The sequence below is a fragment of the Lemur catta genome, chromosome 6, assembly GCF_020740605.2.
Source record: "Lemur catta isolate mLemCat1 chromosome 6, mLemCat1.pri, whole genome shotgun sequence".
Classification (NCBI taxonomy): Eukaryota; Metazoa; Chordata; class Mammalia; order Primates; family Lemuridae; genus Lemur; species Lemur catta.
The window spans coordinates 54017926-54090014 of record NC_059133.1 but is presented as its reverse complement, the minus strand read 5'-3'; the positions used below and the strand labels follow the sequence as shown (position 1 = coordinate 54090014).

Below are 72089 nucleotides of genomic sequence, written 5' to 3'. Positions count from 1 at the left end.
TAGCTTGTAAGTTTTCTACTGAGAAGTCTGCTTTTAGTCTGGTGGGTTTTCCTTTGTAAGTTACTTAATGCTTTTATCTGGCAGCCTGAAGGATTTTCTCCTTCACTTTGTCTTTGGCCAGACTGATGAGTATGTGATTTGGTGGTGTCGTATTTGCAATGAATCTTCCAGTAGTGTTATGACCTTCTTTTATTTGGATGTCTGAATCTCTAGGGAGACAAGGGAAGTTTTTCTCCATTATTCCCTTAAATAGGTCTAGCATGCTTTTTGCTTTTTCTTATTCTCCCTCATGGATATCAATGGTTCTTATGTTTGGACATTGTACGTAATCTCATATTTATCAGAGATTGTTCATTTCTCTTCATTCTCTTTCTTTATTTTCTCTGATGAGGTTAATTCAAGAGTCTTGTCTTCAAGCTCTGAAATTCTTTCTTGTGCTTGCTGTAGTCTGTTGTTAAAATTTTTCACTGTCTTTTGAAATTCCCTAATTGACTCTTTCATTTCCAGAAGTTCTGTTATTTTTTAAGAGTATCTATCTCTTTAATGAACTTTTTATTCATGTCCTGAATTGTTTTTTTGGTTTCTTTGTATTGGTTTTCAACTTTCTCATTGATCTCATTGAGCATACTTGTGATCCATATTTGAAATTCCATATCTGACATTTCAAAAATTTCCTTTTGGTTAGAATTCATTGCAGGAGGCCTAATGTGATCCTTTAGGGTTGTCAAAATTTTCTGTTTTTACATACTGCCAGAATAAATAAAATATTCCTCATTTGGGGTTTCTTTGATGATTTCTCATAGTTGGATTCAAATTATGCATTTCCAGCCAGACCTCTACTAGGGGATATTGAATAATATCTATTGAAAGGATCTGTTCTTGAGGTTTTGATATGAATTCCCATCACCCCAGAATCTGTTTATTTTATCAAAGACTGTAATGTTTTATTGACAAGACTGCTGAGTAGATCACAAGTTATGCCAGGTAAAAACTACCAGAATATCCAAGAAGCTTACCTAAGTTCCTGAATAAATGTTGCACAATATCCAAAGTAAATATCCAGCAAGTGTGATGATCAAAGGCTGATAACGTAAGAGTAAGGACAGAGGGAGGTGAGCTGGAGGGAGAAGGAGGCTCCATTAAATATACCAAGGTCAGTCTGGCACCAAATTTAGAATGATACAGATCAATATGTCAGGAAGGGGATTCCTGCAATATAAGAGTTGTCAATGTGCAGAAGTGTAAGTTGATCATCAAAGAATAATGGGGTAAGTGTGAGGTAAGAGAGAGGTAAGGAGGAGGAAGGAAGTTCCCTTTAAGTATTCCAGTGTGAGCCTGACACTGTATTATTAGAAAGGATGTTTCCCCAAAGTGTTAGTAAGGAGACTTATAGAGTCTAATTTGTTCAGATTTCCAGGAAGGGAGACTTGAAAGCCTACACAGCTTACAAAATTTATGTAAATAAAGAAGAAAATGTGTTAGCAAATCTTGGGATGGGGTAAAGGATGATGGGACTAATGGATCAATTGAGTATGAGAAAGACACACATTTAGAAAAAGAGGAAGAGCTGCAAATTCAGAAAAAGGAAAAGAATGCAACAAATAATATCAAAAGAAGAAACAGTTTGATAGTCCCAAAGGATAGGAAAAGAAAAGTGAACTGAGAAATGTCACTCTTCTGATTGTTTCACTTCATGGAAGAGCATTTTGTGGTTTGTTCCAGGTTTCCCACTTGTAGTATCCTTTGACATTAGTGGGAGCAGGATGGGCGATGATGGGAAATGGGTACACAGCAATGAGCAGGATGACCCAGGACTAGGAAAAGAATGAGAAGTAGGAGAAAGATTGGAAGTTATTTTTCTTAAATATGAAAAACCAATGGTGGAGCAAATTTGTGCTTCTTGGGAGACCTTTCCTCAGAGTAAAATAATGAACCAGGACACATGGATTTCATTACAGGAAGACTTGTGAGGTTTACTAATGACAGCCAAGTAATGACTGTGCTTCACTTGGGTGTGGCACTCCTACCTTCCCCTACAAGAGCATGCTGTTTTTTGTTTAACTTTTTGTATATCCAGGTTTCTGTGACCATAGAGCATTGGGTTTGACTCCTCCCTAGTTCATTCTGGTTATGGGATTCCTGCCTGCCTACACCTTCCTTGTCTATTTTATATCCTAACTCATCATCATAGCCTGAGGTTTTACCTTTCACAATCCACATCCTCCTGAATTCTTATGTTTCCCTCATTATCTTATGCTTATTATATGAATTTGAATCGCATTCATTCATTCTTTTGTTGGTTCTTCTAGTTAACTCACAGGTATCAAGAACTGAGTAGGTGCTTGGCATTCTTCTAGTGTAGAACAAAGCAACTTTTTTTGTTTTTTTAACTCATAGAGCTTATTTATTGAGAGGGGAGGTAGAAAACCAACAAGCAAAGAGAAAAGAAAGAAAAACACAGCAAATATCATAAATGATAAGTATTATGAGGAAAGTAGAATCATGCTGTGTACTGGTAATTTGGGGATTACTTCAGTTTAGAAACCATTCAAGGCTTCCTAAAATTCTTAATAATTAAGTTTAGACTTATTGGCAATAATATGTGACAGAAGTCACATGTACTGATAAATAGTAGAAACACACCCTGTCTATATATGGTGTGTGGTGCCCACATTCAGATTTTAATGCTGGACACTCACTGCACAGCCCTGTGCGTGCCTCAGCTGTCTCGATGTGATCTTGGGAAGAGATCTTACCTTTTGGTACTGACACAAAATCCCATTTTGCCTCCCATTATCCTAGGACTTCCCGTCGCCTCAATTCTTTTTCTAAATAACTCAGTATCTAAACCCATTGTTGGTCTGTGTTCAGTTCAATCTTGTTTTGCTGAAACTCAAGTGTCCTTGCCCATCCCAGTCCGGGACTGCGGCAGGTGCTCCCAACTTCTGTGTGCCGCGTGCTGACGAGTGAGGGGTCTGGTTTGGACTGAGTCTCTGACACTGTCTAAGACGTCTCCTCGGGGCGGGGCTTCTTTGCTGCTTTCCTCTCAGGGCCCATCTACCTTTTTCATATGCTCCCAGCTGGCAAGTGCAGGGATGCCTAGAGACAGGTTTGTGATCATCGGGTAAATCTGGGGACTGACAGTAGATAAGATCTGTGTATGGGGGAATACTAAGTTGTCACAGGTATAAGATGACCCAATTGCATGTCTTACACATTCTTCACTATAGAAATTATAATAAAAGTGATAGCTCTATTTGAATTTCAAAGATTTAATAACACATTATGAGCAAATTAAAACATGTATGTTAGATTGGAAACTGTGATTTTTACACAAGATAATATGTTAATATTTCTTACATACTCATAGTCTTTAAAAGGGTAAAACAGGAAACACAATAAATAAAAAGATTAGAATATGCACATCATGAAAGAGGAAATTCAAATCATCAATAAATATATGCAGTATGCTCAAACTTACTAAAATAAGGTAAATTCAATTAGCATAACAAATATTGCCTCTAACCTATCAGATCGGCATAATTAAATTGAGATGACATTTACTGCTAGCAGAGAAATGGCCATAAAGATATGCTCTGATAATTTGTTTGTATTGTTTTAATTTTTGGAATGCTTTGTGAAAGCAAACATCTATCAAATTAAATATATACATATGATATGCCTCAAAAACCTCTGGAGATTTATCACATAGATATAGAACCTTTATACATAAGGGTCCATTCAAAAGCATATCAATGATTTCATGATTTGATAAAAGCAAAAGAATTGAAATGATCTGAATTTCTATTAACCGGTAATACTAGAGTAATTATTAAAGCCACTAAAAAGAATGATACAGCTATATTTGACTTAGGGGCTGACTTAGAATTTCAAGTAGTAGTGTTCACTGTACAAACAAGGAAAAATGATCCATAACATAATGACATTTTTGAACTGTATTTTTAAAGACACAGACACAAATATATGGTCATTTATGTCTACACATATTTGCCTGTAATAATGAAAACATGGAGAAATTTATTTAACATTTGCTTTTGGTAGTGGTGACAGTGACAGTATGGAATATTAGGCATGGAGGAGCATGGATAAATAACTATATGTGTGGCCATTAATGATGGCAGTTATTGCGTCATTTTGGTGGGTCTAGAGACCTTTACTTTTTTTGTACCCATATTCTATTATAATTTCTATTAGGAAAATGCAAAAGTAATCTAGTGATGGGAAAGACCAGTAGTAAAGAGCTCAGGAGATGCATTATGTACTTAATTTGACTTTTTGATTGCATATATACTAGTATGCAGTATATACACATGTATATAAAGACATATAGGGAAAACTTTTTTATACGTAAAATATATGGTTTTACATGAAATATGTTAAATAATATTTGACAGAGGCCACAAAAATGGAGTAATTTTTAGATATTAGAAAGATCTAATTTTCTTAAAACATCCCAAATATATATAATGTTGCTTATTTTAATGTAAAATGATATTATCTCTGAGTATATTTTATGCATTCACATGATACATTATAGTTAAATTTTAGATTCCACTGAAATGATAACATTAAAAAGATATAATTTGAGCATTATGATATTATCCAGATCTAATAACTTCAGCCAAATAAAACCTCAGGACAGTAACAGGTCCCACGAGGCCCAGCTACACCCTGAGCCCACACCCCCTCTGCACACTCAGGCCCCTACTTGCTGATTGTTCCCACCTGGACTCTGGGTGGTTGGTCTCTGCTTGCCCAGCAACTGCAGACCAGCTTCAGCCTGGGCAAAGCAGCAAACGTCTCTGCTATGCAGAAGGCGGCTTCTCCAGTGAGTTCTGAGCACCTGCCTTAGGGAGGAGGCCCCTGTCCATGGCTGTCCTCCCTTGGACTCTCCCTTAGCCCTAGGGCTTCAAGTAGTTCCCTCATAGTTACTCTTTTATTAGACTTTAGTAATTCTTTATATCAAACTTTTTCTGTTTAAGGCACTGTGGAGCTTCTGTCTCCTAAGTGGACCCTAACAGATATACACGTTTAATCTTCCTTCCTCAACAAGCCAATCATTGCCTTAAGTCTTCTGGGGGCTCTCTCCTCTGTGGAGGGCACACAGTGAGCTCCCAGTAAGTAACCCTCTCCTAGGAGACTAGAAGACTCTTTAATTGGTGTCAGTTTTTTTTTTTTTCATTTGTTTTGTTTTTGTTTTTGTTTTTTCTTGGAGGCTTGGTGTGGCTAGCTGTAGGATTTATTTCATGTTGGGTACAGTCAGATAGCGTCTGTCATTTAAGTTTTTCTTCCTCTTCTTTATCTCCTGTTAATATTTCTCCCTTTCTCTTTCCCTTCAGAGTATGCTTTTATTTTTATTCTTTAGCATTGCTTTATACTAACTCTATACGAACTCTATACTAACTCTATACGAACAGACAACTGTATGCCTCATGGCAGTGTGAGGTTGCCTGTGACAAGGACACCTACTTGCCTTTCAGTGGTTCAAGACCACTGTCTCATTTTCTCCTTCTCCATTCAACTGATGGTGAGCCTATAGCATGTCTTGGCAAGTAGATTGGCTGTTATTGCCAGGTAGACTCTACATAAATGGAGAAATAGATGTTCAGTGTTATCCCAGATTGCAGAGATCCATACAAAAAGTTATACTATTTATGAAAAAGAAGAACTTATAGGCAATTAGAGAAATTTAACCACAGGGAAGTGCTTAATACACAGTGACTTCCTTACCCTTCTGGGTATTCCAGAGGTTCAGCACCCCTCGGGAGCCTTGATTGGGTACAGCACTTGGTTATGCTGTAAATGTAGGTATTTACCTCTCTTCTTGTGTTTACTAGCAGCTTGGTTCCGTTACAACAAAGGACAAGTAGTTGGACATAACTTGGTGCAGTGCCAGCCCTGCTCAACAACAGCAGAGAAACCTGGAAGACCATAATGTACATGCACCCACCACCTTCTTTCCTCCCAGTGCAATATCTAAACATACTGCATGGTTGATTTCTCAAGTCCTTAAGACTCTGTGCAAATATCGTCTTTTTCAGTAATGCCTTTTGGGTCACCTTATCTAAAATTACACCGTACTTTCCATCTACAACCTTATCCTTCTTCTTTCTTATTGTTTTTTATTTCAGCATATTATGGGGGTACAAAAGTTTAGGTTACATATATTGCCCTTGCCCGTCCCCCAAGTCAATGCTTCAAGCGTGTCCATCCCTTAGACAGTGCACATTCATTATGTATGCATACACCCATCCCCTCCACCCCCAACATCTGCCCAACACCGGATTAATGTTATTCCTAAATGTGCTCTTAGGTGATGATCAGTAAAACCAATTTGATGGTGAGTACATGTGGTGCTTATTTTTCCATTCTTGGGATACTTCACTTTGTAGAATGGGTTCTATAGCACCTCTTATATTTTCTTTTTTATTTTTTATCAGACCTTATTACCTCACATTTAAGGTGCTGTCTTTTTTCTTTCTTTACCTTTTAATGTATGAATTAATACAAAAGAATACATGTCATGAAATTTTTTGTGCTTTGCTTACTGCTGTTTCTTGAATGTCCAGCATTGGGCCTGCCACATAATATTGCTCAATGAATATTTGTTGAATGAATGAATTGATTCATTGGATGCACTAATTTACAAATGTTAGTTCAGTTTTCTATCTTTTAAACTTAACCTCTGATTTAAAATTTTACTCAAGGATTGCTGTAAACTAGGGAGTCTAAATTTGGTTCTTTAGATCAGTGTTGGACTCACTCTGTACCAGTGTCAGATGACCCTGACAACATGTACAGGAGGGAACTCATGGCTTAAAGAATACACAGCCTGACATACCCAGGATGGTCCTTGGATCAGGCTGCTCTACCCTAATTATTCCCTTTTGAGGAGACAGAAGGTTAAGCCCTCTGTAAACTTGTACCTCCTAATGTCTATGAAAGGAGCACTGCAGATATCAGGAAGGCTGCTTATGGGGCCATGTCTAACTTCACAGAAGAACTCGTACTCATGGAGGCACTCCACCCCACAAGCAAGAGAAAGCATGGAAGAGAAGTTACTGCCTGGAAAATGTTTAATATGCACAAGTCTTGAGTTGAATCAAGGATCCGAACTCACAACCTTTCCAAAAGGCCTCTGGCTATGCTATTGATTTTACAGTGGTTTCTCTGTGCCCCAATCTTTTCTGGCCTTAACTAACCCGGATTCTGGTCTGGCAGTTCCTGATTGGTGCTCTCTGCCTATATATTGTCAGGATGTGGAATCCTGGAGTCGGCATTTTGCCTACCCTTGAGCTCTGAAGCATTCTTGTTTGTGCTGCTGGGTCTTCAATTCACCACCATGAAGTTCTTGGCAGTCCTGGTACTGGTGGGAGTTTCCACCTTCTTGGTCTCTTGCCGTAAGTAAAGATTCTTACCTGAACATGAGTTTTGAGAAATAGTACATGACAATAGCAACTCTGGGCAGATGTGTGCTTGCAGGTGCCTAGAATGCTGCACCTTCTGACCTCCACTCCTCTAACTTGTTCCATCACCATTTTGACTGGCCATTCAAGGTGGAGTTGATTCCTCCCATAGGCTTTTTCTAATTCAGTCAGATGTTAATTCAATAGTAACCTCAAAACTCAATTTCAATGTTATTGTCAAAAAAATATGTTCAAGAAGGCAATCAGAGGTTTCTTTCAGTAAGGGAAACACAACCACATATTAGGTTTTCTATGGGTGTTCATGTATTTTACACTACCCAAGGTGGAGTTGATTCCTCCCATAGGCTTTTTCTAATTCAGTCAGATGTTAATTCAATAGTAACCTCAAAACTCAATTTCAATGTTATTGTCAAAAAAATATGTTCAAGAAGGCAATCAGAGGTTTCTTTCAGTAAGGGAAACACAACCACATATTAGGTTTTCTATGGGTGTTCATGTATTTTACACTACCTGTTCACGTGTTCTTCCTCAATTTGTGCACCAGAAACTAAGCTTCTTCTGTTGTGAAAGCAGAAATATTGTCCACGTTTTCTCTTTCTTCCACCCCCACAACTGGTGACCATCTTCCATCCTATTTTTCCTTCTTCTCTTTCAGAGGATACGACAGCTGCTCCATCTGACAGCACTGCTAGTGGTGAGTCTGCACTTGTACTTCATCTTCTTCCTGCAATGACTGTTTTCCATTTCCAGCCTCATGTCAAGCAATCAGCTTGCATGTGGATGTTCTAAGTTGTAAGGAATCCTAAACAGAAGCCTGAGAAAGATGCATTCCTGCTTCTAACATACATTATAAACATAATTAATCTGTTTATCCCACGCAACTGGTGTTCATCGTGCATCCTATGTTTCCTTCTTCTCTTTCAGAGGATACGACAGCTGCTCCATCTGACAGCACTGCTAGTGGTGAGTCTGCACTTGAACTTCATCTCCTTCCTGCAATGACTGTTTTCCATTTCCAACCTCATGACAAATAATCACCTTCCGTGTGGATATTCTAAGTTTTACGGAATCCTAAACACAAGCCTAAGAAACCTGTATTCCGAATACTAACGTGCATTGTGAACAAAGTTAGCCTATTTCTCTCTTACATATTGTTAGAGAGTATTAAATCTAGGACATAGACTTATATAAATGGTGGAGTTCTTCATTGTTCCTCACACAGTGGCACAAATGCATGAGGTGTGATGTTGAGACCTGAGAATATTTGGCAGATGCATACAAAGTCTTTAATAAACTGAAGGACTGAATACATGGCCAGTGTAAACAAGAGAACAGTGGGTCACAGAATGAAGTAACGGATTGTAATTTTCAAAGTGATATAAAATGAAGCATTTGAACTGCAAATGAAGGTGGTGTGTGGGATGTGGAATACAGGGGTCTGGTAGAAGAAGGATTCTGAGTTTCCTCTTTGTAGTGGTGTATAATATCTTATTCCAAGGGTGATGTTTGTTTCCTGTCTCTGACCTGAAAACCAAGGTTCTCGAACAAAACCTCTAGTCATTCTTGGTCTCTCCCGAAGGGTCCCGTGCATTATATGCTGTGTGTGTGTTGTGTTCATGAAGGAGTTACGAGGATCTCTCTTTTGATCCTCCATAGCTCGCAGATTTGCATCCTTTGGTCATAGGGCATTGACTCTAGTCAGACATCACCGTGGGCCACACGCCCTATCTTCATCCTTCCCTTCCTCGTCCTTGCTGGAAAAGGGTGAATTTAGGTTCCCCCACCCCAAGGGCAATGACTCTGACTGCAGAGATAGGCAAGTACTTTGTCCTAGGCGTGAGCACTGAAGACCGAGTCCACATGTGGTGCTACGCACAGGACTACTGGCCAGAAGCTATAAGTGAATTCATAGTAACCTGACATTCTGATGCCTTCCCATGGAATAACTTAGGGCTGCATAAGTTCCATTGTAACATAAATGAGAGTGAATAGAGGGATAGATTCTGCAGGAGAATTTGGACCCCTACATGGGGTCCCATTTTAGCAGTATTCTTTCTCTGAAGAGGCCTGAGACAGCTTGGCTAAAGTATGAGTTTGAAGACGGAGCTATCCAGTTGTTGAGGGAAGTTTAACTCACAAATGTGGAGTCTGACTGCTGGTCTTTGTCAGTAGCTCTGGTGTAGGGTCAAGGGAAAGATAATTCCCATAACTCCTACTCAGTTCCCTTGAATACGTAGTAATTCATGGGCCATTTGCTCATTCTTATTGCCAGAAGGATACGAATCTGTCCCATTATGTCAAATGTGGCCCTCACAATTACTCCTCTAATAGGTAAAGTCTGAGTTATCCCAAAGGGTGCGATAAATATGACTTCTTTTCAGGCTAGAAGGTGACAGAGAGTATATACAGCAAAGATAGGAAATATGACTCTAAGATAGGATACGTCTTCTTAATCTTTCTCCTCTTCTCCTCTAGAATTTATCCCTCTACTTGTCCTCATTCACACTGCAATGGCATGTATGCAGTCCTAGGCTGCTCTGTGGACGCCATCAGAACGTCAGGCCACGAGGAATTCCCTCGTTGCTCTGGGGAGTAGTCCTGTGCATAGGACCACATGTGGACTTGGTCTTTTGTGCTCGGGCCTGGGACAAAGTACTTGCCTATCTCTTCAGTCAGTGTCATTGACCTTGGAGGGAGATCCCAAATTCTTTCTGTCCTAGCAAGGACAGGGCAGGGAAGATGAGGAGAGTGGGAAGGTAAGGCTAAAGGTACGACAGAATTGATGACGGATGCAGAGATGAATTGAGGATGAGAAATGTACTTCTATTCCTGGGTGGAACAAATTTTGTTCCCTGTGGAAGAGTCAAAGTCTGACCTGGAATTTTTCTTCCTAATTTCAGCTGCCCCTGAAGATACCTCCACTGATGCTGGAACTGCTGCCTCCACTACTACTGCTGCTTTTACCACCAGGTCCCGTTTTCTTCCCTGCGTCCTTCGAAATGGTAAGACTGTTCCATCCGAGTGCTTTCTTCACATGGCTCCTGGATTCCCTGGGTTCTCTATTCCTACAAAGACTACATTTTTAGGGTCACAAAGGCAGAAGATATGAGAAAAGCCCTGTTTTCTTCACATTGTTCTCTAATTCCTTGTGATTTCCTACATCAAGTCAACAGATAAATATGAGAGGAGCCAGGAGGTTGTTACTCCTTTGTTAGCAATACTACCTGGATGGATCTTGATATGTTAGCATTTATTAAGGACAATTCTTCTTTAGTGGAAACATCATTGGAAAGACAAATGTGTGCCTTTATGTGGCTAGGTAATTGATTATGTTTTTTGTTATTTTGTAAAATCAGACAATTCTTTGCTTCCTTGAAAGAATTCCCCCAAGTGGAAAATAGCTTAACAATGGGTGAACTGTGCAATCTTTCTCGGGGCAGATTGTTTTAATATTACTTAGGATATTTCTGGGAGTTTGGAAATTCATTAAGGACCAAGGTACAGTTTTTGATTACAGGTTCATTTTGCCCTGCCCTTCAACTTGAATGTAGCGTTAATTATAATATTTGTTGAATCTAAACACATGCAGTCACTGTGCTCTAAGATTCACATGTATGTTTTGATTTAAATCTCACAGTCACTTTACGAAATAAACATTTTAAGGATGAGCAAATGGAAAAGTTACAATGAAAGACTTTCCCTTTGGAACACTAGCAGTAAGAAAAGGGATTGGAATGAGGGTCAAATAATTGAAGTCCTGAGATTTCTTCTTCAAATATTGCTTTATACACTTGCACATCGGGTCAATGCTTGGCACTTTGCTAAATGATCTGGAGTATGGATACATCAGTAGTTCTCCATTATCAGAGAGTGCTTTTTGCGATATTATAGGGAAAATTCATGTGTATTAACTGACTTCCATTTCTCTCTAATTGTCCAACTTACTTGGGCGTCCATCTTGGGCTATGTATCCAAATTCGTTAATGACAGGAATGGGTTGTTTATCTTCTTGGATTGAAAATTTCATGTTACTTTTGAAGCCACTGAATTCAGTGACATGGGACACTTAGTCCCCATTTGGAGTTCAAAGAATGAAGTCACATTCTTCATCCTTTGTGGAAACCTCTTGACAATATTTTCTTTCTCTTGCAGGTTTGTGGTCATGTATTCAGGGTGTTGGGTCAAGTATACTACGTAACTGAGGTAGAATCAGCCTGGGTCTTCTGCATCTGGTCCTGTGGGGCAGGGCCATAACAAACCTTCATTTGATAATGTACGACTACTTACCTTGCCTTCTATGTATCACTCATCTCTAATCAGTTTATCTTCTTTCAAATAAATAGTAATCATGAGCAACGTAAAAGTGGTACTTTTTTTTTAGGAGTAGTGGGGTAGTTGTCCAATGTTTACACAATCCAAGTGACAGACACTTCAAATTTTACCTAGTACCTTCTTGGGTTCCTCTTAATAACTGGAATTTCCACATATTTATCCAATTTTTGAAAAATAAGACATTGGGCTTGGGCATAGCAGTATACACTAGAGATTCATCTGGCATGAATACACTTATCAACGCTTACTAGGTACAAATGTTCGGTTTGATTCCACCAAACACTTCTATCAAGTGACACAGAAATTTTTATCTTCTCTGCAATGACTTAACAGGTGAGGAAGAGGAAAGCAGCTCCTGACAGCTGGGTACTGCCTTGACACTTCCAGGCTTCAGAGTTGTTAGAAGGCGACCTGGTGTTCACTGCTAGGCAGTGGTGCTTTCCTGTTGGACACAAACAATCTCATAAAGCACCAACATCAGACAAGGTCATTCAGTGACTGTGATGAAGTGAGCGGAAAAAAAGACCATTTCATAATATTGTTTAAGCACAGACAAAAACAGAGTTAGTGTGGAAGCCACAGGGTGCCAAAATTTTACTGAAATTTTGGAACTTGTAACCAAGGCTGTATCAGTAGAACGAGGACAAGTAGTTTGAGGAGAAGGAAAGGGGAGTTTATTTACCAGCAAATGAGGAGTATGGCAGACGCACATCTTAAAGTACACAGTCCTCCTTATAAGCAGAAATATAGAGGTTTTTAAGGGCTTTTCAGTTTGGGGTTGCTGTTCCTGATCAACCCCACCTCTGATGAAGACAGGTGACCTCTGCTGAGCCATTTCCTGTTGTACAAAGAACAAAAGATATTGTTCTGCCCCTCTGATTACTGGCCTCAGACAGGGGTGCAGGTTTTAATTCCCAAAAAGTGTGAGGATGGTTTTTAAAGAGACAACATGTAAAACATTTTACCCCTTTTCAGGCCATTCCCTCTGTTACATATTCTGCTCTGTCAATTTTACCCTTCCATATGTACTGGGAGGAGGGGGATGTAGTCATTGAGCTACTTCCTGCTGAATTTGGGTGATGTTTTAGATGGAAGTTTTATACTTATTCATGCCATTGCAAAGTTTGGGCAGTAGCTTTACAAAGATAAATAATATACCAGATTACCAGGTAGAAAAAGGGGCATAAGCAACAAGTACAACTGTGAGGATTGACAAGGCATAATGAAGGAGGGTACCTGACAAGAGAGATTTTACCTTGCTTGCTTTTGAAGACAGTGCTAGGACTGTGGGTCTTGACTGTCACCTTGTATGTAATGTCTCACACAGGGCTGGGCAAGAAAGAAACATGGGGCCTCTGAGCACAGGGCTATTAGCTGCACCCTGTCAGTGATCCAAGAGACTGGCTTCTGCGAATTCAGAAATCATATATAGGAATACATGTACCAAACAAGGTCTAGGATGGCAAACTCAGCAGTGAGACATATCAGCAGAAGATGTGATAACCCAGGAAATACTCACTAAGGAGTTGTCCTCCATCCTATAGACAAGACAAATAACCAAAGAAAGGTTAGCAAAGATATCAGCATTTTCAGTTTCCCTCTTCTTAAACAGATACTTTAGATTGCCTAAAGGCTGGCCCATCCACTGTGGGATTTGGTTGACATCTTCCATGGGACAACTCTTTACTCTGGTATGATGGATTCAAGGTTTACTCCTGACAATTTCAATGAGGTGTGTGAGGCACTTCATAAGGTCTCTTCTCCTTCTCTGCTTCTAATTGGCGTGGGACCTGAAAGAGGCAAACTCATGCATGATGGTTAGTATCTGATATATTGCTTCCTTCACATATGGTTATATTACCACACTTACCTCAGGGTACTAGGAAGAGTCTCTCATAGGCTATATCTTAGGGGCTTAAGTCTGCTTCTAGGGGCTACCCTTATCTGGAGGAGGGCAAGCAGCAACACCTTATCCAACTTTAGATGGGCTTGCTGCATTGATTCCAGTATGCATGCAATTTCCATTCTAGGTGTAGGGCTTTACTTACTTGCTGGTTTATCTCCAAAACAAAGGAGGGTCCATTTTCACTCTGTGTGGAGGAAGGGAGACTATGAGCATCTTGATGATCTGTGAGATAGAGTCTACTATGTCCAACTCCTAGTAGAAGTGGTTCACCAGATTTCCACTGGGGGTCTTCACAAAGAAGTTCATGGGTGACTGCAGGATACCATGCAGCAGATCCAGGTGCAGATGATGGGAAGCAAAGACCACGCCCCCAAAGGACATCACCACAAAGCAGCCAAACACCACAAAGCAGCCATACATTGCAAAATTCCCAGAGTACCATAGATGCTCCGATGAACTTTATTATGCTCCTGGGTCCTATTGACAGTAGTGTCATTGATCCAAAGACTGAACCGATAGTTAGAAGCCAGGGCAGTAACATGGTTACACAAGTAGAGGAAGATGCTCATGAAGGAAATGAGCAGTCTGATGCCCTTCATATAGTCCCAGGACACAGACAGCTTGACCTTTCCCTGTCTGAGCCTTGTCTACCTCCATCACCTTCCAGGTCTCTTCCTTCTTGGCCCTAGCCTTCTGCAGTTTGGCCATGCTGTTGTTGTGTCTGCTAACATCTCTGCTGTGGGAAGAGGAGCTGCTGAGCTGACTCTGCAGCTGGTGCCCACAGCGTCCATCACCAGTATGCCATTCTCCATCTGCTTGACCTCTTTCCCTGGATGGCTGATGCCCATCATCCCTTTGTCCTCTGAGGCCTTTTCCTGCTCTGCACTAGCATATGCATACAAGAACTCTGCAAAGGCCCTGTGACATTCCAAGAGCTCTTGGTAGCAGCCCATCTCAGAATGAGTTACTTCAGAAGGATTCTGGGAACTTCACATGCTCTCTCTGTTCAGGGAGGAAAAGCCCCTATCCAGCCTCTACTAATACAAGTTGAGGCATCTGAGTGAAATTGTCAATGATTGAAAGGGTCGGTCCCCACATGTTGGGTTTCCTGTACAGCAGGTTGCTTTTCTGTCTTTGGATTGTTTCAAGCACATAAATAGTTTCTTGCAAATATAGTCCTCTTAAATGACATCCCACCAAATCCATTAGGGCATCATGCCCCTAATGTGTGCATTCATGTAGGTACATCATAAGAGGCTGAACCAGAGCTTCAGGTTGGAGAATGAGTCTATGAGAGTTTTATCTCGATTTAGCTGTGTCATCTGAAATGTCGGAGCACTAGTCTTTAGTTTTAAAAGGGATCTAAATCTAGGTGGGGTATCAAGGCCCGAAGGAACAGATCACCTTCAGCAGCCTCCTTAGCAGCTCTGCAAGTGGCCTGATTTCTTTTTGAAACCTAAGTGTCTCCCCTTTTTGGTGACTAGTACAGTGGATTATGGCCACCAACTTGGGCTTGGCCAGGCCTGTACCAGGGCCATTATTTAATTGGCATATTTAATATTCTTATAGCCTGCTGTCAGGAGCCTCCTTTCCTTCCAAATGGCACCATGAGTATAGACAGTCATAAAAGCATATTTAGACTCCATATAACTGTTTACCTTTTTTTTCCTGTGTATAACTGAAGAGCTCTGGTCAGAGTAATCATCTCAGCTTTCTGGGATGAAGTTCCAGGTCATACAGCCATTCTTTCCAGTACCCACCATTTTATGACTACCATCTATCCAGCCCTTCATTGTACATTGTCCATAAAGCTGCTCCTGTTGTTGAAAAGATCCCAATCTGGCTCTGGCATTGGGTGATCTGAGAGATCCACCCTGCTAGAATAGACAGTCCCCAGAACCTCTAACCAGTAATGGTGCAAAGCCTCATTCTCTTTGGCTGGTAACAGGGTGGCAGGATTGAGAGTAAACATAGTGTCTGATAATAACTGACAAGTAGCTGCTACTGCCTAGAGGCAAGTAGGCCATCCTCTCACAATATTGCCCAGTAACTTTGACAAATATGCCATTGGCCATGGGGTGTCTCTCAGCATCTGTACTAAGACTCCAAACCTTATTCCTTATTTTTCATTAACATATAATTTAAATTCTTTCTGCAAGCCAAGCAACCCCAAAGTAGGGATAGTTATAAGACTTCACTTTAGTTTTTCAAAGGTATTTTGACAGTCTGACCACCAGATCAGGGCCTCTACATCTGTCCCTTTAAAGGCCCCACACAAGGGCTTTGCTATTAGTGCAAAGTTTGGGATCCAGGTGTGAAAGAACCCTGTCATTCCTAGGAACCCAAGGCAATTGTTGTGGGTTCCCTTGCTAATTTGGAATCCCAGAAAAGTAACCTGGTGTTTACAAATATGTCCAATTACAGGTTCCACAAATCCCCCATTAAGCTCTCCCCAAACAGGGCAAGTGAGCCATTTTAAACCTCTCAGGAAACACAGCCCAGCAGTGCCATGAGGCCACTCTAGTCCCAGGATCCTGCCATTCAAACATACGCAATTGGAAGTCTCCTGTATGTATTATCAGACCCTGGCATTCATCCAGCAGGAGCTTGATGGTTTTCCACCTATTTAGGTCCTCTGCTATTTCCTTCTTCAGCGTTTTGTAATTCTCCCTGTAGAGGTCTTTCACCTCCTTAGGTAAATATATTCCTAGGTATTTTATTTTCTTTATTGCTATTGTAACGGGTATTGAGTCTTTGATTTGGTTCTGAATTTGACTGTTGTTTGTGTATAGGAATGCTACTGATTTCTGTACATTGATTTTGTAACCTGAGACTGCTGAATTTATTTGTCAATTCCAGTAGTCTCATGGTAGAATCTTTGGGGTTTTCTAGATATAAGATTATATCATCAGCAAAGAGTGATAGTCTTATCTCTTCTGTCCCCATTTGGATGCCCTTGATTTCCTTCTCTTGTCTGATTGCTCTGGCTAGTACTTCCAGCACTATGTTGAATAGAAGTGGTGATAGAGTGTAGCCTTGTTTGGTTCCAGTTCTAAGCAGTAATGCTATCAATTTTTCCCCATTCAGTATGATGTTGGCTATGGGTTTGTCATATATGGTTGTTAGCATTTTTAGGTAAGTCCCATGTATGCCTATTTTATTAAGCATTCTTATCATAAAACGGTGCTGAATTTTGTCAAATGCGTTTTCTGCATCTATTGAGAGGATCATATGGTCTTTGTTTTTACTTCTATTTATGTGGAGAATTACATTTATAGATATGTGTATGTTGAACCATCCCTGTATCTCTGGGATGAAGCCCACTTGGTAGTGATGGATTGGTTTTTTGATAGACACCTGAATTTGGCTTGCTAGTATTTTGTTGAGAATTTTTGCATCTATATTCATAAGAGATATTGGTCTGTAGTTTTCTTTTTTTGTTGTGTCTTTTCCTAGTTTTGTTATCGAGGTGACATTGGATTCATAAAACGTGTTTGGGAGGATTCCTTCCTTCTCGATGTTGTAGAATAATTTCTGCAGGATAGGCACCAGTTTTTCTTTGTAGGTATGGTAAAATTTGGGTGTGAAACCATCTGGTCTGGGACTTTTCTTTTTAGGAAAATGTTTTATTGCTGCTTCAATTTTGGTACTCAATATCAGTCTGTTAAGCAATTCTATTTCTTCCTGATTGAGCCTAGGGAGGTTGTGTGTTTCTAAGAATTTGTCCATTTCCTCTATATTTTCAAGCTTATGTGCATAGAGGTTTTTATAGTATTCATAGATTATATTTTGTATTTCCACAGTATCAGTTGTAATTTCTCCTTTTTCATTCTTGTTGGAACTTATTAGAGTCCTTTCTTTTCTGCTTCTTGTTAATCTAGCAAGATTTGTTTCAATTTTGTTTGTTTTTTCAAAGAACCACCTTTTGTTTTATTAATCTTCCATATAGTTTTTTTGTTGTTGATTTCATTTAGTTCAGTGCTGATCTTTTTTACTTCTTTTGTTTTCTGAGGTAACTGAGGGATTAGACTGTGATCTCCATTTTTTGTTCTAAATTTCCCAGAAGGGTCATCATACCAATGTTAACATTCCTTTCAGCAATCCCAGAATCTCTGAATCCACCTGCACTCTCTTCCCCCACCCAACTTCAGAATATCCTGTCTTTTTGGGTCAGGCCAGTGTGTAATCTCCATGTATTAATTTGCAGTTTTGCCTGCCTGAAATGTACCCCTGCCTTTAAAAAGCCCGACTTGTAAGCCACTGGGGAGTTTGGGTCTTAAGCACGAGCTGCCCGCAATCCTTGCTTATTGTCCTACAATAAATAAAGTCTTTTCCTCCTGCTGCAACTCTTAGCTTCAGTGTTTGGTTTTGATGCCCTGGGTGAGCAGACCCCAGTTTGGTTTAGTAATACCTTCTTGTCTTGTTTTATGTTGTTGAGATCTTGACTTGTGACCCAGTGAAAGCACTCTGTGTTGATCTCCACTATCTGGAGGCGCATGATTTTCAGATCACATTAATAAATGTATATGCCTTTTCTCCAAATACCCTGCCCTTTGTCAGTTAATTTTTCAGCAAACCTTCAGACGGCAAAGAGATAGTTTTCTTTTAGCCTCTACAATATGCTCTGGGAAACAAAAACTTTGTATGACTTGCTTTATTGATATACTTGCTTTCTTGCAAGTGGTCTGGAACTAGACCTGCAATATCTCTGAGGTATACCCGTACTCCTAAACCCTCAGAATTCACTCAGGAATTCCGATTTGTGTATGTACACTTGTCACTTTGTTTTTTGGGGAGCACATACAAGTTCCAGCCAGTTTCTTGCAGCCATCTTATCTCCCAGATTGGCTTCCCTTCTTTATGCAGGGCTTTCAGGTAAGGTAGGACAGTAGTCGGGGCTGGGAGAAGTCTTGGCAGAGATAAATCTGCACTGACAGGGAACAGTGGGGAACTGGGGAAAGCTTGGGCAACACAGAAAATGGATGTAATAGAAAAGAGCACCCCACTCATGGCCAGGGACCCAAGCTCTAGCTGGTCTTGGTCACATTCCTTTCCTCTCTCTGACTGAGCCTTTTGTTCAGTACAATCAGACAACTGGGCTAGCCCTTTTGAGTTGTGATCATTCTGTGATTTCAGGCCTTAATTTTCCTGCTGGGAATGGAAATAATAGACCCTGTTCTGCTAAGCTCACAGGGGTGTGGCATCTTGCTTTATAGCATCAGTTTATTACTTTGTAAACAAGCGCACAACCCAGAGCATTATTGAGACTTTGGTGCTGTGATCTACTGAAGGAGCCACTGAATTCTCAAGCACCTAATCTGTTTTTCCAAAACAATGCAGCAGCTTTGCTTTCCACCAGCTCCTCTCTCACACATCCCAGAGAGGAGGGAACTGCAGATTAGGCTGGGGACAATTAGCAGCTGTTCTGCTGTGACCAACAGGTTCTCTTGGAGCTCTGACATTCCCACCCCCATGTGGGGATGATTTGTGGCTGAGGAGGCTGTAGAGGAGCCTAGACCTCCTTGGTAGCCAAAGGGAGGAAGTGGAGCTCAGGCAGATCCTGGAGAGAGCTAGGCAACAGCAGATCAGGGAAGCCTTTGTTCTCCAGGCTAATAATAGAGCCTGCAAAAGATTCTGACTCACATCTCAATTCTTCAGAATCTTCCTTGCAGGGGGGTTGAGGGGCAGGGGAGAGTGAGGCAGAATGTATTGTTTCTCTTCCCTTCCTGATATTGCCTGTGTAGGTCCATCAGCCACTCCTCAGGGACCATGTGGTCTAAGCGATTGAATACTGAGGAAGCCTCTAGGGGACAGAGGAGGTCATCGTGTTCGTACCCTGCCTCTAGAATGAGATCCCTACCTCCAGACAGACATACTCCCTAGATGCCCTCCAGTTATCCATGCCTGTATTTAGAAATAGCTCTGGTGAAGCTGGATGCGGAGATTGCCTCCTTGTGCAGCCCCAGCCCAATTTCTCTTGGAGATGAGATAAAATACGCTGTTAGTCTCTTAGGTTCGTTAGAGAAAATAATCTCAGATCCTCCCATTCTCTCTCGTGACCAAGAAAGACAGCCTTAAGTTCCCCTCAGCTGGCCCAAACCCCTTGGCATCCCTTAGAGCATCTACTTTAGAAATTTATTCTAAGTCCTTCTCTGTTTCTTGAGATGCAAATCTTCTCCTAGCCTCTTTCCAGTTTTACAGTCTGAAGGTGTCTTTCTCTAGGACCTGAGATCTGTCTCTTTGAAATGTAAACATCAAGGAAGACAGTGCCCCTAACTCCCAGTTTCTGTGGAAGGGAAGAGTAGGAACTTTGGGGTGGGGGTGGGGGACTCTCTCCAATTTGTAGAACTATCTTTTATCATGAAAGTAGGGGAAAATTTATTTTTCCTTTGAGTCAAAGGCCAATTGGTAAACACAAACTCTCCAGCCCTTTGCCTCTGCCTAGCTAGGTATCGAGACTTAGTTTATGCCTCCTCCCCTAAAGCTGGCAATAGTAGCAGAATAAAATCAACTTCTATCTGCTCATCATGTCTGGCGTAATTTTTTTCTTTAATACTCATAATTATGATTTCCCTCAAATTCTCTCAGATCCGTACCTCCTGGTCTTTGTTGTCTTACGATTTATTAGGCAATGGAGTAATACACTTCTGAAAATGTGTATCTCTTACCTCTCCCATTCTACTAAAATTTTGTTGGGAGAGGAATATGTCCAAGGTGCTCTGTACCCATGTACTGACTAACAGAGCACACTGTATGTGCTCAAGCCCTGTTTGTTGACAAAACATTTTCCCTACAAAGCAGATTATCATTGTTAATTACCTTTCAGAACATGACTTGATTTAAAAAAAATATTTTTATTTGTATTGTTTTCTGCCAGCAGAAATATCATATATTTTTTGCAATGGCCAAGAGGAGGGACCCTGAATCTACTCATCTCTTTTCCTATGAAGGTATAAAATTCTGGGTTGAGAGAGAAGCTGGATTTAAGGGTTCCCGGTAGATCGCCTCACATGAGGCCTCAAGGAAAAAACTAGGACTCTGGTGTCATGGATGATTTTCTGGAATTCAGTTAGGAACACATAGGGATGGAGGGAGTTTTGGAGGGAATCCCGCTGCAGGTTACATCATAGTTTTTGAGACAGAAGGTGAGATTTCTTCTTCCTGTCTTAGCTTGTGTGTGCCCTTTGAGAGCATTCCAGTGGCAAACCTTGTTCCCTAAACTTGATCATCCTTAGATCCTCCTCTCAGCAATGTCAAAGCTTGGGAGAAAATTAAGTCTTTGTTCAGTTTACTACTGTCCATTTCATATACTCTAATACTCATATTGTAGAGAAAAAACAATGTGCAAGAAATGTAGTGACGTGCCTAAGGCCTTTCTCCATGTATGCAGCTTGTGACAGCTTCAAGATGTGGACTCCAGGTCTCTCAGTCTGGGCTTCTTTCCCATGCACCACGTTGCCTTTCTCCTACTGAGTTCAGGGGTTTGGAAGGCCAAGGAGCAGGGGCTGGATGTTGAAGGCAGTGCAACTTCCTGCAAGAAGAGGTGGGAATTAGGCTCTTCGAGGAAGCTGCTGCTGTCAGAGCGTGTGCTGTTGTGGTGCCAAAGCCTGCAATGGCAATGGAAGAGAAACACATCATACACTTTTGAAACAACTTTGGGTACTGAGATTGGTAGGAGCTCATGTACTCCACCTGTGGAAATGCTTCTCACTGCTGTAAGTAATATTTAAAGCTATTAGCAGCAGCAGCAGAGTTGAGATTCCTGGAAGGGTTCATCTCTTATTCTTTAATGCATATAAAAGTATGCTTTTATACTTAAAGGTATATTCTTTTACACTTATAAAAATATATATCTATACTTTTATTTTTAATCTTTTATGTTCTTTTGCATGAATTGCTGAGCACTGTTGGAGAATATCGCCAAACCCCCATCAATTCATGTTCCTCACCTTGAACTGAGCCTAACATTATTCACATATTCAGATATCATATTTCTATTAATAAATGTTTCTCTTGTCCTGTCTCCATAATGGGATTCTCAAATCTTTCCTGTGCTCTCCTGCCTCACACTTTTTAGTGATGATTCCCACAGGAAAAAGAGAGAATCCTATAGGCAGAAATTTCCTTGACTTCCTCTCCAGATGACCAATATAACCATATTCACGCCTATCATTTTTCCTTTCTTCTAATCTCAAAGATCTGTAACACTACTTTATGGCTGCATCCTCAAAAAGTGCTTTGTATCTCAACTCATCCTAGTTCTCCAGTGACCCCACACCCTTCCCTTTCGAACCATGGCCTCTCCCATTCTACTGATTCTTTCCCTTCAGGAAATATTGACTGTATATGTAAACTTTCCCCATCCTGGGGGAGGGCAGGTGGGAAAACACTCCCTAGAGTGTCTTCATCCCTTTATCTACCTTCTTTTCATCATTTTCTATTCACTTTTTGTACTAATATTTTAAAGCCCCATCACACAAATAAAAATACTCTTATCAAGATTAGTAATCATTATCTAGTTGCAAATACAATGATATCTTTGCATTCTCCTTCCAACTGGATATTTTATGGCATATGTTACTGAAGACTACACCTTCTTTCTTGAGACAAACGTCACTTGGCTTTTATTTACAACTTTCTTTTTCCAATCAATATAGCTGCTCCTTTACGGATATCTTCTCCTTGATCAATCCTTAAATATTAATGTTTCTAAGGGTTTCTTGTTGACCTGTTTCTGATTCTGCATATCTTCTCTGGGTGAACTACCTGTTCTCATGTTTTCACCTATTATAAGTAAGCCTTGAACTCCAGAAATCTCTCTTCTTATTATATATCCAGCTGACTTATGGAGTGCTATGGTTTTAGTGCCTGCTCCAAACCTCCTGTTAAAGTTTAATTGCCATTGTGACAGTATTAAAAGGTAGGGCCTTAGAGAGGTAATTAGGATTAGATAAGATCATCAGGGTGGGCCCCATGAGGGGACTGATAGCTTTATAAAAAAAAGAGAAGAGAGATCTGAAATGGCATGTTCTTGCTCTCTCGCCATGTGATGTCCTCTGTCATGTTACGATGCAGTAAGAAAACCCTCACCAGTTGCGGTTTCTCAACCTTGGACTTGCCAGCCTTCAGAACTGTAAGAAATAAATTTATTTTTTAAATAAATTACCCAGTCAATGGTATTCTGTTATAGCAATAGAATACAGACTAAGACACGAACTTCTTTATTTTAGTATTTCATAAGTAACTCAAACTTAACCATGTCCAAATCTGAACTCATCAAGTTGTTCTAAACTTGAAAATAGGCAAACGAGATAAGGAGATATTCTTTCAGTACAGTGTTAGTCTTGACTTTCTATTTACAGGGCAATTTTACAACTCTGCAGGGGCAGAGCTTACCTTACAGGTTTATGTTGAGTAATGATGCAAATAATTTTTGTCCAGTGGAACCAATAATCCCAGAGATACAGTTTATGGCGTCATTGAATATTAACCAGTTTTGTGTCTAACTTGGCAATCTATTAAGTTGTCTATGTATATAAACCAGCTTCTCAAATACTCTTTGGACCAGTTTAAACATATTGCTGGTACCTTTATTAATTAATGAGTTAAATAAAACCTTTGAACATGTTTATCTTATGTTTGCGTGAGAGTCATTATCTTGCCTTTTTGAAAATTATACTTTAAATATTTGCTTTCCAACTTGTTACTCCTCCTGTACTTCATTTTTAATAAAAAGACATTAATATCCACTTAGTTGCCCAAGAAAAAACCTGGACGTTGCCCTATGTTTCTTTTCCTCATCCCTTTTTACTTCCCCAAACACAAGTCTAATTGGTCCTAGGCTTAACCATTTTACCTCCTAAATATCTCAAAATCCCACTTTTCCTCCCCTCCATTCCCAGTGCTCTCACCTTATTTCTGACCATGACATTTCTCCATTTCTCCTTGGATTTCTGTGGTAAATTCCTATTTTCCTTACTTCACTGGCCCCCTACTCAACCTATCTGTCATACCTCTGCCAGAATGATCTTTCTAAAAGACAATTCTAATCATAACACTTTCTTCGTAATTTTTTCAATGGCTTCCTATCTTTTTAGACTAAATCAAAACACTTGACATAACATAAAAGATTTTACTTTATAATCTCATTTCTATCTATCTTTCTTATTCTCACATTTGATCTTTCTACTATCCTTTTTCTCCCACTAGGCACAAGCATAGTTTCTGAAGATATTATGATATTTCATTTCTCTCTGCCTAGAATATGAATATCCTGCTTCTTTTTCTACTTCCCCAACCACCCTTCCTCCATTCAACCTTTACTCATCTGCCCAGACTCGTCTTCTCCGTATCCTTGCCAACATATATCTTTTTTTACAAAAAAAAAAAAAAAATAATAATGTCATCATCTGGGAAATTAATTTCTGTGTCTCCATGGCATTTGATAAAAAGTAATTGTTGATTTCCCTGTAACTTCTTACACTAAACTATGAGCTCAAAGTCTCCTGTGAACATTCCTGCTTAATCCATATAACACTCCTTTTGCTGGTGAGTTTATAAGAAGGCAAGCAAAATCCAGTGGTGACAAAGGTAGTGGGGCATTGCTACTTAGCTCAAAGAGCCAGGGCACCCAGTTAATGAAGGTCAGATTCAAGTGTAGGTAGTGAGGTTTGCTCCAATCCACAGTGTCAGCCTGAACTTCTGCTCAACTGGGGCTGTGTGCTCTGATGGAAAGAGAATTGACGTGGAAATCAGGAGACCTGGGTTCTAGTCCTGGCTCTGATGCTCACTAACTAGTTGCATGATCCTGTTAAATTATTTTCCTTCTCTGAGTCTTTTTGAGTATAAAATGGATTTATCCCTCTATATGATTATACGACATATGAGGTAATATCTCTGAAAGTGCTGTATAGTATAACGGCTAGCAGGTCTTTGTACCAGGAGGGCTGTGTAAGGTCGTGTGGATGGAGCCAGTGCCTTTGCTCTGCACATCTCCAGAAGCAATACTTACATTTCTATGTGAGTGTTGATACCTGAAGTTGTGTGGCTTGACAACCTTGGAAATAGTCTCGGTGATCCATTTGAACTACCAGTCAGAAAATGGGCATTATGCAATGCAGATAGCTTAGCTTGTCTTTCTGCCTCCCACAGCCAAAATAACAAGACAATACAGATAACAGGGAGGCTGAGGAAGAGAAGACACAGTAGTGCTTCCTTATCTGTGGTTTTGCTTGTCACTGTTTCAGTTACCTGTGATCACCCATGGTCTAAAAATAGTAAATGAAAAATTCCAGAAATAATGGCCTTTATCAAAAAGTCCCAAAACAATAAATTTTGGTGTGGATGTGGAGAGATAGAAACACTCCTACACTGCTGCTGGGACCGCAAACTAGTACAACCTCTGTGGAAAGTAATATGGAAATACCTCAAAGAGCTATAGGTAGAACTACCATTTGATCCAGCAATCCCATTACTGGGCATCTACCCAAAGGAACAAAAGACAATCTATAAAAAAGACATCTGCACTAGAATGTTTATAGCGCACAATTCACAATCGCAAAGAGGTGGAAACAACCCAAGTGCCCATCAATACATGAGTGGATTAATAAAATGTGGTATATGTATACCATGGAGTTCTACTAAGCCACAAAATCAATAGTGATCTAGCACCTCTTGTATTATCCTGGATAGAGCTGGAGCCCTTTCTACTAAGTGAAGTATCACAAGAATGGAAAAACAAGCACCACATGTACTCACCATCAAATTGGTATTAACTGACCAACACTTATGTGTACATATAGTAGTAACATTTATCAGGTGTCAGGCAGATGGGAGGGGGAGGCGGGGATGGCTATATTCACACCTAATGGGTGCAATGTGCACTGTCTGGGAGATGGACATGCTTGAAGCTCTGACTTGGGTGGGGCAAAGGCAATATATGTAACCTAAATATTTGTACTCCCATAATATGCTAAAATAAAAAAAAATGGAAAAAGAAAAAAGAAAAAAAAAAAGAATTTCCCCCTTCTGTATTTATCACACAGGCTTTAATATTGGCAGTACTGAGCTGTTTTCATAGCTATGTCCCCTTCTTGTGATCTCTTAAAGGATGACACAGGAGTGGGTTGAGACAAGTGGGTTGAAAGAGGAGTTGGTTTATAGCTTTGTGAAAAGATGATTAAACAAATGCATAGACCTTTGTAAAGAATTAATCACTGTGATCCCTTGCCTTAGCTAAAGACTCTGTCAGTGAAGAAGAGATCTATTCTTCAAGGTAATAGAAGAATACAAATCTTTTTGTATCTACAAAGATCTACAAAATCTTTTCCTGATTTACCTGAGAGACTGTGTGTATTTAATTCCTAAAGTTATGGTATTTTATTGAATTTGGTAAACCATCTTTTGTAAGACTCATAATTATTTTTAATTATTTTACATTCCACTTAAGGAGGCAAAAAAAAAAAAAAAAAGGACAACTAAACTGGTTGACATCACCAATTTTAAGACATGTAAAAATGTGGCAAAATATGTGCTTTAGAACCAATAAAATTCAGCATTTCTGACCATAATCTCTCCTATTGCAATGCCACCAGTGGCAGAAAATGGAATCTAGGTACGTACCTGAAATGTGTGACTCCTAACAATACTTTTTCCCTAGCAATTCAATTCTAATATTTTTAAATACTAACCTTTGGTAAAAGTTGGGACCAGTTTGTGAGAAAAACTGGTGTTCTGGGCATTGCATAGATTGCCTAGAAAGGTATAACCATATAGAGCCTGCACATAGCCTGTGCTTCGGACATCTTGATATTTTCTTGTGCAAGGCTGACATCTGCTGGACAAATAAAACTTATGCAAAACTTTGCATTTTAGAGTAAATTCAAATCTTGGCAAGGAAACCTAGCTGTGAAGTATATGCCTTACCTTTTCTATTTGAATTTGATGAGTCTAGAAGTGAATTTTCTTTTCAAATTTTGAATTCCATGGCTGAGTTTGAATGAGCTTTAGAATGAGAGCTTATTTTCATTAAGTCTTTAAAAAGGTGAAGAATAAAGCCCTTTAATTAAACTGGTTGTTCTTAATCCTCACAGTGGAACCAGAGTCATTGTCTGTGAGAGACTGTAAAGATGGCTACAGTAGCCCTTCCACCCCACATGACTTTTTACAATGTGACTTTTTGCCATCTCATAAAAAAGGAGAGTCAGTTTTCCTTCCCTTTGAATCTAGGTTGGCTCTGTGACTTGCTTTGACCAATACTGTGTAGCAGAGGGAAGGTTGTGCAATTTCCAGTATATCCTTAAAAAGAGGCATTGAAACTTTGGTTTCTGCTAAATTTCCATGTAAGAAAGACTGGATATTAAAGAATGACATGTCCCGTGGAGAGAGAACCCAGATGACTTTCAGCTCCAAGATCCCAGACATGTTGGGTGAGCGCCTACTTTTGACCTTTCTAACCAGCCACCAGCAAATGCAGCGGCATACATGAACACAGCTGAGTCAAGCAACAGATCCTACTAGTCAACCCAGAAAACAATGAGAAACAATAAATAATTCCTTTGAGCTACTACATTTTGGGTGGTTGTTATGCTGCAATTAGGTAACTAATACATAAGGAAAGCTTTAAAACAAGAACAAACACCAATGTCAGGTCTTGACCTCTGAAATTTGTATTTAATCCTATTGGGTGGATTCCAGGAAATAGTTATTTTTAAAAAGCTCACAGGATTGCTTTTTTAAAACATTTAATGCTCACGATTACCTTTACTAAAATTCAGTAGCACCAGCAACATCATTATTGTTGTTTTAATATGTTACATTACCTTTACATACTCCCTATAAGGTGTTGAAACTTTATGTAAATGTATAGTTCATATACAAGTATATGTGAATATACGAGGTCTGTCTGCAAAGTATCTAGCCATATAATACGAAAAATAAAGACATTTGTTGAAGAAGATAAAAGAAACATTGTACATAGGACAAAGATACTTTGAAGGCAAAGTAGGCACCTTGGGATTTTACACACCACACAGCAACTCTTAACCTAACCCATACACATTCAGCATTCTCAGGTGTTCTGCTTGCTGCAGGCCTTCCAGAACATGGATCACTTTCAACGGATTCTTGACCACCTTTGATGCATTTGTGCCACTCTTTTATTTGTGCTGCACTCATTGCATCATCCCCCAAAGCCTTCTGAATCATCCGAATGGTTTCTGGAGAGCAATGTTCAAGCTTAAAGCACAATTTGATGCAGATTCGTTGCTCAACTCGCTCAGTCATTTTCAATGTGACAGCCACACTGTATACATGTTTTTGGCACTTTTCCCTCAGAGTTACACCTGAGCTATGTTTTTCTTCAACCAAAACTTGTCTCTTTCTGAGACAATCTGGTGACCAGTGTCTCTAGTCAGTCATCTTGCCTCCCTCCTCTGAGAGTCTGCATTTCTAACAAAATCCAGGTGATGCTAATGCTGCTGGTCTAGACTACACTTTGAATATTAGGGTTCTGCAGAATTTCTCCTATAACAGCAGTTCTCAGACTGTGAGCACCAGACTGGCAGCATCAACATCACCTGAGAACTTGTAAGAAATGCAGATTCTTGGGCCCTATTCAGACCTACTTGATTGGAAACTCTGGGAGTCATTTTATTTTAACAAGCCCTCCAAGTAATTGTGATGCATGTCAGAGCACCATTGGTCTAGAGAAGTATTTCCCAGCCATAATAGAATCACCTGGGGAGCTTAAAAAAATCAGTCACTGGTTACCATGCCATACCAAATAAATCAGAATCATAGGATATGGGACACTTTATCATGGATATTTTTTTTAAAAAATCTCCCCAGGTAATTATATTGTGCACCCAGGTTTAAGAACCACTGTCTGAGAGACGGGCCCACTTACTTCATGAATCTTGGCCAGCAAATGTCTGGTAGCAGTGGGGATGTCTGGGTCTGCTGGGCCAGAGGCTCTGCTCCTCTTCACTGTTGCTTTGCACCTGTAAACAAGATCCCACAGAACTCAGTCAGGGCCAGTGGGGCAGTGGGCAAGGAAAGATGCATGGTGGCAGATAGCTGCAGGGGAAGGAGGGTGAGTGTACTTGGGAGACCTGGCCTCTTCAGTTGTGTCAGGGACCCAATAGCGAGAAAGGCAGAAGCCGACATGCAGCTCCACATTCCATGACAGGTGACACACATGCCAATGATATTGCAAATAATCACATCTCCTTGTGGCAGGGATTAGGAAGCTTTTTCGAGAGATCCCAACACTCGACAGCAGTACCTTCCATAGACCCAGGCAAGAGGAGTCCTGAGTTTTAGAGGGTCCACACAGTAAAGAGTTGGTGGATTCAGAGGATGTGCCCACCTGGGCCCTTTAATGTCGCCTCTAGAGTATGCCCTATTACTCAGAATCACAAAATCTGCTGGTCAAATGGCCCCAAGCCTGTTGCAGGGACTTGCATTGGTTTTGCCTGATGTCTGTTCTGCTGAGGGCTGAGCTCTCCACTAGTGTATGCAGCCCTGGGCCTGAATGGTGACCAATGGATGGCTGCCTGTGTGGGTTGGAGCTTGTGGCATTTGGATATGCAGGCTGGGGTGCCCACACATGGCTGTGCAAGATCCCTTATGGCATAGGACAGATCTGGGCATGGGAAGAGAAGGGGACAGAGAAAAGCTATAGATTCTTGCCCAGAGCTGGGGAGTGCCTCTGCCCACACTGCCATGTTCTACCACAGAAATCCTAAGTGTCTGAGAATTCTAGATGGACCCTGCCCTTCTAGGTCTTTATGATTACATATTTGTCAAGGGCTGGAGAAAACATTTTATTTAACGGCATTTAGCTTTGTGTAAAACTGACTTCCATTTGTAATCTTTTGAGGACCCCTGCAAATAGTAAGGGCGGATGTGCTTAATGAGAACCTTCAATGGAGATCAGATCAGGTAAGCAGTACAAAAGCAGCTCTGAAAACTTGACTGCTTTTAAGGAACTAGGACCATTTCTCTTTGTGCCTCTATAGTAATCTACTACCAAAAGTTTCTGAATTTATTTCAAAAAGTGATGTATCTGGTGAGGACAGGGAGCCTGGATTTCCTTTGCCCAGTGGTCCTAACTCTTCACCATCTGGGTGAGAATCTATAGCTTTTCTCTGCCAGCTTTTCCATCACTTCTAACCCACTCACCTCCTCCAAGTCAAAAGTGTCTTGCAGCTGCTGGGTTAAAGATTGATGCAGCTCTGGTCTGTCTATGCTCTGCTTCCACTTCTGCTGGATGATGGACAGGTCCAATGACTTAACCTTCCTGCCCATGGGATTCTTCTGAAACAGGCTCTTTCTTGCTCTGCTCTTTCTTTTCCAGAAAGTCTCATCCTTGGCTGAATGGGCTTCCTTATTGGTGGCCTGTAGACTCCACAGCTCTCTTCTTACCTGTGCAGAGTCTACGCTCCACTGTGGATCTGCTCTGGGCAGAGAACGTATGTAATGGGGTATCTTGGAGTTAGAATTCAGAGTTTGTGATGATGGTAGCACTGTGGACATCCCCTGCTGTGTTTCCTCTTTAGAGCAGAGGACACAGGGACAGGAAGAAGTGGGCAGATTTGTACCCCTTAAAGGGGGCATAGGATCTTCCTGTTGGCCTTGCCCCAAATCAGAGTCTTCCTGGAGGATGAGCTTCTCACCTCTCACTTTGTCCATTACTTCCCACACCACTTGGTCCAAACTGTTCCTTTTGGGAGTGTTGTAGGGTGGTGATAGCCGACCTCGGGGACATGTATACAGGCACATCTTGGAGATGGCTTTCCGGAGACGCTCTCTGGGAGAGTGGGGTTCAGGCTCTGGGGCCAGAATCCTGATGGATGGCACATCAGTTGGGTTGTAATTCCATAACATGTGGGATGGTGTGAACTTTTGGACAGGTGTCTTAGACACATAGGAGTAGAGACAGAAGAAGGCATCAGCAGTAACAGCCAGTGTCTGTACCTGCTTAAACCTGCCTGGGTACAAGGGTTGAAGATGGTGAGTCTGGGGCTCATTAGCAAATTGCCTTTTAGATTTCTCCCTTCAAAAGCCTCCCCAAAGCTCAACATTCAGAGAGAAGCTGACAATTTCCCTACTAGTATTTCTCCCATTTAGATTTTTGACACCCAGGGACCCCTTTCTTGACTTTCTTGACTTCTTGACTCCCCATCCCAAGTAGGTATTTCAACTTGGAAATAAAAAACAGTAATAAGATTTAAAGACATTGTTCTGTTTTGACTCAGCTAAAGGGGAGAAGACCTGAAGGAAGCACTAGGTCTGAGGTCCCCTGAAGATTGTTTCTTTAAGAGAAAGAAGCGACTTCAGCATTCTCCATCGTCACTGAAGACAACAGAAGAGGAAATAGACACAAGAGACAAAGGGTCAAGTGACGCTAAGTGAGAGAAAGTGGGATGTGGAGCCACTGAACCCTGCTGTGACGCGCCAGAGAAATAGAGCAGGTGTTTGTGGTAACACTCACTGGCCAGCATGAGGCAGGGGTCCTCCATCTCGATCCTCCGCACCTGAGCCTTCAGGAAGAGCTGGAAGTCAATGCCCTTGGCCTGAGAGGGGGTGGTGAAGAATCGGGCAGGGATCCGAGAAGTGTCTTTGTGGTCCTCTTGGCCAAAGCCCAGACTGAAGAGGACATCTTCTGCATCTTCTTGCACCTTGTCCAGAATCTCTGAGATGCTGAAAAGAGTGAGTTTCCATAAACAGGTGACAATGTTGAGACATATGTTAATACAGAACTAAAACTGTCAAGAGATCAAAATTCCTTTCTGGCCATTTCTCTACCTTGCACTGTGAAAAGCTTTTGAAAAAAGCTCTCACTTCTCTGAACTTAAATGCTCTGTCTGAAACATGGGAATTATAGCCCTAGTTATAAAAACCGAAATAAAATTGTAGCACAGTACTTTGAACTACTTATTGTAGATAAATAAAAATTGAAGTAAATATGAAAGGGTTTTGAAAAGTGAAAAGCAGTATAAATGCAAAGAAATTCTGCGGTTGTGTTATTAACTACTCAGTTTCCACTTGCATTTGCTGTGGTATATCTGCCTTTTGCCAGGTGCTTTGCAACTTGCCGACCGACTTGTGCTTGAGTGGGACAACTAAGCAGTAAGTGTGGAAGGAACATGGAATCCTGAAGGTAAACATTTTTATTCTCACCCTGAAGGTAAAAATTAGTCAATACGTACATTCAAAAGCTGGTTTCGAGAGGTACACTAGCTGTTCCGTTCCCTGCGTCAGTGGACTATCGGTTCCATTTTCCATTGCCTCTCATCTTCCTCACCCTGCCACCCTGCCGAAATGAGTACCTACCTCGAACTAGTCTTGTTGGTTCCCCCAGTCATGCTGCTGGAAGCCAAACTACAGCCGAGATCCAGTAGCTGGCAAGGCCTGCCTGTCTCGAGGAAACTCCTATAGAGATCAAAGCGGATGTCATACAAATCATTATCCAGTCTGCACCCTGGCTTCAAGGCGTCCCTGCTGGGCATATTCACCCTCTGCTGGTACCTTTGAACCACCTACAGAGGAAACACAGTCTATGCCCTCATTGCTGGTTGGAAAATCTCACTCTCTATTGTGAATCTTTAGCTTTTTGTTTTTACTCTCATTGACTCTGAAACCTACCCCACTGCACTCTGGAAGGAGACATCATTCATCCTGGCTGAACCTAACACTTACCTGGAGAAGAGTTTGCCATTGGCGGCCAGCAGTGTGGCTGGACAAGGAGTAGAAAGACAAAGAACAAGTTAGAAGAGAAAATGAAAATCACTGGAGTTGCTCCTCTGAACTTAAAATACAGCCTCCTCCATTTCCAACTGCCATAGGGTAGTTGAACTCCATGAATTCTGCTCTTAAATGGGGTCTCAAGATTACCAAGTATAGCCCTGGAATAGGGACAGATATGGCAGAGAACAACTGGCCTTGTGCCTCTGAACTTTTGGCACATGACTGGTGTCTAGGCAAGAGCCCCTCTGTCCCGAGGAGGGTAGAGCCATCCAGCCCTTCAGGCCTGTGCTCCTGCCACACCACAGCCTTTACAGGCCCAGGAGACACTGGTAGGTTGCTGTGCCTGCACCCTTCATGGAAGCCCTTATCCTCCTGCAGTGTAGTCTCTTTCTTATGCCCAGTACTCAGACTTCTTTGGGCTTTCTATACAGAAACAGTCTCAAATGTGTCTGGGTAACAAATGTTATGGTAATTTTATATGTTACCACCTTCCCAGGGGCTAAAGGAAAATTCCAGTGGTGGATCAGTGGAAGTTGCCATAGGTTGTTGAGAAAGTGTTTCTGGGCATCTGATGCTTTCTGTGTTTTACATTAGATCATAATGAGACTGCTGTTTTCCTATAGATAAGATCCCAGGGATGGGCTGTTTCTTTCTGAAGTTTTCCTCTTCCATCCTAGCCTTCATTTGTCAAATGTATATCTTCTTCCCTCAGCCCAGTCTCAGAGAACTGTGCCACTCACCCTCTGCTCCGAGGGTCAAGTCATCTTCAAAGCTGGTCCCGTGGCTGGAGCACTCTGTCAAATAAGCAGGCGAAGGTCACAGAAAATCAGACTGGAAAATACACACGAACATCTCCACATGCCCCTGAACAACCACACAATCATACTAGACATCCATGTTTGCCAAAACTACCCCCAGCTATACATATACTGCCTCTGAAATCACATTTATGTTTTAGGAATCACACATATATCACACTCACCTATAGCTAACCTGTCCTCATGTCACATAGCCATGTATACAATCCTCTGCCAAATAGTAAACCCATGGGAGTGTGTACTCACACACACAAATACACACACATAAACAGAGACATTTTTTAAAGTTCTGTTCCCATAGCAGTGGTTGCTATAATAGCCGAGCAACCACTAGCAGATGATAAGCTTAGAATATCTGTAGGCTCTGAGCCAGCACTTTTCTTCTGGATTTTCTGGGTAGCCTTGTGACCACTAAAGGGTGTTCTGCAGACAGTTTAAAAACACTCTTATGCATATGGACGTGCACATGCATAAACACTTACACACACACACACACACACACACACACACACACACACACTCACACACACCTGTATCATTCTCCAGGTAGAAGAACAACAGAAGAACAGAGCCTATACTCACCATTGTAGATCGACTGTCCTGATTCCTCAGAAAGTCCTTCTTCAGAGTATCTAAAACCCCAAGACAATCTTATAGATTGAAGTCACTACATTTTCCAACGGGCTTTTCATCAGATATCTCCCACATGTTCATATTATTTTCCAGTGGGAGTCAGTAGTATTTAATTTGCTTACATATTGGAGAAAACTAAGAGAGAGTGGTTACTTCACTGACAAATTCATAGAGGTAGTCAGGGGAGCGGGACTGGAATGTACCATACTTCAGATCATGCTACTGGTGTCCTGGTCACATCATCTAAATAAAGTCAGCTTAACAATGATTCTTTGGTCTTTAGGTAAAACAGAAAAGAAACAGTATAGAAGCAAAACTGGGGAAATACATTTATAGAAACAGGGGTGTGGGTGCCATAATTTCTAAACATCTAGGTTTTCTTAAAATTTTTAGGAGGTCACCTTATCTACCCACATCCCCTTTCTTCTCTCTGCACCATGTTCTTCCTAAATATCATGTCTTTCAGGAAACAGCAGAAATTGCATTCTGGTTAGAGATATTTTTAAAATTTGAGATTTGGTCTTATCAAACATTTACCATCTCCACCAGAAGAACAAACGGAAATCAGCATAAATGGCAGTGAGAGACAACTCAGTTTTATAAACAAAGAATAAATTTTCTCTGGCCAAAACAGGTGAGTGAAGTATTCTGCGAAAAAGCTTTGAACTGGGACCAGGACATCTTCATTCCAGTCCTGGCTCACTGTGGCTCTTAGTTCTCAAATACAATGTACAGGGATTTGGATCCCTAGATACTATCATTATCTAAGTCCACCTTGAGCAGTGATGTGTTGTGAATTTTGTAGTGATGACTCTCCTAAAAGTTTTTAAATGGAAATTGTACATGATGCTCTAAATGTAATCTCAAGTGAAGGCTGTAGGGGAGAAGGGTTGGTAAAGTGAGTTAGCAAGGAAATTGAATTGCATCCGTTGGTGCTGGTCCTAAAGGAGCCTTCTCCTTTATCTGTCTCCAGTGATTCAGATAATTCTCAGGCTACTGGAATATCACTTCATGAAATGTTTAGCAATGGGAGTAGGCTTATTAATTGAACATCTGTAGATAAAATTGTGCCTAAATTTTACAAAATAAATGATCACATATATAGATATCTTTTGCTGGTGCCTTCCTTTCAATGATGAAAACATCAACCTTGTTTCCCAAAATCTAAATTTTTATATGTCCTAATGAAAAAAAATGGTACACTAAGGTTTATTATAAAATGTGAAATGATACCCAAGCTAATTAAGAATGGGAAACTCTGATAATACAACTAGAACTACAAATATATACTTCTGTACCTAATATATAATCATACAAAATACGTTATAATACTATGAACATGTTTATATATTTTAAAATGTTAATAGAAATTAATATTTATTATTACTGATAAAAATACTATGATAACTAATATAGGCAACTACTAGAATATTGGGATTTACTATTACATTTAATGCTTGTGTTGTAGCTACACAGTAATGCAACTATGAAGGCCTACTGTTACTAGAAGTACTATTAAAACATACTATTCCACTTCTAGGTTGTACCTAATGCAAATGCCTGTATATGTTCCCTAAAAGAAATGCTAGTTATGATAATCCAGATAGAGAAGCCCAACCCTAGATCTCCATTTATTATAGAATGGAAAAATTGTATGATAATTGTACAATTTAATACTACATGACAATAAAAAAAAGAATGACCTGCTGCATGCAAAGACATGGATGAACATCACAAACATAATACTAAGCAAAAGAAATGCACATAAAACACTCCATATTGTATGATTCTGTTTATATAAAGTTCAGAGGAATCCCAAACTTCATTATGATGCTGCAAGTCAAGGTATTGGTTACTCTTGGAAGCAGATGTATTTAATACTCATTTATTTTTCAGTAAGTATATTTTATACTTAAATACAATTTATATTAATTAATTAATTTTTTTTTTGAGACAGAGTCTCGCTCTGTTGCCTGGGCTAGAATGCCGTGGCATCAGCTTAGCTCACAGCAACCTCAAACTCCTGGGCTCAAGGGATCCTTGTGCCCCAGCCTCCCCAGTAGCTGGGACTACAGGCATGCGCCACCATGCCCGGCTAATTTTTTCTATATATATTTTCAGTTGTCCATATAATTTCTTTCCATTTTCAGTAGAGACGGGGTCTCTCTCTTGCCCAGGCTGGTCTCGAACTCCTGAGCTCAAACGATCCACCTGCCTCGGCCTCCCAGAGTGCTAGGATTACAGGCGTGAGCCACCATGCCTGGCCTAGAATGGGTTTATTTATGTCAGTTAATACACGAGTTTAGATTAAAGACTATATAAAGCTTGAGGCATTCTTAGAAGGAAAATAAGGAGCAGGCAGGAGTGATACATTCTGAGTATTCATTGTCACACAAATAATTAGGCTTAAATAGCTCACTGAAGCCTTCCATTTGTGTCTGGGTGGACTGAGCACCAAACGGTATAGGCTGGTGCTGTGGAGTCTCATAATTTAAAGTGTTTCTGAGGAAAGAGATGATGCCCTGCCCTGAAGTGCTGCTCCAGTTCTCTATTACTTTGAATGACTGTGGTAAGCCCTGAGCCCCTCCTGCATTCTGCAGTAGAAACAAACAACACAGTGATGAATTGCACTTCAGTGAGAATGATGAAGTTTCTAACTCCTCTTCTTTTGTTACACAATGTAACACTCCAGTCTAAATGGGAAAGCAGCAGATAGGGGTCTGGAACTGAGCCCAGCCATTCCCCGTAGATGTGGATTTCCATCCATTCTTAGATTCAGACCAGATCCAGCATATATTCCCAGACCTCTAGTCTAACTTAGCCTCAGCTTGGAGTTGCACTTGATGCACGACTCTATCAACTCACCCCAAACACCTTCAATGCCCCTGCCAACACCATCTCAACCTCACTTCTAATTCAAGCCTGGTTCCCCTAGATCTGTGCCTGTTAGCATGTCCAGCCACCAGCCACACCCAATCCCACTGCCTGCCCAGCACTTACCCACAGTCCTGCAGCCAGTCTTCAATCTTATTGATCGGATTCCCTAGAAAAGTCAGACACCAGATCACTGTGAGAACTGAAGGAAACCAGACCTCCTCCCTGCAACGGATGCCATTCTACAAGTTTATTCTTATATAAGTTACACCATGAATCTTTCTTCCCCCATAAAACTTTTCTTTAAGATATGAGAAGAATACACCCATATACAATATAAAAAATAATGGATATTTCTTTTCTCTCTCCCTCTTTTCTCCCTTCCTCCCAGGAACCTGGAAAGTCTCCAAGATGTCAGGCCCCTGTTCTCTTTTCCCTAAGTTTTGGGAATAGGGTGATCTTTCTCCTTTGGGAAAAAAAAGCGTCCAATCTTGTGCTTGTGCTTTTTGTTACCTACCGAATAAGCAAGGATGGCTTTATTTCTATAAGAATTTTTGTTTTCCTCCTATGTCTGTGGTCCCTATTGAACCTCAGAGAAGCTCTGAGAAGAGTGTGGGAAAGGTCCTACTGCTTCATTGGACAAGTGCGTCTTGGAGAGATGAGTGACTCTCAAAGGTCGTGCAACTTGCTAGTGACAGCCTTGTGGCCAGAGCCCAGGCATCCAGCTTGAGGACAGTCTTGTTACACAGACAGCATAGAAACACCGCAAGCATTCATAGGGAGTCCCTAGTCTAGGGTTCTTACAGAAACTTCTCAGGATGGCACAAAAATATGCCCCTTTCTTTTTCTTAATCTTATGCCTGTCCCTTTCTCACATAATTCGTGTCTTGTATTACTTTTGCCTCTTCCCCTAAACTCATTTAAAACAGTCAAAATGAGCCTCCCTGAGGGCCTAGCCCAAACAAGGGCCCCACTGTCTACACTCTGTACTCCGCAGACCTGTGCCTGCCGTCGCATTCTACAAGACAACGTAAGACGTCTGTCTGATGTCTAACAGTCTCTTACCTTCTTGGAAAACGTCATCCAGGCTGGAAGGCTCAGGATCCGTGACATCCTGCAGGGCGGCTGCAGCCTCCTCTTCCAGGACCTGGGTCTGCCAGTTGCGGCTCTGACGGAGCCAGGCCCGCCGTTTCTCCCAGGACGTGGGGCTTAGCACAGAGGCCTCCATGGCCCAGCTCAGACTCAGGGCCTCCTGCCGCAGTAATGCTGTTCTGAGAGTTGAAAGAAATGATTGATTCTCTTTCATCCTCTGCTCAGAAACCCACTCAGGGTGGGCCCCCTCATCCCCCACCGAGTCTTCTTGTCTCTGCACAAAGCAGCTTGACCTCTCTGCCCACTTAGGAGCTAGGAGGAGATGCCTAGCCCATCTCTGTCTTCTCCCCTAAAAAGGAAATGCTCTGAAAAATCTAAACACCACAGCAAGTCTTTAAAATCAGTAAGTCCAAAAGCTTCAAACATTACATGATTTAAAGGACATTGAGAAAGCCCTTCTGATTTAAAGAATCTCTACTTCTCATGGCAGCTGAAATGCTATATTAGAAAACATTTCTCCTTAATCCTTAAGAGATTTTTGTCTCCCAGAATTTTCCATTACAACTACAATGTATTTAAATGTACAATTTATAAAATTCACTTTATTTTATCCTCATCAAGGTATATGAAAAAGTTTAGGATCTCAAAGGTTAAACAGCTTTTCTAAGGTCCCACAGCCAGAATGTCACTTCAGTTACAGTAATTTCAGGTTCTGTTTGGTTTTTGTCTTGATTTGCTTTGTTTTCTGTTTTATGTATTAGGGATCTACATAGAATTTCTCAGAAAAAAAAATCTAATGATAAAAATAAAAATAAGGAAACTGCCTTAAGCAATTAGCAGCCAGCACCTTCAAGATGATCACTTTCCAATTTGTCAACTCGTGTTTCTACATCAGTTAATAACTCAGTTCATCAATACAATTACTGATCCTATAGATTTATATTCCATTTAATACTATCTAAACAACACCTCTGTATGCTTCCAAAAGTATATAATGGTGGCACTAGGCATATACTAGGCACATATTCAAAGAGGAACCAAGGGGAAGAATCATTCAATTGTCCAGATAGAGCTTAAAAAGGCTTGAGGTTAATGTCTGTTCATTGCTCATACTTTGCCCTGCTGCCCCTTCCCTGCTGGCCACACCCACATCCCACCGCGCTGAGTGAGTAGGAGTGACGCTAGGTCTCTCACTGTCTTATCCCTCTACTCCCTCGAGCTGCCATAAAAGCCTTCATCTTCAGAGCTACACTTTTAACTGTCATAATAAGAGGAAATAAAAAGAAAAAAAAATAAGAAGAGTGCCAGTTTCCAGAGACTTTTGTTCTTCTAACACTTAAAAACAAAACCATTAGTGAGTCATTCAACAATTTAGGCACTAAAATAGCTATTTTTAAAAAGAACATCCTGAACATAAAGTGCATTCCTAGGGCAATAAAATTGTTTTAGATGCCTCTGCTTGCAACAGACAAAACATCCACAGAAAAATAATACATATTTACTGTTGTCTGATATAAACTCTCTTACTGCAGCCCAGTCCAAGACATATTTTTCTCCCAGGCAAGACAGCCGTTAGCACTATGAAACTTTGCTTGTTAACCCTGGCACTTGGCCCTTTGTCCACTGCTTGTTTCTTTTAGGGGAAATTAAATCATTGAATTAAGCTTGTGTCCTAAAGAAGCCACAAAGAGGGGTAGCAGAGTGACTTGCTGTCCTTCGGGTAGAGCTGTTGTGACGTGATAAAAGAGGAGACAGAGCTGCCACTAGAAAGAACTTAGAAGTGTCTAGAATGCCTTGATCAGAGTTTGTTTACCTAGTCCTGTGCTCCAAAATATTTAATAGGTTGGTTCCAATCAGCCCAGAGAAGAAAATATTGAAGGCTGACTTGCCTATTGTCTTTAATTCCCGAAGGAAATGGGCCTTGCCTAAGTCACAAGGAATTTTCAACTCACAACATAAGAGCGTATTTTTGTGGTTAGGAGAACTCAAAAGGAAGGCAGTAGGGCAGTAGGGCAGGAGGGCAGGAGGGCAGGAGGGCTGGAAGGAAGAAAGGGAGGAAGGGAGGGAGGGAAGGAGGGAGGGAGGGAGGGAAAAATATCTGGTTCCCACACTTCACTCTGTCACTTATTAATGGTATAATCTTGGAAAATTCAACCACTTCTGCTGGTCTCAGTTTGTCAATGAGGACATTACAGCCCTAAATTTGATGCTTCTAGTACTGCAAACTTCTGGATGTGCCATAGAGCTGTGTCCCCATAATGCCTAGCACAGGGAGCCAGAATCTCACTAACTGAGGTGCCAGTAGAGGGTTTCAATGTCCTCTGTGATATGAATCTATTTTATATTCCTCCCACAACTTTGAAAATATATCACAGCCATGTGGGCTAATTTCCTCTCCAGCCCCTGAAAGTGCTTTCCTCCTTTTTAGCCTCATGTTTTCTCATACTCTTCTCCCCACTCTCGTCCCCTCCTCTCCTTCAGTCTTTGTCACACTTAACCTGCAAAGTCCAGCTCTTCACCAACTTCCTCTGTGAATCCGGGCCTGGCTTCTGCAGCCTACCTTGATCACTTTCACTGACGTTCTTCCCTGCTTGACTTTTTTCTTCTTAGTCCTTATCACTGACATACTTTATATTTTAATTATTTACCTAATTTCTTGTTTAGGTTAGATGAGAATATAGGCTCCAAGAGGACAGAGATTTTTGTGTGGAATGTCACTGCTGTGTTTCTAATGCCTAAAACAAAATCTAACAATTGTAATCCCTTAACGAATGCTTATTGTCTAAATACACGAAATGTTTAGTAGGCGACTATTCCTAACAGGAACCCCGTGCCTTACAGAGCCATCGCAGACCAACGCATGCAGGGAGATCAGCCTCAACACTGTAATAATCAGCACATAATATGTGCTTGCTAAGCAAGTAAAAATGTGTTAGGCTGAAAATTGGAGAAAAGAGAGAGGGTTATTCTATGACTTGTTTTTACTCTAGGAGTTCCTATAATTGAGCGCAGAAGTAGTAGTTTCCTAACTATTCCTATTAGCTGTCTGTCTCTGTGTCCTTATGTGCAGGAGTTTTACTTGATGTAAGTACCTGAAGGAAAATGGCTATAAAAACAGAATCCTCAATGCTTAAGCGTTCCAAAGAAGGCTTACAAATAAATGGCTATTATAGTTATGGCAACAAAAAGGCTAGGCAAGTTAAGTGTTCATTGAGAATGACAGCCACTTTCTGGGCAATTTGGGTGAAAATGGAATAATTTCTTTAGGTGGAAAAACAATGGGGCTTAGTGCAGTGGCTCACACCTGTAATCTTAGCATTTTAGGAGGCTGAGGTGGAAGGATTGCTTGAACCTAGGAATTTGAGGTTGCAGTGAGCTTTCATGATGCCACTACACTCTAGCCTTGGTGACAGTGCAAGACCTTGTCTCCAAAAAAGAAAAAAGAAAAAGAATAAAAAAGCAGCAATGATTTCAAGTATGAGAGAAAAGATAAGGTAGATCTAAGCCAATCTTGACAACTGTGGCATACTGGAAATGGGACTGGGGAATTGAAGAAATTAATTTTCCCCAACCTCTCCCACACTTGGGTTGTAGAGATCTTTTCATGGGTTGTTACGTGGGAATGCTATAAGCACAGCAATATTAGCAGGCAGGGAGAAACAGAAGTGTCTGGTTAGTGGTAACAGAAGGAAGCTGTACTGCCAGGAGATAAGAAACTGGGTATTTTTTGTGGAAATCTGCAGGAAGCAGCAAATGATTATCAGACAAGTACATCAGCAGTGAGTGTGTTAGAGAGAATTGAAGGATGGGTGCACACACATGTCAAGATAGCAGCTTTGTAGATCTTGGGGCTCCTTGCAATAGAGAGAAAGGTATGGAGATATTTCCTTCGAATGAGTTATACAGAAACATAGGCCTATAACACAATGGAGTTTGATGCTGTGAAAAGAATACTGCCTAGAAATCAGGAGACTTGGATATTCTTCTAAACTTTTTGTCCAATTAATTGACTTTTGGCAAGTCAGTTAGGTTTTTTATTTGGGCATCACTTCATCACTTTTATCTTCTAGAAAATGAATTGGTGGGACTCAATGTCGTATAAATTTACCTTCAATGCCAATGTTTATGAATTTATTTTTATACCTTTTAGCTGCGTTTGAAATATGTATGGGAATAGTACCTGTAAAAGAAAATGCATTTATATAGTTTTCCCCATGGAAATTAGAAAATAGTCCTGTGGTCTCTGGAGTTACTTCCCATTTAGCAAATTCCATTTCAAACGAACACTGACTTACCGAGTTCCTGGACTTGCAGCTTTCACTGATCCAGGAATGTGGTGAGCCTGGACGAGGGGGGCTGTGAAGGAACCGAGTGAGGAGTCTGTCAGGTGTTGCTCTTCGCCCCAGCACTGCTTGAGATGTTCTGCTTCTTTGCTTGAGCTTACGGTTTCGTCCACCTTCCTCTCCACCTACACAAATTCTATCTATCTACCCTTTAAAGGCCTACTCAAGTCATCTCCTTTCTCTGACCCATCTCTGCTAACGATCACACACACCTGCACATATTCGACAAGAGAGTAAACGGCTACCCTCTTGCCACTATGCACCCCTCCTTGTACTTTGTCCCCTAAACCCCATCACGGAACATAGCACTGGGCTTTTCAAAAGAAGCGGCTCAGCAAATGCTGTACCCGCAGAGGAGCAAGAATCACCTTGGTGCTGGAAAATTATTATCCCAACTCGTATATGTCATAGGACAGGTGCTCCTGCCTTTCCTCGTGGCCTTAGATCCTGATGAATCTATTTTGCACAGCTTGTAGTGAAGGAGAAAAATGCTTGGGGCATAGTTTCTCCAGTCCTCTGTTGATATAACATAGGGGTCACCCCAGTCTGACTAAATTTATGAAGCTTAAATTATCAAATTGTCCTATCATTAAATTTTTTTCCCAGAGTTTTTCATTCCAAGTTTTCATTCATTTCTTAGTAAAAAGTTCCTTCTGTAATCTGACCACCATCTTTCTTGATACTGGTTTGTATTATATAACTTAATTTATCCCCTATGAGGATGGAAGTCTGAAGCCTACATATATTTTTTTTCTCTAATTTTTCTGCTAATCCAACAAAAACTCCACACTGGTGCTATTGCTTCTTGCCTGAATCACCCCAAAGCTTTATTTGCACCCTCTGCCACCACTTCCAGCCCTTTATCCTTTGTTTTTCCCTACATTTCTCTGGAGGTTCATTCGCTAAATCCTTCTCCACAATCTGTTAAGAGTTTTGGAATCTGACCACAACCAAGTAGAGTAGGAGAGAATTCTTGTTCTGAGGATGTCATAGTTAAAAGCAGAAATTGCAGCAGATAGGATTCAGGCGAGATAAGAGAAATCTTCTCTAGTGGTTTAAGATTAGGGACTTGCTTAAGAGTTGTGAAATGAGTATCTTCCAACAAAAATTACCATCAGAAGCTGTAGCTGTAGTGGTAGCAGAAAATCTTTAAGCGTATGTCATTATTACTACACTGAGAACATCACCTACTTCTGGTCTCTGTTTTCTAAGGGAGGCAGTCAGACATTCACTACACATTGACATGGGCGAGTCAGAGCAATAGGTACTCGTAATAACTGATACGTATAGAGTAACATATTTATCCATAAAACCTTCCTGTAAACTACTCCACTTAATCATGACAACCACTTTTGAGCTAATTATTGTTTCTTGACACTGAGAGATACATGACTTGTTCAAATTTACATGTTTAGGACTTTGTAGTGTTGAGATTTAAACTCAAGTTGGTCTCACTCCATGTTTTTTTTTTAATTGGAGAGAAAGCATACAAATTGATTAACAAGCATACAGGGGGCAAGGGAAAACCCCAGAGTGATTGCTCAGCCCCCCATGGAGTGTAGAAACTTATGTACCATCTTATGGAGGTCTGGATCGTGGCAAAACATTTTGTGGTTACAAAACAGGCTGTAAGAAGGGGAGAAGAGGAGGCCTGGCTAGCAAATGTGGTCCTTTTATGTAGAGGAAATCTCATAGGTAGCAGCCCTGCAAGAGAATAGATGTTCTAAGAGAAGAAGAAAATAGCCTAATATCGCCATCCAAGTATCGGCAGTAAATGTAATTTGGGATAAAGGAAAAGAGAGACAGGTTTAGTAATTCTCAATTTTATATGCTCTTTAAACTCTCCATCTTATAGTCTAGTTTAGAAAAGAGGCAGCATAAGCCCTATATAATATATACTTGGTTTTGTGACAGTCTTAGTGAAGGGAGCATTGCTTTGTTTGTGTTACTAGCATGGTTTTCTTTTTTGACTCCAACTAGGTGACTATGAAGCAGTTTAGCCTTCCTTAGGCTTCAGAGTGGTTTTTTTTTTCCCCACAAGGGCCCAACTAGGTTCTAGTTGAGAGGGGAAAATCTGCCTGGGATTCCACATTACTCTCAGACTGTGGTGGCATTCAGGACATTTAACCATGGTTATGGGGCAGCACAGAGCAATCAGAGCTGACACCAGTCACAGCCCCGTGGCTGGTGTGGCACTGAATTTTCGGGACTAGTCTGGGGAATCTTGTGGGAAAAGCTGAGAGAGTTGGATGGGTGATAAGCACTTAGAAGGCTTGGAACAATGGATTTTTATTATAATTTACTATAGAGATATTTTAATATTTTCATAAGCATAAGCCAAATATCAATTCTGCTTACAGATACTTCACCATGGGAATATTTTTAAGGAGTCCAGTAAGGATGGTCAATGCATCTTTTTCTTTAAAGTCCAGAGTTTTATTTTGAAACTCATAAGAAGGAAAAATCGTAGAAAGAGCTTGGGGCTTGGAATCAGAATAAGCCTTGTTTGGAATCAGTCATGTCTACTTACTGTGTATATGTCCTTGGTAAAATTATTAATATTCACCTCCTCTATACCTGAGTTTCTTCATATGCAAAACAGATGATGAACCAAACTTCTTGTGTCATTGGGGGTTATGGCCAGGTAATGTATATTAAGTCCCTGGTGTATTAAGGAGGTGCTTAATACATGATAGGCATAATTACTATTAATCTGCCCTCAATCTAAGCTGCTCACTAGAGTTGGAACATTTTAAGGAATAAGGAAAGAAGGAAGATGGTGAAAGAGGAAAGTTGCTGTTAAGCAGAGATGAAAAATAAGCAATGAAAGTCCTTCATTCTTACCTAATGCCCCAAGGGATCAGAGAGATCATCTAATATTGGTCACTCACTTTGTAGTTGAGGAAACCAGAGAGAGAGAGAGAAAGAGGCTTGTCTGGGGTCACAAAGAATATTAGTGGATGTAAATGGGACTTGAACTCACAAGTTCTGAGTCCCAGATGTGTGCTTTCTTCCTTTATATCGTACAGCCTTTCTCTTACCGCTCTTGGTTTCCAAGGCCCAGCCACAGGTTTGTCTTCAGGGCTCTGGGTTTCCTTCTAGGGACATGTATCAGATAGACTTCTCTTCTTTTCTGTCTGTATTGTACCTACGCCCCAAACAATGCCTGAGAATTGGGTCTGAGAGTGAGAACCAGCGTGGGAGGAGAAAAAAAGGAAATGAGGTTTCCATGATGTGGCCCACAAGACTTCTGCATCCACAGCCAAGATGCACATTGCTACCACTGCAAAGGGCTGTGGGAAATCCCAGAACCACTAACATTTCTGTGTTTGCGGACTGGACAAACTCCACCTCAAGCCAGGTGGACTGTCCCCCATTCTCCATACCCGAAACCTGCAACAGGCTTTCACCCTCCTTCATAGATTAGAAATGTCTTCTTAGCTTCTAACCCTCTTTCATGTCACTGCAGTGTGGAAGATCATCAGAACAAAAAGTACCCTGGGTATAACGTTTGAGCATTCCGAGACTTCTGTCATCTAAGGGAGCATTTCCAGAACTTTTATTGTCTATTTCAGGGAAAAGGGAGGATGTTATTTGGTAAATAATAGCAAGAAAAATGCCAATTAATCAGTAGAACTTCTTTTCCCTGCCTTTTCTATATCCTCCCTCTCACAAAAATGTTTAGCTGAATAAATACTGAAAGAAGACCGTCTAAGGCTTCCTTTTCCCTCCTTCTCTTTCTTCTTTACATCTACTTTCATGATGTGGATGAGTTTCATGGACAGCTGCAGGAAACATTAAAGTTGCGCATTTGGAAAAAAGTAATCTTGTGTTCTCAATGCTGGAAGACATCAAATGTTTTCATTTGGAAGGACAAGAAAGGCATTAAGAATGAGAAACAGCAGTTCATCTGGGTTGGTTTACAGATGGTTTCATCTAGAGATAACAGGAAGAGTAAGCAGATTTCTTGACCATTGAGTTAGCTCCATGAATTCATATCTTTAATCCTTCAGTTCTATTTCATTGGTAATGAGGCTCTTTCCCTCATGTACTCATTTTTATTCTTTCCCCCTTTTAATTCTCAATATCTACACACATTCTTCTTCTCCTCCCTCTGCTCATTTGATTGAATTCTATTCTCAATCCAAAATCCGTGCTTCAGCTATGCTGATTAGGTGTGGGTGTGGCAGGGCACAGAGTATTGTCAGTACTGGAACACCCACTTTGGTCTTGTCCCCTTAGGCAGAAAACAGAAAAATTGTCAAATGGAAATAAATGTTTGATCTCTTTCCCTTACTGTAACTCAGAGTGAACCTTGTGAGTCATGTTATAGGCTGATATCAAACTTCCTTTTCATTCTCTATTAGAATCCAAATCATAAACCTTGAACTGAAAATGCCCGTATTAGGCTTCCATGGCCCCTACACAAGGCTTAATCACAGGATTCCATCTTAACTTTCAGACGACCAAAAGAGTTATGAGAACATGTTATCAGTAGGGTTGTAAATAGTTTCTAAACTCTCTGGGGTGCATGTGAATAAGAATCGTGTGTGTGTTAGGTCTCTTTCTATCCTTCTGTTATATCTCCAGCTTGTTATTTCTGATAATATTCTCAGTAGAGATAGACAATACACCTGGCTTCCCCTCTTCTACTAATGCTTCATGTTGCAAGAGAATCACACTAGATCTTATGTCTAACCACTCAGGCTGAGCAACTGTTGAGTCTGAAGCTTGGACACACAAGGTGAAAGCCTCCGACCTCCAAGCTCCTATCCTAGGCACTGCTCTGCACTGTCTAAAAAGTCCCCTTCCCTTCCTACTCAGAGCCATTTGTGGTAGACAGAGTCACTAGTACTTCCCAGGGTATCTCTTCTAAATCTTCACAGTATTGTCAGACCACTTCTGTGGAACTCTCTTATCTTGTCCTCGCTCTGCCCTGGGGACCCACCTCTTCTCCCCCACCCACTGGTGAGCTCTGCAGCATAGCAGAGCTACGGGAAAGCCCCAGTGTAGAGGATCTTTCTACTCCTCCACCCTCCCCAAAACTCATGTAGGTGGTGACTCGCTCAGCCTGGCTACCACTGAGACAAGGGGTGCTGGAGGAGCACAGATACACCCAGTATGATGTAGGTCACTGAGAGGTCAACATGTCCATCTTCCCATCTCTGAGATGTGAAACCTGTAAACCAATCCTGACAGGTGATTATCTAGCTTGAGCCTCCCAGCTAATTTGGCCTGGCATCGTTCAATTGTGTAAATCTTCCCTCATAGCTGACCCCGATGTATCTTACTGCAGTTTATGGCAACAACTTTCTTCTACAGCTTTTGAAGAAAGAGGTCATACCCACAGAAAGCAAAATTGATTTAGGCCAGGTATTCCCAACAGTTGGAGCTATGGACACTAAAAGAGGACTTGCGATGAAGCTGGGAAACTTTTTCCTTGAGAACTTTTCCAAGTGATAATTAGATTGAAATTGCAGCAACAATGAGTTCAGCAAGACACAGACAGAAACTTCTCAGGTGACAAAGGTAAATTCCTAAATATTTATTCAAATCATCAAAGGATGACTTTTGCGACCTTAGCAAGATTACCTACCTCTCTGGCACTAGGGAAGAGAAAACAAAGAAACAAAAGGGGCCTCCTCCTTCCGATAGGTGCAATGATGTATGTTTTTAAGGTTGAAGTCCGGAGGGTGGGAGATTTTCTCCTGATTTTTGCCTTTACTTGGCAGCCTGATTCTTCTCTGACCGGTTTCCTTCTCTCTCCTAGCGTCACCCTAAATCAGTAGAGCCTTAAAACTGGGGTAAAATTCGTACTTACCTGTCGAGGCAAAGCAGTTCTCAAGGCTGGGCGGAGGCCCTCCCAGGTGTGGAGACAGAGGGGAGGGCAGCGAGAAAGGATCATGTTGTGGATTGCGCCTTTCTCTCTGTCCTCATTCAACTGCCTGCTCAAAAGGGGAAACGGAAATGAGAACACACACGCACACATCCACACGCAGACACTGTCCCCACCTCCAACCTCAGCCACATCCTCTGCTCCTGCTCAGGAGGCTGACTAAGAACAAAGCATCTGCAGTCACCGGGCTCACGACTAGGGAGCCCTTCCCGTCCCAGAGCCGCCTCAGTCTTTCCAAAACAACAGGAGATCTTTTCCTATTAAGGGAAAGCTACAGTCCATTTAACAATGTGTGAATCAGAAAATCTTCTTACCATATAACTGGAATCCTACTGCTGCAAAGAAAGCTTTCTGTCCTTAGGAGGAGAGGCGGCTAAATTTGGGAAAGCTTGTTCTCAAAAATTATCTCATATTTATCTCAGAGAAGATGCTAACAGCCCTATCACATACTCGAGAGGGCCTGGAGCCAAAGTCGATCTGTTTTTATAACTCTTTCACATGCTGGTAAATTCCCCAGAAGCTTGTTTTCAAATACTGCATACTATTTTTTTCCGTGTTAGTTTCTTAACATTCTGTTTTTATGTTCGAACCACTTCAAAGTTTTTTATTTTTTTTATTTTTGTAATAAATGACTGCTTTCTCCAAAAGTTTTCAAAACTGGACTTTTAAAATCTGTTACACCTTGGAGATGTCTTCCATTTATTGGCTGCCAGTTCCAAGAGGCTGCCTTGAGCTCTAAAACACTTCTCCCCTGTGCTCAATCTCTTCCACCCCTGCGTGGCAGTTGGCACTGCTGACCATTCCGCCACTTCTCCCGTTCCTCCTACTACTCCTTCCTCTCTGCTGTTGCTCCATTCCCGATACCTCCTCCCTCTCTCCTGATTCTATTCTGTTTCCTTCTCTGCATCGTTTACAAATATTTATCACGAGATTTTTCCTACAAGGCACTCTTCTAATGTGTTAATTGTGACTGATTTTCACATGTTCATTCTCTTCTTTCTAATTTTACGGCTACAACTATAATTAAATCTTTTTTTTAAACCAAGTTCCCAAATTCCATTTCCAATCACCCATAGGTCAACTGCACTGAATATCCACAGTATAGTCATACTTGTGAAAAGAAGCCTAAATAAAATTCCTGCTTAGCAAACCAAATTCTCTAAATGTTATTTTCTTCAAGTACAAGGAAAATTATTTTCTCTGTTTCTCTCTCAATCCCCCCACCACATTCCTTTTACATAGTGATGAAAATGTCTAACATATTTCTCAGCACATAGTAGATGTTAAATGTATGCTTTTTTTGAGAATTACCTCAGAGTCAATAAGTAAACAACTAAACCCAACATTCCCTGGTTCTCTTTATGACTCTTCTTTTCTGTACAAATAAACTATGAAAACTAAACTAATGGAACTCTTAAAATTCTTTTTAACCCTAAGTTTCTGGAATTCAATTCAATATTTTCCTTAATAGTTGTTTTTGATATGTTTGGAATAGGAAGAATGCCATCTTTACAGGAAGCTTGAAAATATCTGAGGGAATTTTAATTTCCATAGAGATGGGAAGCGGACACTGGCATTTAGTGTCTGAGGGCCAGCGATGCTCAATGCTTTTGAAGGCATGAGATTGTTCAGCACTAGGAATAATTATCCTGGCCCAAATGCAAACCTTTTGTTAACATTGATAGTTTCATGGTTAGAAGAGTAGGCTTTGGAGTGAGACTCTGGCACTGAGTGGCTCTGTCATCCTGGACACATTAACATCTCCAGGCCTAGTTTCCTAGTCTGCAAAATGGGGATAATCTTCCCAAAGGAGTGGTTGCAAAGCTACGGGAATAAAAGAATATGGAGTATTTAGTCCAAGGCCTACCTCACAGAAAATGCTCAAAAAATTGCAGCTAATTTTTAAGACTTGAAATACAATGTTTTCAATTTATCCAGCATGCTATGTATCTATCTAAATGACCTCATTCATTAAAGAAGCCATTTTTAAGCAATTGCTAGAGATTTTTTTTTAAATAAAAAAGAGAGAAATTTTATTTGTAATTTTTTAAAAAATAAATGCTACTGAAAGACCAAGGTGAAGCCTATATGATTCCTAGGAGGAGAAGGACGTCCAGGGTATTCCTCTATGTTTGTCTTCTTCCTCAGTTGTGTAGCTCTCTGTCTCTCTCTCCCCCCAGACACCCCTTGTCATCTTCCCTTCCCCATCGTTTGAAAACAGTAGGTCCCTCCATATCTTTGACACCATGAACTGCTCTGATCATATCTTCCATGTGCTTCATGAAAACATAACTACTTGTCCTTCGTGTACTAGATGCAGTTCAAGGTTTCAGAAAGTTTTTATTAGATCCTGTTTATTTTTTTCCCTTGGTTACAAATAAAAACCCTTATAATAACTGAGATGATGAGTTAGCTCTCTACTGCCTGGGTGACTCAGCTGTTTGGTGCCTTATCATGTGTCATTCCACTATTCCCTCCCTTCCCTCATATTTTATGGAATTTAGTAAAAACACTGAACTGGGAGTAAAATAGTTTCCTCTTCTGATAAACAGAGAAACATTTTCTAAGATTCTTTTGGCTTTAGAAATCTATAACATCTACACAGCCTATTTTTCTCTACCTCATTAACTTCATGTGGTTTATTATGGAAAATGAAAATATTAAGCGACAGATATTTGGTAAGAGATCATTATAAAGGTAATAGAAAACATATTTTAAAGAACTCTTGTCTATTGCAAAGCCAAGTAAAAATTGCTTTTGAATGATATTATCCTCCAGATATGTAACGTGCTCACGCTGATAAATAGGAATAGTTTCTGAACACTGATGTGCCTGTCAAGCAGATGGGCTGGAGTTGGGGCACAAGTTCTGGAGCTGCAGAACTGAGATTCAGCTGGCAGGTTGCCCAGACCTGGGGCAGAGCCAGGACAGCTGTCCACAGAGCCTGTCCCATGACAGAGAAGCTGCTGCTCAGAGCCCCTGCCCTGTGCCAAGCAGCTGGGTCCCTCTGCCCAGGCCCAGATGCGAGTCATCTGCTTCCATTTTAGCTCTCAGCCTTCTTCTTCTAAGATCCTGAGTCTTTTCTTCCAAATTGCTGATGTAGAAGCTTCAGTGAGTTTTTCTCCTTCTTATACCAAAGGCACAAAGGTGGGGAGAAAGAGTGGATAGAGTTGCAGGGGAGAAAGCAACGATTTCTGAGCTTTCTCCATGCAGAAAAGAGTCCACTGAGGTCATCTTGTCTTTCTCCATGCTTCTATATCCTGAGTGTTATGGATTCCAAGAAATGAGATTTTCTAACTTTTCTAGAACACCCATTCTCCTGAATCACTCCACTCAATGCTGGGAAGTTCTTCCTTCTGTTTGGCTGTATCTTCCCTATTTAAAAGTCCAATAGAACAGAAGAACAATCTGTCTCAGGCCTCTGTAGAGAGTGTTCTTTCAGAGATCTGGATTATACTTCTATTCACATTGTATTTTATTGGGTCCCTTCTAAGTGCCAGAAATGAGCTAGAGGGAGAGGGGAAGAGGGCTGGAGGGAGAGGGGAGATACAAAGAGAAGCAGTATAAAATAGTATCCCTCAGTGGGCTTACTCTATAGTGTGATCAAATAATTTCGAGAAATACAGGGTTAACAAAAGACATACCTGTTTCTTTAAGGCACAGCTTCTTGGAGCTTTAAATTAGCTGATATGATTTGGGACTCTCCTAGAAGGAGGGAGTATTGCATTTCCCAAATGTCTATGGATTTTCTTATTTTTTGAGACAGAGAGAGAATCTGAAAGGAAGTGATCACACGCAATAGAAAGTGAAACTGAAGTGTAACCGCCCACCCAAACTGCCAAGGCCAAACCTCTGGTCCAACCTACAGGCAGAAACATCTCCTCTTTCTCAGACACCTGTCTGGGCCACAGCCATCTTCCTCCTACAGCCTGCCCTGCCTACCGTAGAAGGTAGGAGCAAACGAGAGGGTGGGTGTGAAGGAGATTTAAATGACTTCAGGTGCTCTACAGCTACATACTACAATTCTTGCTCTACTTGCAGTGAACCCGCTTCTTCTGACCTAGGTGTGGTAAAGGGGTGAGGAGTCAAAAAGACTGTACTTAGAGCCTTGTTCTACTTCTCTTCTGGATTTCACATTCCTTAACTGTAAAATGCTGACATAAAAATAAGTGGTCTTTAAGGTTCTTCTCAGTAAAATATTTTATGTTTTGAATAATACTAGCTGCCATTTATTGAGTGAATACTCTGTGAAAAATGATTAATATATCTTAACTCTAATCCTCAAAACAATTTAGAAATTGGATGTTGTGATCCACAGATGAATTGGTGAATTAAATGAGATTGGGTCTCTTTCTGACTTTTTCCACCCTGCAAACTTCTGTGCTCACAGATGAACCCTGCAACTGGTATACAGTGATGTGTTGCTAAGCGACGGGGATACATTCTGTGAGATGCATCGTTAGGCAATTTTGTCGTTGTGCAAACATCACAGAGTGTACTCACACAAAGCTGGATGGTACAGCCTACTCTATGGCCTACTGCTCCGGTACTGTAGGCAATTGTAACACCATGGTAAGTATTTGTGCATCTAAACATTTGCAACCATAGAAAACGTACAAAAAAACCTCACAGTATAAAAAAATTAAAAAATGGTGCATCTGTATATGGCACATGCCATGAATGGAGCTTGCAGGGCTGGCAGTTGCTCTGGCTGAGTCAGTGAGTGAGTGGTGAGTGAATGTGAAGGCCTCAGACATTATAGCACACTACTGTACACTTTATAAACAATGTACACTTAGGCTACACTAAATTTATAAAAAATTTCTTCTTCAGTTATAAATCAACCTTAGCTTACATTTTATTTTTTTACTTTTTGACTCTTGTAATAACACTTAGCTTAAACACAACACATTGTACAGCCATACAAAACATTTTTTTATATCCTTATTCTATAAGCTTTTTTCTATTTTAAATTATTTTACTTTTTTTTTTTTTACTTTTTAAACTTTTTTGTTATAAACTAAGACACAAACACACACATTAGCCTAGGACTATACAGGGTCAGGATCATCAATATCATTGTCTTCCACCTCCACATCTTGTCCCACTGAGAGGTTTTCAGGGGCAGTAACATGCATGGAGCTGACATCTCCTACAGCAACAATGCCTTCTTCTGGAATACCTCCTGAAGGAACTACCTGAGGCTGTTTTACAGTTAACTTTTTTTTTTAATAGGTAGAAGAAGTACACACTAAAATGATAAAAAGTATAGTATAGTAAATACCTAAACCAGTAACACAGGCATTTATTACCATTATCAAGTCTTGTGTACTGTACATAAGGCTCTGTTCTGTGCTTCCATACGCCTGGCAGCGCAGGTTTGCTTACACCAGCATCACTACAAACACATGAATAATGTGCTATGCTATGACATTATGAGGGCTGTGATGTCACTAGGCAATAGGAATTTTTCAGCTCCACTGTAAGCTTATGGGACCACCGTGGTACGTGAGGTCCGTTCTTAAGTAGAAACCTCTCTATGCAGCGCATGACTGTACTTCTAACAACCACCAGGTGGCAGATTATACCCATTTTCTAAGCTGGCAGTTGCGTAGGTAAGAATCTGAGACTAGCCACTGCCCATAACCCAGACTAATGAGTTAACCCAGATATGCACTATCTAGACAACCTCTGTTTGTCTGATTTGAATCACAAGATGTTGGACGGATTTAGGGACTAAATGGGCAACTGAGGGTTTCTTCCTTAAATTGATCAATTTTAATTAAGTATGTCCAGGGTTCAATAAGATTTCAAAAGGTTAAGGAGTAAGAAAAAGGCTGTCCTGGCAGAGAGACCTGAGTGAGCATAAATACCAAGATGGGAAAGTATAGGGTATGTCTGGGAAAAATTAAGTAGCTCAACGTGGCTATCCTGTGAGTTGTATAATGAGAAAGAATGAGTGGAACCTAAGACAGTTAATATAAATTGAGATCAGATCTAAGAAATCCTTGAATGTCATATTTTGGGGGTTGAATTTTGTTTTAACTTTTAAATTTTTCTTTTGAATAATTTCAAACTTACAGAAAACTTGTAAGAAGTGTAAAGAGAACATTTGTACACCTGTCACTCTGATTCAGAGTTGTTAATATTTTCCTTTATTATAGCATCCTTTTTTCCCAAGATTTTGAGAATAAGTGATAGATACTATGACCCTTTACCCCTTACACAAAAACAAAAACAATGATCTTCATAACTATAGTACAATTATCAAAATAAAAAATTTGACATTGATACAATATTATCTAATTTATAGACCTTATTCAAATTTCATTATTTTCCTAATAATGTGCAGGATCACACATTGCATATAGTTTTCATATCTCTTTTGTCTCCTTTAATCTGGAATTGTTCTTCCACTTTCCTTTATCTTTTCTGACATTGACATTTTTGAAGAGCATAGTGCTTCTATTCTGTAGAGTGTCCTTCAATTCGATTTGTCTGCAGTTCATGGGATTAAATTTGGATTAGACAATTTTGGCAGGATTACTACATGTGATAATATATCCTCTGTGCATCACATCACGAAGCACATGACACCAGCTTTCTTATTATTGGTAACAGAAGGTGGTATTCTTTTTGTTTGACTATAAAGTTATAATTTTCCTTTTTAAATTAATAAGTACTTTTAAATATTTTAAAATTATATCCTATTTCTTATCAAACTTTCAACTTTCACCTACTAGTTTTGGTATTTTATCAATATATTGAGTTAAGCAGGATAAAATCAGAGCCATGTTTAGAAATATCGCTCTGGAAGCTGTGTGAGTGAGTGTGTGTGTATGTGTGTGTGTGTGTGTGTGTGTGTATGTATTTGTGTGAATTTACTATCTCTAACTCCTATACATTGTAGTACTTCCTTCTATCTGGGACTCTAATACCAGAGTTCTAACCTGCTCCAAGAAACCTTTTAACGTGGAGCCTAGCACACAAGAATCTTGGTACATTAGAGCGGGGGAAATAGCTGCCCTTCTTCCAGGCTGATGCAGCCCAGTCTCAGATCACATATTTTGGTTGTATTTGTTCCCTTTGGCAGGTACTCTTGTGCAAGGCACAACTGGCTCAACCATGAGTGCAGAGACAGCTGTGGATTGGATTTTGGGAAGATTAGAATCTGCTAGAGAACAAACATATATTAAGCTCTCTCTTCTAGCTGTTTCACTATACATCTTCTCATTTAATCTCACAGCAACCCTTCAAGACAGGCACTATTATTCCCATTAAACAGATGAGGAAACTGAGGTTCAGCAGTCTCTGTAGAATGACAGTATTTAAACCATGATCTCTCCGATTTTGAAACCTGTATCATTTCTGCTGCTTTATAACTCCGCTGATTGCAATAACAATACTGAGAGCAACTCTTGTCATCGTTTTATAACTGAAATAACCATCTTTTTTAATATGCATTTTTCTCACATCCTCATGACAATTTGTGGGAAATACAGAGCAGATGCCATTTATCTCATTTGATAGGTGAAGGTAAATGCCCACACAGCTAGTGGGAAAACCAAGCCTTTTCACTTTCAGTCAAGAGATCTTTCTAATTTTATCGTGTGCCCTTTCCTGGGGAGGTGGGAGGGATTTGGGGGAGTGAGGAAGAAGAGCTAAGGAGTGAAAGCCATGGAGTGGACGATGCCAGGGGTGGGAGACCTGTGAAATCCAGATGACGTTTCTGGCTTCCTGGACATGCATGAGCTGTGAGGCTGCCCAGTGATGTCTGCAGGCTGCTGATGCAGGGCACATCTGCGCCCTTTCTGTTCCTCCTGCCAGAGCCCAGGAGATTGGCAGGGACCCTAGAGAAGACCCACTCCTGGGTGCAGCGCAGATGCTGAGCAGCTGAACAAGCAGGATGAGCAGGCAGGGAGGGCCTTCTCCTCCAGCTAATTCGGGTCTCCAGAGGGCTGAGAGTGTAACCTCCTTCTTGTCCTCCTTTGGGAGAAGGAAAGCTGGCTTCCCTTCCCTCTTGCTCTCATGGCTCTACAGCCCCAGAGGAAGGTTTGTGCCTGGGAAAAAGAGAGCTGAAAGAGAAACTTTCAAGGTGTGAAGGGAAAGAAGAAACTGGGTTTCTGCTCTACTCTTTCTTATAAGACAAGAGACAGCCAGGGGAGGACAGCGAATGATTGTAAGGGTTCTTGCAGGGGAGGAGAAAGGTTAAAAGCTGCAGAGAAAGTGAACCCTGAGGGCAAAGAAAAAGACGCCCAACAAAGCTCTATATTTCTCCACCCACTTCTCCAAAATAACAGCAGACCTCGGAGTGGGGCTGGCTTAGGCTTGACATAAAAAAAAGATTTCTATGGACTTTCAAGGTTTTCTATCACTTCATGGGTACATAGACCTTGTAGGTCCCTTTGGATGCCCAGAGGGATGCGATAATGCCTGCAGGGGCAGTGTGTTCTGCAGGGAGGCAGTGACAGGGAATAGGCCGTCTGGATTTGAATCCCCACTGTCATTAACTGGCTATTTCAGTTTGGGCAAGCTACACGGCTTTGAAGCCTTAGTCGTCTCATACAACATGGGGCAATACTAATGCCTATCTCAAAGGGATGTGGGATTGAAAGAAAAGGGGGCAGGTACGGTGCAGTATATCACCTTGTACGCAGTGAGTGAGCAGAGAATCCAGCTGTTATCACACTTTCCACTTAGAGAGAAAGAACATCGGGTTGAGGGTGAGAAAATCCGGTTTCTATTTGTGTCTTTCTAGATGTCTGACTCTTTCCCTGGCAAACAATATTCTCTCCATTTCCCTCTGTATGTCCTCTAGCAGAGAGGCATTATTGTGTGAGATCCACGTTCTATTTGCAGTTCTGATGCTAACCCACATTTTGAGCTAATGCCAATTGCTCACCATGCTGAGCCTCGATTTCTCCACATATACATGGTTATTGATTAATTGCATAGTGTTTAGAGTCAGACAGGCCTGGATTTGAACCATACCTTCAACATTTACTAGCTATGTGACTGTGGCGTTTTGTTTAATGTCTTTGAGCCTCAGTTTCCCCAATTGTTAAATGGGGATTATAATATCCAATACTTTGTTGAGCTTTGTAAAGACTACTTAAGACAGTAAGTGTAAATTGCTTAACCCAGAGCCAAGCTCAAAGGAAGTAACCTGGGAGTAAATTAGTAGCCAATAGCTTTTCCGTATGAATGAAATCACCCACGAAGTCTTCTTTTAATCACATTTCCTCTGCCTGAAACAAAAAGGAGATAAAGGGTGTGCAAATTTCAAATCCTTATTCTGTTTCCCCCATTTAGACTGATCCACTGAAAAAGTATCTAAGGATATTTGTCCCAAATTCAGCCATAACCTGCTCCAATACTCTTCATCCATCCCCTACAGGGTAACCCATGAGGCCCATCCATCCACTCTCAAACTCATCTTTGTCATGCAGAGTGGACCAGCCCCTTGCTATAAATCCCCCTCCCTGAACACACACACACACACACACACACACACACACACCCTCACACACACACCCTCATACACACAAACTGCACACACAATTTCTTGAAAGCTAAATTAAAGTCACTGTCCATCCACTGCCAGAGCCCCTTTCCTTTTCCCTTCTCCCAAGGGAGTCCTCACCCTCCACTGACGTCCCCCTCCCCCTACTTCATCCTCTAACAGGCACACACTGGTCACCATCCCACTTCTCCCCTTTTCTATTGCTCAGTAATTATATTCTCCGCCTCCCAGTGTCATGCTAATACAAGCTCCTGGCACAGCTGCCCAGATTAAATTAGAGCCCCAACCAGCAGGCCGACTAATTATATTTTCTTGGTTGGAATTGTCTTCCCCCACCTTTGGGGTATGGGGCCAATAAAGAGTAAATGAGCACTGCCAATATTTGCTGAGGATATTTGACTCTTCTTGTCTCGGTGGTTTTGTCCTCCTCAAACTATCTGGGCCTCTTGAATTAGATTAGATCAAAATGAGAGAAGAGAGTTTTACCCAAAGAACCCTCCTAAATCCCACCTGTTTTCCTGCAGGTCCACTCAGCTGGGCCTGACCACCATCATCAGGCCAAGGAAGAGAAACTGGCATGAAACTCTTTCTCAAGAATGAGATTCTGCTGACACCCTTGTGAGTCCCTCTTTACTTCCCGGCCTCTCCTTTCTTTCTTCCAAATACTCATTGCCACTTGTCCTGCAGTGATACCTGCTAACATCCTTTACTTCTGTTTCACATGCAAAGAATGCTACTCCCCTTACAGAACACTGTTTCAAAGCCTATCCCCAATTTTCATCTTTCCTTATTTATGGCTGGAACATAATAAAAGTCTCAATTTGCCTAGAGACAAAGTTTTCTTTATTCCACAAACATTTGTTGTACACTTAACATATGCCACATAGTGAGATGAGTGTTAAAGAATGCAAGGGCATACTTCCTACTTTGAAAAAGATTAGGGCCTCATCATGGGTGTAAATATGTGCAGATGCACAGAAATCAAGACATCTGCAGGGTACAGTGTAAGCCTGGGGTAGGAATCAGAAAAGACATTATTGAAGACTTGATCCTTGAGTGGAGTCTTGAGACATTGTTCAAAAAGCCAGTAAAGTGAGGACAACAATTCTGGGCAGAGAGATGAAAGATACACAGGCAAGGAAGGCATAGCAATTTCATGACCTGCAAGTATAAGGGATAAGACAAAGGGAGTATCCAGAGACGAGTCTTGAGGAGTTGTTTTATGTCTGGAGCTCTCTGGGCTCCGGATTCACATCTTCTTAGCTGAAGGGGAGCAGATCTGTTTCTGAAAGACATAGGCTACCCCAATTAGGACCTTTCCTTTGTTATCATCTCCCCTTCTCAAATTTACCTGCAATAATCCTTCCCATAAATAATTGTCTGATTCTTGTGTGACCATTTCCTTTGGAAGTGCATTTAAGGAAGAATCTAATATTTCCAAAGCACTGAAGCAAAACATTCTGGCAGTAGAATTTCTAAAAACAAATGAAAACCTCTGACTGGATCTGTGATGTTCTCCCATATACTCAGTAACCTTCTCTGCCTCTTCATTCATTCATTTGTTCATTCGGTGCCAATTTTTCAGCCCTATGTCAAGCACTATCCAGTATCAAGCACTATCCTAGAGATGACCCAGGGTGGATTAATAGGAGGGTCCTTCTCCTTGAAAAACCCAGTCTAAAGGAAGACAGACTAATACATAGATAATTAGAAAGAGTGTGATGAGAGCCCAGGGGAAGGGCATTGTGTTCCTTCCCTAGGGTTGCCCTTAGCAAAGTACTGAAAACTGAGTGGCTTATTTATCGCAGGCTAGCAGTCCAAAATCAAGGTGTCAGCTGGCCATGCTCCTTCTGAAGCTGGTAGGGGAACCCCTCTTTGCTTCCTCCTAGCTTCTGGTGGCTTGTTGGCAATCCTTGGCATTACTTGGCCTACAGATGCATCACCCCTGTGGGCTGTCTTCACACGGGATTCTCTCTGTGTCTTCACATGGTCTTCTTCTTATAAGGACACCAGTCATATTGTGCTAGGGTCCACCCCACTCCAGTGTGACTAATTACATCTGCAATAACTCTGTTTTCTAATAAAGTCACATTCTAAGGTACTAAGAATGTACTTAGGACTGATATGACTTAAAATAAAACATAATAGCATAGAGGGGAGGGAAGGATTAATAGGTGGGGCAGGGAAGATTTTTAGGACAGTATATCTTTTTTAGGGGGAACAAATATTCACAATTTAACTTTTAATAGGTACTAATTCTTCCTAGATGTATCAAGAGTTTCCTAGGGGTGAGAGTAATTGAACTAAGGTTTAATTCCAGAAAATCAAATAAGAAGTATCTAAAAGAGTGATTTAAGGGAAGATGTTCTTATGGAAGAAATAACATGAGAGAAGGCAAGTATGGAATGGGCATGAATAGGTCAGGGACGTGTGAAGAATTTTCTGTAGCTGTAAGAGTATAATATTCGAAAGCAAAGTGGTGAATGATGAGATGTGAGAAGTGTGCTTGGATCAGATAGTGGCGGGCTCTGTGGTTACCTATCCTGGTATCAACTGAGACTGTACCTTACGGACTTGTGACTTGTGTCTGAGCAGTTAGTGACTGTGATGTGGAAACAGGGAGGTGGGAGATAGCCCTGTCCTCAGTGGCTGAAATGGCCCTCCCCTCCCCGCTCCTTCCCTCCCAGAGCAGGCACAGGCACCATCTCTGGACTTCTCTATGAAATATAAATCCCGACAGAAAGAGATTCTGTCTTACCCATCCACATATTCTCAGCTCTCAGCACAACAGCTGGCCTAGTGGACATGCTGAATTTAGATTGGTTGAATGAATGAATAGATGGAAAAGTACATTCAGCACAGCAAAATTCTGTGCAGGCCCTGTTGGCCAAGTACTGTACCGACGCTCATGCCATTTACCCATCCTGGTGCCTTCACTTCTCTCTGCTTAGCTATCTTTAAGGTTGCTACAGGGAGCATCTTGGGGGTGGTAAGGAAAGATTCACAGAAATCCTTAGCAGTCTGGGCTTACTATAAGCTATATGGGGAGGTGAGGTAGCTTGAGAGTACATGGCAGCGGCAGCCTGAGCCCCAGGGTTGCCAGGACAGTGATGCACAGAGAGGGAGAGTGGGCTGATTAAGGAAGCAATGTAAACTCCCCTAAGTCACCTTCTGTGTATACTCAGTGTACGTACTTACCAAGAGAGGATCTGTAGGGGCCCCTCACCAACATCCAAGATGAAGTGTTCCTACTGGGTAGAGTTTTGTTCTAGGTCCCTTCAGAGGGTTTTGGTTTCTATATAAAACCTACACAAGGTCTACTCTGACCCTTGGTCCAATCAGCTCCACTATAGGGTTTCAAATTTTGCCCAATGCCTACATTATCATTGTAGGGAGGATGAACCACTATTCTCAGAAACGGATAGTGGACCAAATAGACTTGTTTTTAAGACCCCTCTTCAGAATAAACCACTGAGTGTATCAGAATGAAGTGATCTAGGTCTGAAATTTCATAGCCCTGGAGGATTTTGCCACTTCCTAAGCACATGCCTTATATGGGCATATTCTTATCTTTTATGCCATCTTTAAAACATTTCCTTATTCACTTATCTATCTTCCCAACCACTCTAAGTAATGAAAAGATTATGAACTTTGCAGCCAGGTACACAAGGGTTAGAGTCCTGCCATAGCATTTAACAGGTGGGCACATTGGGTCATTAATGTTCCTCTCAGTGCCTCAGTGTCCTTACTGTAAAAGACACAGTAATGTTTCTTCACAGTTTATATTGAATATTAAATTAGAAAGTGGTGTGAAATTGGCTCATGATATGCCAATTTTCTTTCTCATTTCCTTAAGAGTAAAGATGACTTATAGGAGTTCTTTGTAACCAATTTCCTAGGATCTGATTCAGAGCAGGCACACACAGTGCTTATTGATGGACTAAAAGCAGTTTGAATATATTCCACACGAAAATACCTTACTAGGTGCTCATGAATATTACAGCTACTTGCAACAATATTATAACAGCAATCCAAATTATTATGTGCTCATATAACTGCACTGCTTTCAAAATATGGGAAAGGCACACATGATTTGTTTCTTGCCTAACTTTGAAAATGCTGCAGGTCTGAGTGGTTTACTAGACTGGCTCCTTCATCAGTGGTTCTTTGTATCTCTTCACTGCTCTTTTTAGCCACTTTTCCCCCTACACATGTCCACCCCAGCCACAGGATGACTTATACAAGAGCAGGGTGTGAAGAGGAGTAGAGATGTTTGGAGAGAGGAAAACATCGAGGAGAAAGAAGCAAGGGGGCTGATGGGGGAGTTCTGGAAAAAGGCGTGGAGGCAAGAACTCATTTCACTTCCTTTTCTACATCTTTCTTCTCTGTTTTAAGGCATTCTCCTTTTTCCTTTTTGCATTCCAGGCTAACTCTTTGGATGAATTCTTTAGCCTTTCACTATTTTCTCTTTCCATGCTTGTATATACTCTTTATAACACATTTAATTCAATTGTTTGTACAGTATTTTAAGTGTTTTAAAGTCATAAACTCCTTGAGGACTGGGACAAAGATATTTATTTTGAATAAAGAATTCTCAACAAGGACGTCTCACTCGAAAAGAGAAGTAGGATTTCTCTCATTATGGGAGGAATCTAGAACAGGCTGAAACCAAATTAGAACATTCTTTTTTTTTTTTTTTGGAGACAGAGTCTCACTTTGTTGCCCGGGCTAGAGTGCCGTGGCATCAGCCTAGCTCACAGCAACCTCAAACTCCTGGGCTTAAGCAATCCTCCTGCCTCAGCCTCCCGAGTAGCTGGGACTACAGGCATGCACCACCATGCCCGGCTAAAATTAGAACATTCTGACTTTAAATATCAGGAGTTTTTTTTTTCCCCTGAGAATAGCTGTGAAATATCATTTTCTACTTTTTATTTAAACATAGATAATCATGAATAATATCACACAATTGGAAAGAAACTTGTAAGTCCAATTCCCCAGCTGGATTCCCAGTTTCTGGAACAGTGCCTGGCCATCAAAAACGCTTTGTAAGAAATTGTGCAATGATGTCAGGTTGTCACATCAATAATGGGGGAATTGTACAGATAACCACAGTTCTGCTCAACACATGTAATAAATGTGCTGCAGAGAATACATTGAAAAGTAAGACAAGTTTTCAGCATGAGAAGAGTTTGCATTCTGTAGGAGAAATGAGCAAACAGCATTATTTGTGATGACACAGCACATAACAAATGCTACGGTAGAGAGAAAAAAACGAGTGCTCCTTTCATTTACTGTAAGGACAGCCTGGGAAGGAAAATTATTGAGGATACGGCATGGACTAAAAAATGAATGGGATTTTAACAAACAGAGGATGAAAATTGTAGGGAGGCAGAATAATTTAATTGGAATCTAATTTGGAGATAAAAAAGTGTTGTAGGGAATGAGGGAGGGAGCACGTGACCACATGGGGTAAGAGCATTTCTGGTTGAGGAAACAGCAAGTGCAAAGGCCCTGAGATAGGACCAGGATTTTTGAGCAAAGAAGCCAGTGATCCTGGAGTAGCATGTGCAAGCCAAAAAGGGTCCAAGATCATGTCAGAGTGATAGGAGGGGAGGCGGGGCAGAATGTGTAGAGCCTTGTCTGTCATTGCAAGGACCTTGGCTTTTACTCTGAGTAAAATATAAAGTTGTTAGAACTTTTTGAGCTAAATGATGACATAAATATTACTCTCATTGCTTGTTGAGAGTAGGCTGAAAGGATCAAGGACATAAACAGGGAGACCAGTGAGGAGACTATAAACAATACTCCAAGTGAAAGATGACAGTGGCTCAGACAAAGGTGGTAGCAAAACTAGTGGGATTCTTAAATTTTGAAGGGGGGAGACGAATAAAAATGTGTTGATGGACTGGACATAAAAGAGAAAGAGCACTCAGGAATGACTTCGAGTTCTTGGCCTGGGAAGAGGGGGTTGCCAATAGTAACTGAGAACCAGAAGCTTGGAGGAGGAGAGATTTGGGCGAAGAGCAGGAGCTCAGCTTTAGACATGCTAAATTTGAGACACATCTTAGTCACTATTTGATGGTATCAAGTTGGCAGTTGGATATATGGGTCTGGAGTCTAGGGTGTGATCTGGGCTGAAGATACATATTTGGACATCACCATTTTTTGCAAAGATGGCTTTAGAACATAATGATATAGAGTTAGATGATCATATAGAGTTATAGAAGGAAGATAGAATTGTGATTTCAAATTCTGTGATTTGCACCATCATGTTGGATTGCTTTCAAAATGAATTTAATGTCCTATGTGCTTTAATGGTATGGAATATGTTTCAAGAAACCTGCAGGGAGTTCATTGGAATTTAACTACTAACTTATTTTAAACTGGTAAAATATATCTTTTTATTGTAAAAATAAAAAAAAATTAAAAATCACACATAGCCTACTGCCTAAGTGATTGTTAAAAATCTGTTGTAGAGCTGGAACTCACTCTACTAAGTGAAGTATCACAAGAATGGAAAAACAAGCACCACATGTACTCACCATCAAATTGGTATTAACTGATCAACACTTAAGTGCACATACAGTAATAACATTCACTGGGTGCCGGGCAGATGGGAGGGGGAGGAGGGGATGGGTATATACACACCTAATGGTTGTGGTGCCCGCCGTCTGGGGGATGGACACGCTTGAAGCTCTGACTCAGGTGGGGCAAAGGCAATATATGTAACCTAAACATTTGCACTACCATAATATGCTGGAATAAAAAAAAAATCTGGTGTATTTTTTTCCTGCCTTTTTTCTTTGAATGTTTCCAAATGTGAAGTTTCCAAAAATTCTACCAAAATAACTTGTTGACAACACAAATTTGAATTTCTTGCTTACTATGGCAAGAGCGATCACTATCTCATTAGAGTCTTAGGATTAATTTTATGAAAAAAGACAGGAGTCAAGGTATTTATAAGGTTTACAGGCATAGCTGAAGAAGGATTTTTCAATATAAGGAATGAGCAGGACTGCAAAAGTATGATAATATGATAGTTTAGGATTAGGAGAGGTAAGAATTATGATGCGAGAATTTTGAAGAGGCTTAGATGGTAAACAATCATTTGATGTTTACTTAAATGGTTTGCTTTTTGGGTGAATTCCTAAAATAAAGTTATTTCAGACATATTTTTCTCCTGGCTAAGAGCTTCTGGAACAGTGAAGCTATGTTAATGTAGACAGTAAATTGTATGAGTGTAGAAAGGTTTCAATTCTTAGTATACATTGTAGGGAATTGTGATCATATTGTATACACAATTTTGTATATTATGTTCTTTTTATTTACTTTATGCCATTTCTGTGTTGCAAATATCTACTGTAAACACTGTGGGTAAAAGCTACATAGATTCATCTTATAAACTCACCTAAATTGAATTAATGATTCTACTGAGCCCATTTCAGTTGCTTCCTATTTTTAACTTATACAAATAACACAGGAATGAGTTTACTTGTACACAAGGATAATTCTGAACATAGATTGTTTCCTTTACATAGAAGCATGTGAGGTAAAATTATGGAATCAAAGGATTATAGTCACATCTTAACTCTAATGTGACTTTGGTTTAGTTTTGTTTCCAGATAAGCTCTAGTCATGTAAGTCAAGCCACCTGAGTGGGTCACCTCATTCAAGTCACCATGGGTATTTAGCTTTCCTTTTATTCTCATCCACAAAATAATCTGTATTTTCTGCCCAAGGGAGAAAAAATAAGTATAAGGCAGACATTTAGAGCTCTTCATAAATATGGGTTTGCTATTCTCTACGGCTCAAATTGGTTAGAATCTTAAAAGCCAGCACTATTATGCAATACTTTTCCCAGAAAAAAAAGTCATTGCACTATCAACTTCTGTCAAAAATGATAAAACAAGGAAATCTTCTGGTTTTTCCCAACTCTCACAATCTCCCATGCCAAAAATAAAAATAAAAACACCTAAGTTTTTATCTTAATATAACCCTCATGAGTTTACTTATGCATAGTATATAAAATAGTTTACTGTGACACTTTAGAGAAAAATGCACATAAATACCCAGTTCACATTTGGTGCTGAGTTAATGGGAATACAGTCCAAAGTTGCGTCTGTCTCAAAGCACAGCTCAAATCCTACTTCCTTATGGAACCATTCCCTGAGCCATGAGATACTTTTTCATAGAGTCCTAGGGTACGTTTTGTACTCATATTTTTTCTTCTATTAAATTTATTCATATGTATGACTAACCTCCATTGGACTATGAAACTCTGGAATCCCTGGAGTGTTTTCTGTTTTATTCACATTTGTGTCCTCAAGCATCTCATAGGATTTGAACAAACAGATATTTGTTGAGTGGTATATAATTTTGGATTATCTGCCGATTAATATTTTCTGCACCATTGCTCCCTACCATCAATGTGCCTAATCCTGAATTTACCAATAACCCGATGTAGTGTTACATCAGTAAGTCTTAATTACGTAGCATCAGGCATCCCAGTAGGGGAGCGACTTTATTGGGCTGTACTTTCTCATCGACTTCTGTGACTTCAAAGGCTTTCCTTGAGGGGACAGCGAGAATCAAGTTGAGCGAGGGTTGGGGAAAAGCAAAGAAAATACAGGCCTCCAGTGAGAGCTGAGAGGGGATGAAGTGGGGAAAGGGAAGTTTACCTAAATCTTCCACAGCTCCCTTAGAAACTGCCCACAGGGAAGGGGAAGGGGAGGGGCTGGTGGCTGGGGGCCAGGGAGGGGATGCTGAAAGGCTGACAGATGGAGTGCTCCCTTTGAGCGCTCTCCGAGGACCAACCGTTGCAAAGCCACACAATATACAGAAGTAAATCAAATCGAGGAACATGTGCACTAAAGAAGGGAAAGAAGGGAAGAAGGAGAGGGCACACAGTAGGGAGGAGGCTGGGTGGAGATCCCTTTGAGCCACAAGAAGAGAGAGAGAAAGGAGTTAGGGAGAGGAAAGGAAGCCACACCCCAAGCAGTTTTTCTGGAGCAGTTGGGGAGCAAGGGGGAAGATGTGGACAGGGAGGGTCAGACAGCCATAATATCCTAAGGTCTCAGGGGACTCCCTGGGCATTTCAATCATTCTCAAGAGCCTAGGCAAGACCAAATCCTTACTACTGCAAATAAATAACTGTATGTGGAGGTGGGGGGGTGGGGGGGGGGACAATATAGAGACAAAGCCTCCACCAACAGCTATAACAATAAGTGGTAACATCTCCCCACAAATTATTGTAAGGGGTTCCTAGAGGATAGTGCAGTGGTTAAGCCTGGCCTCAGCTGGCACTCACAGAAAATATTCAGAGCCTTAATTTAGCCTTTAAAGATGTTAAATCCCTTCTAGCCTGGGGGAAAAAGAACTCTCACCCTTAAAGCTGGATTTGGGTTTCTAACTGCTGGATTCATCTGGGTGAAGGTAGAAGGAGAGGGGCTGATATAAAGAGGCTGAGCCTGGGGGTATTATTTTTAGTGTCTCAGGATGGGGTATAGGGAGGTTTTGTTTTTGTTATTGCCTTTTTGCCTCTGCTCCCTCACTTTATCTTTTCCAATTGTCATTTTAATCCTCATTTATTTATAAAATCCTGAGCCCCCAATATCTCTACATCCCTCTAACTCCACTCCTTTCCAGCCCAGGGAGGATGAGGGAGACGTTTTTCCTTTAATGGTGGAGTAAACCAGGATGAACCACGGAGAACTAAGGTCCGAAAGTCCAAGAATGGGCAAGTTTGGTACTTCAATGTACGATATGAGTAAGGTGACCATATAATGTACATCCAAGCTGGGATATCTTTAAAAATGAAAGAGGCTCAAAAATAATAGGCATTAATTGATCTACAACAGGTGCAAACTGCGACTATACTAAGCAAGCCAGAACTCATGGTCACCCTATACATGATAAAATCAGCATGTAACCCATAGTTATGTACTGCCTCTGTATGTGTGTCCATGTGTTTGGGGAGAGGGCAGGAGAACTTGCCATGAAGAATCCCTCTTTATGGTAAGTACCTAGGACCATTACTTCCCTTTATCTAACCAATGTTACTCCCTGGAGGTGATAAGATTCTAGAATGGGGTATTAACTTGTTCTATTTTTATTCAAATCTATCCTTCCAGTGCTCAAAGGGTAAAAGGAATAGAATAATAATCAAAATAAATAAAAGGGGCATAGAAATAAGCCCCTTAGTACACCATTCATTTCCTGGCTGTATGATCTTGAACAAGTTACTCAATCTGTTTTGCTCACTGATACATCCCCAGTGCCTATTACACATAGGAAGCGCCCAAATATTTATTGAATAGATGAATTAATGGACCTCATTCTTCTCATCTGTTAAAAAAAGGGATAATAGTAGCACCCATCTCAAAGAGTTGCTGCAGCAATTTAATGAGGTAATGCAGGTAAATAAATGAAGTAATGCTCTCAATTTGATGTCAAAATTCAGAAAATTCTGGCTGTATGTGTTTCTAAAGCAGATGAGATATGCAGACTATTGATGCAACAACCATATGGTGCAGACTCTTAGCAAATGGCAGTTTCCTCATTTATCTTTACCTTTTTCCTCATGCTGTAATTCTGGTGTCTTAAAATACTTACTTTTGAACTCCAAAGGGCTAGCACAGCTTTGTATTCTCTGCGTTGCCTTACTCCCTGCCTTCCTAGTTTATACCTGTATTAAAGTGTCTAGAAATTAAAAGTGTTCTAGTTGAATAAATGGGTGGGTAGAAGAAGGGTGAAGTGTCTGAGAATTTCAACTATACTTTTGTGGTTAAAGAATCATTTATTGTAGAAGCAGAAAGCTGGAATTTGAGAATTGGGATATGTGGACAATACTCATATTCTTTTGCTATTTTTCTTCCCTTAAAATTAGTGGGACGATGGGGAACCCTACCTGGAAGAGGCTTCTCAGGCTGGTGGCCAGTATGTGGCTTGTTTCTGTGGCTAGCTTCTGCAGTGGTCTCCTTTCAACACTGGTTGGCTCAAATCCTAAAAGATTTTGTATTCTATTTTCATGAGAGAGGTTATTCTTTATGTTCTAGATTCATAATATAGTCTTAAAACATGAGATCTAGGTAAGGTAGGGCTCAGGGAAGACCAGATGAGTGGAAGGGTATGTTCCTATTGTAGGAGCTTCTAGGGACCAAGATACTACTACCTCCCTACATTGCATTATCAGTTGTGGTGTTAAAAAGTCTTTCCTGAAATGGAATCGCAGGCAAGCATATTGTGGGCAAAATATGGTTCTTCTGGACGTATCCTGGGCAATGGGGAATCAGATGAGGATGCAGATGAGCTGCTTCAGGCAGAGTCACCAAAAAGACCAACATTAATCATTTTACTTTCAGTGTCCCTCCTGGAGCATTGGAGAATAGATTCTGGATTCCTAGTTAGCTATCAGTCACCTGATTTAGAATGGCAATATAGTATAGTGGAAGTAGACTGCTTGTATCCAAACCCCAGCACTCATCACTTACTGGGCCCGTGTGACCTTGGGTGAATGACTTAACCTGTCTGTATTCCATTAATTCATTTGTAAAATGGGGATAATAATAAGAATACCTAACTCATAAGGCTGTTGTGATAATAAAATAAATTAATACATGCAAAGCACCTAAAACAGCATTTGACATATGGTAAGTGTTCTATAAGGATTAGCTGTAATTATTACAGTTAGTAATTTCTTCTCATTGGCTTCTACCTCACTCAGTGATAAATGCTTAGGAGAGGTGACCTGATTAGGGCACTGGCCTAATGGAGCAGACCACTCAATGCTACCACGGATGCAGGGGAACTGCCCTCATAGTGCTGTCGTGGCCACTTGGAGTAGCAGCTCTTTGACTTTGATCTGAGAGTTCCAGCAGTGCTCTGTTTGGTTCTTCCAGAACAATGAAGTCATCTTGAGGGTAATACTTGGTTTTATTCATCTCTTTATCCTATTAATTTTTTTGCAGTGGTAAAAACTAAGTTTAGATTCTCAGGCAATTCCCACTGCCCTCCATCAGATATTTCGCAGGGATTAAGAATCACATGATTGAAGCCTCTTAAATTCAACTTAAAATTTTCTCCTAAAACTAGGCAAATGCTCCTGGGGCTGAGTGTATAAGGGTGGAGTCGGTGGAAGCTAGCGTAGTGATCTTTTCATGGGAGAGTCATATCAGCATATATATTCCAGTGTTTGGTGTTGTGGGCAGTGGCTATCAGATATCTTCCTGAAAATAAGTTTGGCTATGAGTGAGGAATGAGATTTTAAAGATAGCATATTATAATTGTGTTTTAAAATCAATTTCACTTTCACAAGTTATACAGCTAACACTTAAACAGCACAGGTTTGAACTGGGTGGATTCACTTATACGCAGATTTTTTTTTTTCAACCAAAGTCAGGTTGAAAATACAGTATTCACAGGATGCAAAACCTGCATGTATGGATTTTTTGTACATGTGAGTTCCACATGGCTGACTGTGGGACTTGAGTATGCATGAATTTTGGTATATGTGGGGATCCTGGAAGCAATTCCTTGCCTATTCTGAGGGACAACTGTTATGAATAGTTTATACTTGTACAAAAAGAAAACAATTTCCTTTGATAATTACCCAGGCTCAAACTACTTGATCTCAGTTCTGAGATATCCCAAGATAAAGACCAATGTTATCAGTTTGTGTGTGTGTGTAGAGATAAAATCAGATATACATCTGTAAAATACATATATTAATGTATGTGTGCACATTTTTTAAATTAAGTGTATCATATTGAACCTGTAGTTCTACATATTTTTTTTACATTTCCCCCCACAGCATGTTAGTACATCCAGTAAGTATATTTATTGTTAGTATATAGTAGACCAACTCTTACAAATTCAATGGTATTCCATTGTTTGGCTAACCCAATGGTTACTTAATATATTGGTAATGTACTTTTTCACTATTAAAAACAATGTTTTAATTAACATCTCTGTCCCATAATGACTCCTTGGGCACACATGTGATTATGTTAGAAAGTCAGACACAGAGAATTGGAATTTTTTGACTATATTTATATATTTAGAGTTTTCTGCCTCTGCCACTATACTGAGTGTTGGTTAGGGATGAGGAGTTTTATTCAGCTATGTATTCCCAGAATCTTGCACAGTGCCTAGGGATTTATATATTCATAAAACATATTTTTTGGATAAATTAATAATAGTGTGATAATTATTATGATAAAGGAATACTTGGATTGAGATAGGAACACAGAGATAGGATCTCTAAAGGAAATCCTTACATTAGTTTTTCTTTGATTTATAAGGGATGAAAAATCAGATTTAAGTGTTAAAGACAAAATACTAACAATAACTACCACTTATGGATCACTTGCTAAGTGCCAAACTCTAAACTAGGTCCTTTGCATGTATTACAGATAGAGAATTTACAATTTACAGATCGAGAAACTGAGGCCTGGTGAGATAAATAACTTGTCTGAAGTCACATGGTTAGTAAATGGCAATATTAGAACTTAATTGAATCCTAGAGGATTTTGCTCCTGGGAATTGGAGATAGCAAGTGTGGAGAAGGGTCCTCAAGGCAGATGGTACAGAATTTTTAAAGATACAGAAATTTACCAATTTAAACAAATTCAGGGAGTTTTAGGTAGGTGGAAGGAGTCTGCATACTCTGTGAGTGCCCAAATGCACAGACCTTCAATGAATGGGGTAGGAGAAGATTGAATCAAGTGTCCCTCCCAACATGGACCAGTAATCTAAGTGGAAAGAGGACACTCAAATTTATTATCTGGTTTCTAGATCTACTTTTGTCACTAACCTATTTTATTGCTGTATTCAAACCTGAGAACTCAGTCTACATACTTGTGAATAGGTTGGCATTATTCACCCTCAAAGGGGAATTGTGACATTTAACTATATCGTCATCACTGAAAGATAAAGCTGGAAAATACCTGAGAGATCATAATCCAACCTGATTATTGACTAATGAGGAACATGAGGCCCAGAGAGCTTAGGTCACTCATCACGGCCACACAGAGGCAGACTTAGAACTCAGATAACTCAGAAACTCAGCAAAACTCTGTGTTTTGCTTGAGTCTTTATTCAGGAGAGGGTCATACCACAAATCACTTTGCTTTAATCTGTTTCACAATTATTACTGAACTTGTATCATTTCTCTACTAAAGCACGGAGCTTCTTGAAGTCAGAGACTGTTTTCTTTATCTTCTTCCCCCAACCCTCCCCCTACCCCAGCCCTGTCCCAGGTCCCAATGCCTAAACCTTGGAGAGCAGCTTTAGGATACGCTCAGGTTTTATACTGGATATGGGCAGCTTGAATCCTTTCTTTCTTCTAAGGCTACCTTCCCGCTTTCTATAGTTCCTGATTTATGTCTCTGGACTCCATTTGTTGGTGGTATTGGCTTTAATTCAGCAGTAGCTAGTGATCTCCCAAGGGAAGGTGAGAAAGAGAGACATCTGGGGAC

At 40.6% G+C, this 72089-nt stretch overlaps 1 protein-coding gene and 1 long non-coding RNA gene across 5 annotated transcripts; both read right to left on the bottom strand.

The window, feature by feature from the left end:
* Nucleotides 1-11972: 11972 nt before the first annotated feature.
* LOC123639731 lies at nucleotides 11973-13049 on the bottom strand. The gene is made up of 3 exons (XR_006735792.1): nucleotides 13036-13049; nucleotides 12463-12618; nucleotides 11973-12222 (listed from the first exon to the last, which is right to left on the bottom strand). It is a non-coding gene; the product is annotated as an uncharacterized LOC123639731 (long non-coding RNA).
* A 7475-nt stretch (nucleotides 13050-20524) lies between these two features.
* TESPA1 (thymocyte expressed, positive selection associated 1) lies at nucleotides 20525-48160 on the bottom strand. 4 transcript variants are annotated; one of them, XM_045553742.1, is made up of 13 exons: nucleotides 48018-48160; nucleotides 42149-42209; nucleotides 37827-38032; nucleotides 36888-36930; nucleotides 33837-33886; nucleotides 33177-33230; nucleotides 32389-32425; nucleotides 32023-32121; nucleotides 31181-31389; nucleotides 29869-30677; nucleotides 28592-28685; nucleotides 22777-22817; nucleotides 20525-21217 (listed from the first exon to the last, which is right to left on the bottom strand). In XM_045553742.1, the coding sequence occupies exons 3-11, from the start codon at nucleotides 37987-37989 to the stop codon at nucleotides 28593-28595; spliced, it is 1557 nt and encodes a 518-aa protein (XP_045409698.1). In that variant the 5' UTR covers nucleotides 37990-38032; nucleotides 42149-42209; nucleotides 48018-48160; the 3' UTR covers nucleotides 20525-21217; nucleotides 22777-22817; nucleotide 28592. The 4 variants fall into 4 exon arrangements, with proteins under 4 accessions (XP_045409698.1, XP_045409694.1, XP_045409696.1 ...); XM_045553738.1 differs by lacking the exon at nucleotides 22777-22817 and having other exon boundaries at nucleotides 20525-21293; XM_045553740.1 differs by lacking the exon at nucleotides 22777-22817.
* Between the last annotated feature and the right edge of the window lie 23929 nt (nucleotides 48161-72089).

Excerpts from the sequence above, each read along its gene's own strand:
- TESPA1 (XM_045553742.1), bottom strand. The coding sequence starts at position 37,989 with ATGGAGGCCTCTGTGCTAAGCCCCACGTCCTGGGAGAAACGGCGGGCC. Across the intron at positions 32,426-33,176 it reads CTTGACCCTCGGAGCAGAGG|CCACACTGCTGGCCGCCAAT; the intron begins GTGAGTGGCACA and ends CTCCTTGTCCAG. Across the intron at positions 31,390-32,022 it reads ACCAACAAGACTAGTTCGAG|CATCTCAGAGATTCTGGACA; the intron begins GTAGGTACTCAT and ends CACTCTTTTCAG.